The 72,089-nt window shown below is 42.0% G+C and overlaps 2 pseudogenes; both read left to right on the top strand.

The window, feature by feature from the left end:
• The first annotated feature begins 2,846 nt into the window (after window positions 1-2,846).
• Window positions 2,847-5,030, top strand: LOC133066662 (solute carrier family 25 member 3-like; annotated as a pseudogene).
• Window positions 5,031-15,362: 10,332 nt separating this feature from the next.
• On the top strand, window positions 15,363-59,014 carry LOC133066602 (fatty acid desaturase 2-like protein FADS2B; annotated as a pseudogene).
• Window positions 59,015-72,089: the final 13,075 nt, after the last annotated feature.

Here is a 72,089-nt window from a genome sequence, read left to right as displayed (position 1 = left end):
AGCCTCTTGATGAAAGTGAAAGAAAGGAGTGAAAAAGCTGGCTTAAAACTCCACACTCAAAAAATAAAGATCATGGCATACAGTTTCATCACGTCATGGTAAATAGAGGAGGAAAAAGTAGAAACAGTGACAGATTTTAATTTCTTGGGCTCCAAAATCACTGCAAATGATAATTGCAGCCACAAAATTAAAAGATACTTGTTCCTTGGAAGAATGCAATGACCAGTCTAAACAGCATATTAAAAAGCAGAGACATCACTTTGCCAACAAAGGTCCATATAGTCAAACGAAGGTTTTCCCAGTAGTCATGATTGGATGTAAGAGTTGGATCATAAAGAAGGCTGAGCACCAAAGAATTTATGTTTTTGAACTGTGGTGTTGGAGAAGACTCTTGAGAGTCCCTTGGACTGCAAGGAGATCCAACCAGTCCATCCTAAAGGAGATCAGTTCTGGGTGTTCATTGGAAGGACTGATTGAGGGTGAAACCCCAGTACTTTGGCCACCTCATGCAAAGAGTTTACTCATTGGAAAAGACCCTGATGTGGGGAGGGATTGGGGACAGGAGGAGAAGGGGATGGCAGAGGATGAGATGGTTAAATGGCATCGCTGACGCAATGGACATGAATTTGAGCAAACTCCAGGAGATGGCGAAGGACAGGAAGCCTGGGGTGCTGCAGTGAGTGGGGGTCACAAATAGTTGAACATGACCTTTGAGGCAAGCAGAAGTAACACAACTTAGATTAGGAGTAGGCCTTCCTACTATCAGGTAGCTTTCGCTTAACAATGACCACTGTTTGCCAGTTAGGACCAATTAGCTTTCACCGATGTTTGCCAATTAGGAAATTAGGAATGGGACGGAAACCCCCAGGAAAGTCCCACGCACGTGAAAGTATTGACCAATGAAATTGCTTGCAAACGTGTAACCAATCCGCTTCTCACCCTATAAATTTGTGTAACAGCGTGGGCTCGGGACTCTCTGACTCGCACTACTGTGTTGGTTGCGGGCGGAGAGTCCTGGCTCGAGTCAGTAATAAACTTCCCTTCCTGTGAGTTGCATTGTCTTGGAGGCCTTCTCTCTTCCTGCTCGGGGATTCGGACATTGGGCATAACACTTGGGGGCTCGTCTGGGATCCCTTTACCGGGAGAAGAGAACACTTCCAGGACAGAGGAGAAGGATAGATAATATTACTGGTGCTCAGGAAAACTCAGGGGGCCCGAAAACCCAGCGCTGTGTTGTCAGCTGTCTGTGTGTTTGTCTTTGGCTCTCCGTGTTTGTGTGTGTGCTGGCATTGTCTCAGGCAGGACAGGAAGTCCAGAGTAATTCCGGGGCTCTGCTGTAAAGCAGGGAGGTATCTGGCACAGGGAAAGTCCAGAGTAATTCCGGGGCCCTGCTGCAAAGCAGGAAGGTGTCTGGCACAGGAGAAAGCTTTCTCTAGCCGGCGTAAGGCCGAGGCCAGCGAGCGCGCTGGAAGGCAGCCGGCTCTGTGGGAAGGAGAGTTCCTCTCCTGATCCCGAGTCTGGTCTGGTCAGGGGGCCCGAAAACCCAGTGCTGTGTTGTTGGCCGACGTTTGTCTGTCTGTGTGTTTGTCTTCGGCTCTCCGTGTTTGTCCGTGTTTGTGTGTGTGCCGGCATTGTCTCTGGTTTTTAATTAGACTCTTCAGGCAGGAGTTTCAGTGAACAGGCGAATGGTTGTGGGGCAATTGATGAGTCCTGGCCAGGGATACACTCTGGCGGACTCTGAAGGCCCTACAATAAGTGAGCCTCAGTAACTAGAGCCCAACCAGGTGAAACTCTCCTTTCACTACAATTGTCAGCAGCTGTTGCAGGAGTGAATTCTGGCAGAAGCGCGGAAATGGGTCCCAGGGGCCGACGGGAGGCCAACCGCCCAGCCTCATCTCGTGGACAAGGGGTTTCCTCTGTTGCAGCCTAACTGGGATTTTGAGCGAGCGGAAGGTAGGGAGCGTCTCCGAGTGTACCGCCAGACTCTGATGGCTGGCCTGCAGGCCACAGCAAGAAAGCCGATTTAGTAAGGCAAGAGCCCACTGAGCGCCCGGCAGCCTTCCTAGAAAGGCTAATGGAAGCTTTCAGGCAATATATATCTATGGACCCCCAGGCTGAGGAGTCACGCACTGCAGTCCTGTTAACATTTGTAAATCAGGCAGCCCCAGATATTAGGAAGAAATTACAAAAGACAGAGGGGTTGGGAGAACAGACAATACAGGATTTATTGAAAGCAGCTGAAAAGGTATTTAATAATAGGGAGACCCCAGAAGAAAGGGAAGAACGAATTCGACGGGAGGAAAGGGAATTAGCTGAGAAGATCAGGAAGGATAGAACTAGGGAAAACCGGAAGAACCAGAGGGAGCTAGCCAAGATTCTTTTTGTGGGGATAAAAGCCGGAACAGAATTGAGGGAACCTCGAGACCCCTGGATGGGAGAAAAACAGAAACCAAAAAGGCAGGCCCTAAAGAAAGATCAGTGTGCCTACTGCAGAGAACAGGGGCACTGGAAAAACGAGTGCCCTAAGAGGGACCTGAGGAGAGGTACGACCCAGAGACAGAGAATCTTCCCTGGAACTCGAGTTCTATATGCGGGGGAAGACAGTGACTAGGGGAGTCAAGACTCGGCACCCCTCCCCAAATCCTGGGTAACCATACATGTGGAAGGGAAACCCGTTGGCTTCATGGTAGACCAGCTTGGTGCAAGGAGCCACGGGGACAAAAAGATATTAACGAAAAGTAGATCTGGGGACCCACCAGGAGTCCCATTCGTTTTTGGTGATACCAGAATGCCCAGCCCCTCTACTTGGAAGAGACTTGTTGTGGCTGATGGCATTCCCTGTGGATATGTTGGATAATTGCAGTCATGAGGAACTGGAAAATTCTGCTGAAGATTACATGTTAGATCTGAGGTATGGGGACCCTGAAAATCTGGAATGTTTTCGTATTAGCCTGTCAAATGTAGGCTTTGTACCTCTCTATGGTGGAGATCAGACCCAGAAAGTTCTTGCTCTCTTTGCACCTGAGGACTCACTCACAGCTGTGGCACTTTACCTTGCTGATCAGTGGTGGGCTATTGATGATACTGTGAAAACATCTGTCCCTTCTAGAGAGGGGCTTAAGCAGGTGAGAACTCTTGGGGAGAGAGTGGTTAAAGCAGGAAATGGAGAAAAATGAGATCCCATTCCTGTGTCATAACAGTATTCTGTGGAAGAAAGGAGAGGCCATTGGGTTTTCCTACAGAGCTGGGAGAATGATCCCTAGCCTTAAGAGATGAATAAATACCTGTTGGCCTGGGCTGAAACGGCAGGGATGGGACTGGCCAAACAGACATCCAGTCGTCATCGAGCTAAAGGCCTAGGCAACTCCTGTGAGGGTGAGACAGTACCCCATGAGCCAGGAAGCTCGGCAGGGGATCACTCCCCACATTCGACGTCTCATGGATGCCGGAATTCTCAAGCGGTGTCAATCCCCTTGGAACACCCCCTTACTGCCGGTGAAGAAGCCAGGGGGGACAGATTACCTGCGAGAAGTCAACAAACGGGTGAGTGACATACACCCCACTGTCTCTAACCCGTATACCCTCCTGAGCAGTTTGCTGCCTGAGTACACTTGGTACACTGTGTTGGACTTGAAAGATGCCTTTTTTAGCCTACCCCTGGTGGCCCAGAGCCAGGAGATATTTGCCTTTGAGTGGACCGAGGGGGAAGGCCAACCGGTAATCCCACAGAGGTTCAAGAGGCTCTGAGTGAGGACCTGCCACCCAGAGGTCCTTCTGCTACACAATTAATAGCCCAGCAAGAGGTCACCTGTTTGGGGTATAAGATCAGGCAGGGGCAAAGGTGGCTAACCCAGGCCATGAAGGCCCAAGACCCCCCGCCAGGTGAGAGAGTTTCTGGGGACTGTTGGATATTGCAGACTGTGGATCATGGGGTTTGCTGAGAAGGCCTGGCCCTTGTATGAGGGAAGTAAAGAGACCCCAAACTGGACTTGGACTGAGCCAATGAGACAGGCTTTCCAGACACTCAGACGGGCCCTACTAGAAGCCCCAGCCCTTGCCCTGCCTAACCCAAATAAGCCATTCCAGCTGCTTGTAGCTCCATGATTGCAGCGAGATACTGGCTGAGGCCCTGGAGGCACGAAAAGACTTAACTGATGTACCCCTAGACAACAGTGAGCTAGTATGGTTCACTGACGGGAGCAGCTATGTAAGAGATGGGCAAAGGAAAGCTGGAGCAGCCGAATATGGCTCCGTGAAGTTTTATGCACTGTGTGGCTTTGGTGGGGTCTTAAGTTGTGGTCTGACACACACTGCTGTTGTTCCTCTGGATTTGGTGAAATGCCGTATGCAGGTGGACCCACAGAAGTACAAGGGCATTCTTAATGGATTTTCAGTTACACTCAAAGAGGATGGTTTCCATGGTTTGGCCAAAGGATTGGCCCCAAACCTCATTGGCTACTCCCTGCAGGGGCTTTGCAAGTTTGGCTTTTACATGCTTGGAGAGAATGCCTATCTGTGGCGCACATCACTGTATTTGGCTGCCTCTGCCAGTGCTGAATTCTTTGCTGACAATTAACTTGGACCCGCCTCCCACAGGGGTTCAAGAACTCCCTAATGAGGCTCTGAGTGAGGCTATGGAAACTGCTAAAGTTCGAATTCAAACCCAACCAGGTTATGGTAACACTCTGAGGGATGCAGCTCCCAAAATGTACAAGGAAGAAGGCTTAAAGGCGTTCTACAAGGGGGTTGCTCCTCTTTGAATGAGACAGATACCATGAAGTTTGCCTGCTTTGAACATACTGTTGCTGATTCCGTGGTGTCTGTGTTGAATAAGGAGAAGGGTAGCAGTGCCTCTCAGATCCTCAAGAGACTTGGATTTAGAGGTGTATGGAAGGGTATCATCATGATCGGCACTCTGACTGCACTACAGTGGTTTATCTATGATTCTGTGAAGGTCTACTTCAGGCTCCCTCGCCCTCCTCCCCCTGAGATGCCAGAGTCTGAAGAAGAAGCTTGGGTACACTCAGTAGATAAATGAAAGCAAATATGGACTGAATCTGCGTGTTGATCAGTGTTTGAGGAAAATACAACTGGACGAGAGATAATCCAGGCTTGCGAAGTGTGAACGAGGTACCGAGGGGAAGAGCCAGGGCAACACTGGGAGATAGATTTCACTGAGGTAAGTCCAGGCAAGTACAGATATCACTATATGTTGGTTCTGGTAGATACCTTCTCGGGGTGAGTGGAAGGGAGAGCTTAGAGGAGATAGTGCCTAGGTACGGGCCGCCGGTGACTATGGGCTCTGATAACGGACCTGCCTTTGTGAGCCAGATTGTACCAGGGCTGGCCCACGCTCTGAGGACGAAATGGAAGTTATATTGTGAATATAATCCCCAGAGCTCAGGACAGGTTGATAGAATGAATCAGAACAAAGTTGGCAATAGAGACTGGCGGGGGCTGGGTGACCCTCCTTCCCTTCGCACTCTTTCAGGCACGTAACACCCCTTATAAGCTGCCCTTTTGAGATTCTGTATGGAAGGCCCCTCCTGTGTGTATTAGAACCTAGATGGAAAGGCCCTTATGTTGTTTTCCTTACCACTCCTACTGCTGTAAAGGTTGACGGGATTGGACCCTGGGTTCACTGCAATCACGTGCGGCAAGCCACACCGGAAGAACAGGAGCAGAATGGAAGGCGAGTCCTCACCCGTCAAATCCTTTGACTCATCTGCCGGAAGGTTTCCTAATTCTCCTGCTGATTATTGCAGGAGCTGAAGCTGTGTAACCTCTTGTGATGGGCCCTGGGAATGGGATGTAGGAAACAGAGATTTGGTAGACCCGAGTGTGGCGCAACCCGCAGGGCCAAGTACCTCAGATATGGGTGAACCAAGCTTTACTATCCCTGCAAGGCCAAGGGCTTTCCTCCCTACGAGCTGCTGTAGATGACTTGATTTTTTCTCCAACAGAGTAGGGTCTGCGAGGTTTCTATGCAGACCATACAAGAGTGGTAAGAGAATCAATCATTTAGAGAAGTCTTTGACTTCCTTGTCTGAGGTGGTTTTGATTAGAAAGAGAGAACGGGAAGCCCAGCAGAGATGGTTTGAGTCTTGTTTTCAACTACCTTAATTTCCACCCTCCTGGGTCCACTTAGTGTCAGCGGCCCAAGATGGAGAAGAGGAAGATTCCTCTACTTGAACGACAGACAGGGGGGAATGTGAGGCGAGCAGAAGTAACACAACTTAGATTAGGAGTAGGCCTTCCTACTATCAGGTAGCTTTCACTTAACAATGATCACTGTTTGCCAGTTAGGACCAATTAGCTTTCACCGATGTTTGCCAATTAGGAAATTAGGAACGGGGCGGAAACCCCCAGGAAAGTCCCGCGCGCGTGAAAGTATTGACCAATGAAATTGCTTTGCAAACCTGTAACCAATCTGCTTCTCACCCTATAAATTTGTGTAACAGCTCGGGCTCAGGGCTCTCTGATCCGCACCACTGCGTTGGTTGCGGGCGGAGAGTCCTGGCTGGAGTCAGTAATAAACTTCCCTTCCTGCGAGTTGCATTGTCTTGGAAGCCTTCTCTTTTCCCGCTTGGGGATTCGGACATCGGGCATAACAGACCAAGTGAACAACAACAACAATCAATAATGAGGGTTAGAACCCTGATGCCTTAAGTAATAGTTGCTTTATCACAGTTTAGGCAACACCTGTTTGAATAGGCAGTCACCAGCACCATGACTCTCAGGATTTCTAAGTACAGACCCATTCACAGTTCATAATAGTGCAATTTAAGTTTATGGTCAGAGTTTCAGCTTCCAGTTTATCTTGAACTAAAACTAAGTCTGTGGATAGCAAATAGAAAGGGTCAGTATTAAGGAGGCCAGCTTACAATGATAAACAGAGGGTTTTAAAAAATCTCACATTCTCTGGCCTTGTCATATTAGTGATTCATGCCTTCACACATAAAAGAGGGGTTTGTCTTACATTCTGATTACATGGTACTTTGAAACTTCTGAACCAAAAGTAAGAATTGGTGTTTTCTTCATTGAAGGATGGTGGTAACTGATTTTTTAAATCAGAAAGAAATTTTAAAAGCAGAGCAATCAGTTTGTGCTATTCTTTACATACATTTGATCATTTCATCAGTAATCCCTGAATGAATGACAAATTGATGTTATCTAAAACAAACTTAATGGAATAAGAAGTCTAGTACTAGAACTGGGAGATGAATGAACCATAGGGTGTGGGAATTCAAGAAAATCTAAAAACCTCTTTGCTCAGTAAAATCATCTGGTGAACTTTCAGAAAATGCAGAATCTGGAAACCCCAATTGAACTAACTGAATCAGAATTTCCATAGGCTGATACCCAGAATTCAACATTTACAAAAGTTTTCCAAGTGCTCATGACCATCTAATCCACCCAAGTAAATTTTGCAACATTTTTCAGAACAGAAGATCCTAAGTCCAAATGATGACATCAAACAATTATAATCCTACGTGAGATATAAGAACAAGACTTGCTGTCCCTTTCCTTCTTCCAGGTATTTCATCTTTTTAGGACCCTGCCTATTTATTCACTAAATAAATAATTATTAAGTTCCTATTCTGCTAGACTTGAGAGTATGATAGTGGACAAAATAAAAATGATTATTTTCTCTGGAGCCTATTGCTCTCAGTCACTGGAATACTAAAGAGATCCATCCAGGAACTTTTCCTGAATTTATAATCATAACTTTTTTTTACTGGTATTTCCTCATTTTTTGCACTTGCTACAGACAAGCCTTTGGGCTTCCTGGCCAAAGTGGTGGAGAGCAGCTGTGGTCAATAGCACTTAAATTTACATATCCTCCATTCAAGATAATCAGTTCAGTCGCTTAGTCGTGTCTGACTCTTTGCAACCCCATGAATTGCAGCACTCCAGGCCTCCCTGCCCATCACCAACTCCCAGAGTCCACTCAAACCCATGGCCATCGATTTGGTGATGCTATCCCACCATCTCATCCTCTGTCATCCCCTTCTCCTCCTGCCTTCAATCTTTCCCACCATCAGAGTCTTTTCCAGTGAGTCGACTCTTCGCATGAGGTGGCCAAAGTATTGGAGTTTCAGCTTCAGCAACAATGCTTCCAATGAACACCCAGCACTGATCTCCTTTAGGATGGACTGGTTGGATCTCCTTGCAGTCCAAGGGACTCTCAAGAGTCTTCTCCAACACCACAGTTCAAAAGCATCAATTTTTCGGTGCTCAGTTTTCTTCACAGTACAACTCTCACATCCATACATGACCACTGGAAAAACCATAGCCTTGACCAGATGGACCTTTGTTGGCAAAGTAATGTCTCTGCTTTTTAATATGCTATCTAGGTTGGTCATAACTTTCCTTCCAAGGAGTAAGTGTCTTGTAATTTCATGGCTGCAATCACCATCTGCAGTGATTTTGGAGAACAAAAAATAAAGTCAGACACTGTTTCCACAGTCTCCCAATCTATTTCCCATGAAGTGATGGGACCAGATGCCATGGAGTTAGTTTTCTGAATGTTCAGCTTTAAGCCAACTTTTTCACTCTCCTCTTTCACTTTCATCAACAGGCTCTAGAGTTCTTCTTCACTCTGCCATAAGGATGGTGTCATCTGCATATCTGAGGTTATTGATATTTCTCCCAGCAATCTTGATTCCAGCTTGTGCTTCTTCCAGCCCAGCGTTTCTCATGATGTACTCTGCATAATTTAAAAAAGCAGGGTGTCAATATACAGCCTTGACGTACTCCTTTTCCTATTTGGAACCAGTCTGTTGTTCCATGTCCAGTTCGAACTGTTGCTTCCTAACCTGCATACAGGTTTCTCAAGAGGCAGGTCAGGTGGTCTGGTATTCCCATCTCTTTCAAAATTTTCCACAGTTTATTGTGATCCACACAGTCGAAGGCTTTGGCTTAGTCAATAAAGCAGAAATAGATGTTTTTCCGGAACTCTCTTGCTTTTTCGATGATCCAGCGGATGTTGGCAATTTGATCTCTGGTTCCTCTGCCTTTTCTAAAATCAGCTTGAACATCTAGAAGTTCATGGTTCACATATTGCTGAAGCCTGGCTTGAAGAATTTTGAGCATTACTTTTCTAGCATGTGAGATGAGTGCAATTGTGCGATAGTTGGAGCATTCTTAGGGATTGTGTTTCTTAGGGATTGGAATGAAATCTGACCTTTTCCAGTCCTGTGGCCACTGCTGAGTTTTCCAAATTTTCTGGCATATTGAGTGCAGTACTTTCACAGCATCATCTTTCAGGTTTTGAAATAGCTCAACTGGAATTCCATCACCTCCACTAGCTTTGTTCATAGTGATGCTTTCTTAGGCACACTTAACTTCACATTCCAGGATGTCTGGCTCTAGGTGAGTGACACACCATCGTGATTATCTGGGTCATGAAGATTTTTTTTGGTACAGTTCTTCTGTGTATTCTTGCTGCCTCTTAATATCTTCTGCTTCTGTTAGGTCCATACCATTTCTGTCCTTTATTGAACCCATCTTTGCATGAAATGTTCCCTTGATATCTCTAATTTTCTTGAAGAGATCTCTAGTCTTTCCCATTCTGTTGTTTCCCTCCTTCTCTTTGCACTGATCACTGAGGAAGGCTTTCTTATCTCTCCTGGCTATTCTTTCGAACTCTGCATTCAAATGGGAATATCTTTCCTTTTCTCCTTTGCTTTTCACTTCTCTTCTTTTCACCTCTATTTATAAGGCCTCCTCTGACAACCATTTTGCCTTTTTGCATTTCTTTTCCATGGGGATGGTCTTGATCCCTGTCTCCTGTACAATGTCATGAACCTCCGTCCATAGTTCATCAGGCACTCTGTCTGTCAGATCTAGTTCCTTAAATGTATTTCTCACTTCCACTGTATAGTCATAAGGGATTTGATTTAGGTCATACCTGAATGGTCTAGTGGTTTTCTCCACTTTCTTTAGTTTAAGTCTGAATTTGGCAATAAGGAGTTCATGATCTGAGACACAGTCAGCTCCAGGTCTTGTTTTTGCTGACTGTATAGAGCTTCTCCATCTTTGGCTGCAAAGAATATAATCAATCTGATTTTGGTGTTGACCATCTGGTGATGTCCATGTGTAGAGTCTTCTCTTGTGTTGTTGGAAGAGGGTGTTTGCTATGTCCAGTGAATTCTCTTGGCCAAACTCTATTAGCCTTTGCCTTGCTTCATTCTGTACTCCAAGGCCAAATTTGCCTGTTACTCCCAGTGTTTCTTGACTTCCTACTTTTGCATTCCAGTCCTTCATAATGAAAAGGACATCTTTTTTGGGTGTTAGTTCTAAAAGGTCTTGTAGGTCTTCATAGAACCATTCAACTTCAGCTTCTTCAGCATTACTGGTTGTGGCATAGGCTTGGATTAATCAAGCCATTATGGTATCATAATTAATCATGGTATCATTAATACCATGATATTGAATGGTTTGCCTTGAAAACGAACAGAGATCTTTCTGTCATTTTTGAGATTGCATCCAAGTACTGCATTTTGGACTCTTTTGTTGACCATGATGGCTACTCCATTTCTCCTAAGGGATCCCTGCCCACAGTAGTAGATATAAGGGTCATCTGAGTTAAAGTCACCCATTCCAGTCCATTTTAGTTCACTATTTCCTAGAATGTCAACATTCACTCTTGCCATCTCCTGTTTGACCACTTCCAATTTGCCTTGATTCATGGACCTAACATTTCAGGTTCCTATTCAATACTGCTCTTTATAGCATTGGACCTTGCTTCTATCACCAGTCACATCCACAACTGGGTACTGCTTTTGCTTTGGCTCCATCTCTTCATTCTTTCTGGAGTTATTTCTCCAGTGATCTCCAGTAGCATATTGGGCACCTACCAACCTGGGGAGTTCCTCTCTCAGTATCCTATCATTTTGCCTTTTCATACGGTTCATGGGGTTCTCAAGGCAAGAATACTGAAGTGGTTTGCCATTCCCTTCTCCAGTGGACCACATTCTGTCAGACCTCTCCACCATGACCCGACCGTCTTGGGTGGCCCCTCACGGCATGGCTTAGTTTCATTGAGTTAGACAAGGCTGTGGTCCTGTGATCAGATTGGCTAGTTTTCTGTGATTATGGATTTAGTGTCTGCCCTCTGATGCCCTCTTGCGACACCTACCGTCTTACTTGGGTTTCTCTTGCCTTGGACGTGGGTTACCCGTTAACGGCTGCTCCAGCAAAACGCAGCCGCTGTTCCTTACCTAGGACGAAGGGTATCTTCTCACAGCCGCCCCTTCTGACTTTGAACATGGCGAAGCTCCTCTCTGCCCTCCTGCAACCGCGCAGCCGCTGCTTCTTGGAGATGGGGTTGCTCCTCTTGGCAGCCACCTCTGACCTCGGATGTGGGGTAGGTCGTCTCGGCCGCCGCCGGTGACCTCAGAGTGGGGAAGCTCCTCTGCGCCACTCTTGCGCTGTCGCAGCCTGGCACTCTCGGGGTAATAGCTAATTCCAAAAGAAGTTCCCTGGCTCAGCTGGAGCTGAGTAGCTCTCCTGAATCAGCCTCTGTGGGTTAGAGGAGAAGGGTCACATTACAGAGACATAGTTGTTCCAATTGAACTACATCATCAGAGGCTGGGCAATTCTTCAGTGGCACTTCTCTAAGGACAGTTCATTTGGGCTGCTTACTGTTTGAAAATGGCTCTGCTCAAATAATTAAGCTCTTATAGTAATTCTTTCATTATTCACTCATAAAGCATTTATTATGCATTGACCTGGTCCCAAGGATAAAAAGAAGCAAGAATTGTCTAGAGATTAGCAGTGAAGGCAAACAGGCCCATATGAACATTAGTCGGTAGTGAAATATTCTAAGTACCAAGAAAACACAAGAGACTTAAAGAAATATTCAGGTTTCCTTAAATGAGTCTTAATGGATATATAGATGTTTTCCTGGCCAGGTAAAGTAAGAAGGTTCCCAAACAAAGCATAATGCAGAAACAAAGTTTTTGTGCAGCAGAAGGAAGTTTCACGGTTAAGTGTAACTGTGGCTAGCAGATTAGTCATTGTGTAAGTGATTTGCCAGTCCTGCCACTGTGAGTTGTGTAAATAACAGCAAGTTACTCAAGTTTTAGTGTGTCTCATAGGATTGTTGTGAGAATTCACCTCTCTAATGCAAGTGAATGGTTTAGAATGCTGCTGATACCTCTTTGGTGCTTAATAAATGTTTTATTATTGTTCAGTTAAGTCACTCAGTCGTGTCCAACTTTTTGTGACCCAATGAGCTGCAGCAGGTCAGGCCTCCCTGTGCATCACCAACTCCTGGAGTTCACCCAAATTCATGTCCATTGAGTCGGTGATGCCATCCAACCATCTCATCCTCTGTCGTCCCCTTTTCCTCCTGCCATCAATCTTTCCCATCATCAGGGTCTTTTCAAATGAGTCTGCTCTTTGCATCAGGTGGCCAAGGTATTGGAGTTTCAGCTTCAGCATCAGTCCTTTCAATGAACATCCAGGACTGATCTCCTTTAGGATGGACTGGTTGTTACCATTGTCAAATCATGATCACCTTCATTTCAAACAAATGTTCTGTTCCTGGGCATGTTTCTTTTACTTGTGAGAGGAGAGCCCATTTTGTTTATCATCATACCACAAATATTGTGATTTGGATGTGGCCCAGGTGCAAAGGAGTAAGTTCAAAGATCACAAACATTAGGTTACTGACAAGGTCATGGTAGATGCCATAGACTTAGCAGAGGAAATTCATTCTTCAAAAAACCACATGCTGTTTTTACATAATCATATACTCCCACCATGAATTACCAATTCTACTTGGTTTCATAAAAAATTTTTACTGGCAATACCTGTCATTCAGCCCAGTCCCCACCATGGAGTCTATAAACCAGAATCTAACTTCATTCTTTCAGAATAATGTTCCAAAGCATGAGCCAATCTCAAAAGCACAACACCACACCACAGAGACAGCTAAATTCCAACTTTAGAATTATTTCCTGTGTATTCTTAGGACAGCGGCTCAAGGGATGAGACCAACACTCCCTTAGGTTTAGTAGGAGTTAGAGAACTGTTTCTATCCCTGCCAATGCTTTATCTCTTCAGTCAATTACCAACCATGAGGACAATATCATTTTGAACCAGAAAAACCAATCCCCAAGCCATTATCTTTGTTGATTCTAAGCCACAACTGAACGACAAATACTGAGCCCACACTCTAGGGCCAACAAGACACCTGCTGAAGCCTGTGAGCCTAGAGTCCACACTGCCCAGCAAGGAAGCCACTTCAACAAAGAGTACCCCTTGCTCACTGCAACTCGAGAAAGCCCATGCTCAGCAATGAAGACCAAGCACAGCAAAAAATAAAATAAATAACTAACTAAAAATAAACAAATAGGACCTACTTAAAAGCTTTCCACAGCAAAAGAAACCACCAACAAAACAAAAAAGCAACTTACTGAATGGAAGAAAATATTTGCAAATGATAAGAGCAAAAAGAGATCCAAACGACTCAACATAAATGGCTCATGCAACTTAACATCCAAAAAACAAACAACCAAGTTAAAATATGGGCAGAAGAATTGAATAGACATTTTTCCAAAGAAGATATGCCAACAGAAATATGAAAAGATGCTCATTATTGCTGATCATCAGGGAAATGCAAATCAAAACCACAATGAGGATTAAAGAAAAGGAAAAAAGAAAGAAAAGACAAAACCCCAAATGGTAAATAGAAACAAGAACAAAATAACACACCCACATAAGAAATGAAAACAGAACCAAAAACAAAACAAAACAAAACAAAAAAAACAAAACACAAGGGAACAACTAAAGAAACCAAAAAGGAAATCAAACAACTTTTAAAAAGCTAAAAATAAATAAATAAATAAAACAAAACCAGAGTGTCAACTGAAGAATAAAGTGAAGAACACAAAACAGGTAAAAATGATTAGAAATCATTAAAAGATAACTAAAATGATTGAAAGGTGAAATCTTAACACTTTTGGAAATAGCGATGGCCCTTGAGAATTTGGACTTCCTTGGTGGCTCAAATGGCAAAGCATCTGCCCTCAATGTGGGGACACCCAGGTTCAACCCCTGGATTGGGAAGATTCCCTGGAGAAGGAAATGGCAACCCACTCCCGATTCTTGTCTGGAAAACCCCATGGACAGAGGACCCTGGTAGGCTACAGTCCACGGGGTTACAAAGACTTGGACGCAACTGAGCAACTTCATTTTCTTGAGAACATTACACTAAGTGAAATATCAAGTAGAGAAACACAGCTACCATATGATTTCACTCCTTTGCGGAACACAAAAATGAAAGAAGTTAAAAGCAAACATACAGAACAGTGCAGTGGCTACTCTAATGGAAGAGCTGGGAGGATGGTAAAATGGGTAAAGAAGGTCAACTGTATGGTGACGTATGGAAAATAAAACATTTGGTGGTGAGCATGCTGTAGTGTCTCAGAAGGTGAAATATAATTTTCCACACTGAAATTTATATAATGTTATAAACCAATGTAACCTCAATTGGGTGTTGCAAACATTTTAAAGTCACAATGCTTTCTTCAGAAATGTAAACCCTTGGGGAGAAAGCCCAGCGGTCAGAAGCGCACTCCGCTGTGTGACTCGGGCGCGCGCACCTGGTTCCATGGCAACCAGAAGGGGGAGTGGAGATGCGAGGGGTGTGGTCGTGCCCGCGGCTGATTCTTGCTGGTGTATGACAGAGAGCCAGAAGCTTCTCTAAAGCATTTATGCTTCAGTTCAAAAACAGATTTTTTTCTTTTTTTTAAAGTAATCTGAGAAAACCATAACAAAAGGAAAATTTCCAATCTTAACAACAACCAAGAAAGAACATTTCCCAATTCCAGGAGGCGTTCATATCCTCCTAAAGGTTTTAAAATCTTCTGCTCATGTGTTGAATTAATACAACTGTTCCTTTCAGAGACACAGGGGAGAGCTAATGCACCTGACCCAGCATGATGCCAGTGTAGGCAGTCAGCAGAGAGGGAGCCCAGCCTCTCCTTCCAGGGGTCAGGCCACACCATCCTCTGGGCTGTGATTGGCTCCAGCTTTTGACTAAGGGACGTTTAATGATGAATAAGAATGCTGCTAAAAGGTCAGTCAGCAGGGAGAGAAAAACTGAAGAGAGAAAGGTAGACTAATGTTCTAGGTGGGGGGGCAATGTAGTCTGGTCTTCATCAGGACAAAAAAGATTCAGGACAGAGAAGTGAGACCCTGGGAAGGGGCTCACTATCAGGTTTGCCAAGAGTCAAGTTGGCTAAAAAGTTTTCTGTGTAGGCTTCTTTCTTCATGGAATAAAAGGAGAAGGAAAAGGTCATTCTGTAGTTCAATCAGGTGAGAATTAAAATTCTAAAAGTACAAAGACAATGACGTTTGAAGAAAAGCCTGAGAGCCTTGTAGATGAGAAACAGATGTACCTAGGTGCGAGGCATCAGGCAAACGGGAAACCAGGAGCAAGTGGGAAAGCCAGGCTCTCTGCAAGGCAGGAGGCAAATGAGAAATGCAACTTGCCCAGAAAAAGTCTCAACAGGTACACCTGGCAGGAGATCCAGAGACACAGTCAGGAGACTGACCAGTGGCTGGTGATCAATCGCAAGGTCTACGATGTCACTGGCTGGGCGGACAGGCATCCTGGTGGTCGCAAGGTCCTCAGCCACTACGCTGGGGAAGACGCCACGGTAAGGAACTTGAAGTCTGCCCTCTTTCTCTGTTTCTGCGGCTGGGTGGTTGGGACCTTAGCCGTCTTTCCAAAAGCATTTCAAGTATGTATTCAAGCTCCATGATCACTCATCTCCTCCCAAACCAATTTTTCAGGATTCCTATCCAGCAAAACTTGAAAGCTAATTGAGCCTGAAGGTCTAGCTATTATTTACACTAGGTCTGGGGTGGGCTCAGATGCTGACAGTAGGTACTATGTGTATTTCAGGTTTTGGTTTTTGTTCTTGGCATTATGTTTTTTTTGTTTGTTTGTTTTGAAATGGAGTCATTGTCTTATAAGAAGAAAGCTACAAATAGGTGAGTAAAATCTGGAAAAAAAGGTTTTCACTCAAGTAGAAATTTCTCAGACTCCTACAACTAGAGTGCCTGAAACAGACAACATTTCATCTGGTGAGCATCAAAATGTTGAACGATGTTGAAGGCGTACAGTGACACAGGCTTTTAGACTTCGTAGAGTTCTTTTTTTGTCGTGTAGTTCATTAAGTGTGATACAGGTAATACAACCACTTTTATGGAAAAAGTAACTGAAATCAGAGTGGTTAAGTGACTGACCCAAGTTCACCCAGCCAGCAGATCTCAAATTCAAACCACTTATTTTTCTTAACTTTCAGTCTTAACCACTTTCCTTCACTGTTTTTCCTAATAACTCCCATCCAACAAAATAGCTGAAAAAATAGACTTTCAAGGAATACCTAAAATACCACGTGTCATGTGTGTTAAGTCGCTTCAGCTGCGTCCAACTCTTTGCGACCCTATGGACCACATCCGGCCAGGCACCTCTGTCCTCGGGATTCTCCAGGCATGAATACTGGAGTGGGTTGCCATGCTCTTTTCCAGGGGATATTCCTGACCCAGGGATTGAACCTGTATCTCTTACTTCTCCAGCACTGGCAGGAGTGTTCTTTACCATCAGCACCATTTGCAAAGCCTAAAGACACCATCAGTTCAGTTCAGTTCAGTTCAGTCACTCAGTCGTGTCCGACTCTTTGCGACCCCATGAATCGCAGCATGCCAGGCCTCCCTGTCCATCACCAACTCCCGGAGTTTACTCAAACTCTTGTCCATTGAGTCAGGGATGCCATCCAGCCATCTCATCTTCTGTCATCCCCTTATCCCCCACCCCCAATCCCTCCCAGAATCAGAGTATTTTCCAATGAGTCATCTCTTCGCATGAGGTGGCCAAAGTATTTGAGTTTCAGCTTCAGCATCAGTACTTCCAATGAACATCCAGGACTGATAGACATATTCAAATGCATGACCTCACTTAAACCTCATCATAAGGAACGTGAATGGTATTCCCATATTAAAGATGGGAAAACTGATACTAAAACATTAAAATAATGTATCCCAGAGCACACAAATAACAGTGACAAAGTTTTAAATCAGTTAGGTTTTTTACCATAAAGCCCTTTATAGCTGATCTTAAAAATAAAATTTCCATTTAATATTGAAGAGGGAGGTTTCTCAAATCTTAAATGCATTTGGGAATCCATTCTAAAATATTCTATAAGAAAGTTGATTTTAGCCCAATTAGAAACTTCTTCTCCACATTATACACATGAGGAAATGGAGAGTAAAAGGTGTTAAATAAACTAATTCAAGATCAGAAAATTAGCATATTATAGAGTAGAAACTTAAACAGATTTTCTTTTTTATGTTTTCCTTGTTGTTTTCACGTTAGTATATAATTTTTCCAACTGGTTTCAAAGCATAGGATTAAAAATATTGATTCATGAAACTCTGCTCTGTGAGTGTTACCTGACTGATAAAAACAGAATACACAAGCATATGGCAAGTTTGCAAAAAAAAAAATATTTTGTTTTTTTGACAATAGCAACATCTTCTTTCCACAATCCTCATTTCCTTCCAATTTCTCAACTTCTCTGTCTAATCAGGGTTTTCTACCATCTTCTCATCTTGACTCTCCAGTCAGAGGAATGCGTTTCTTGAGCAGACCCTTCGATATTCCACTACTCTGGTCTGATCTGATATTTTTTAAACAAAACTCCACCTTTTCCTGGGAAAGGAAAAGCTTGTGAGCTTGTGGCCCATGATGGGAATCTCACATGTGTCAGGAAGACCCTAGGAAGCCAGAGAGCTGAGGATAGAAGAAGCCAAGTGACAGGCATTTGTGCAAGAATCAGGGGAAAGATGAACAAAAATAAAGGGAAAAAATACTTGTTGATGTATGACAGAAAACCACAAAATTCTGTAAAGCAATTATACTTCACTTAAAAAAATGTGAGAAAAAAAAGGAAAAAAAATACCACAGATCTCATCTCCACAACACAAAGAAAATATGGATGATGCCTTTCTAACACAAGTCACAGAATCAGCTCAGAGGATGTGTTAGAAAATACGTGTCTTCAACCACCTTGGATATAACTGATAGACATAGCTTGCAGGAAGCAGCTCAGCTGATGAATTTGTCATTTGCTGGTGAGTTTTTATCTCCCAGAAGTTAGAGAAAGACCATGATTCTGCATTCAATTCTAGTCAACAAGGAAGAATTGAATAATAAAATAGAAATGATCAGAACTTTATAGGAAAATACCCACGACACTTTAGGATTTGTGTCTTGAGTATGAACACCCTGAGCATGCTCAGTCATGTACCCTAGATTTTAGAAGGCAGATCCAGAATGTTAAAAGTTTCCAGAGGATGATGTCTAGAGAAGAATGGAAGGGTGCCAGGAGAACTCTGACAACCACGGTATTCCATGGCCACTCAGAAAACATGGAGCCTGAGGTGCGGTGTACTGGTTATATAACCCTGGGAAAGTCACTGAAATGCTCTGGAACTCAGCTTCATCATCTACATAATGGGAACGACCTTACCCATCTAACTGGTAAATGAGACTAAAGCTTGTATAGTGTTTAGCATAATATCAGATGCACATTTCATTAAACACTAACTATTGTTATTCATATCACAGCATCCATAGCCTCAGAGATGTGATTCACATTTTCTGTTTACCACCTGCTTAGAAGTCCTGATTGTTTGTTGCCAACTGGGAACAGAGGAATACTTGGTGGAGAAACGGCATGTTCTCTAGGGAAGGAGAGAAGGACATTAAGTCAGAGAACCTGAGGTCAAATGCTCTCTCTCTACAGCCTAAAAAGTGTTTGCAGGCTGTGCCCTGATAGGCAAATGTGCACCACATGTGATGTCTGTGCACAAGCCCTGGACCATAGCTGCACCTGCCCAGAGGGCGCATCTTTCCTTATTTACATAGAAACTCTTCTTCAAGCCTCCATCCTTCTCATGAAAAGTACATAATGATACCAAGGTAATTTGTTCCATAGGGTCACTCATTCATTCATTCATTCATGTGGTGAATCATTCTAAAACTTTTTGTGGTGTCCACTCTAATGATTAAGAGTACAAATTTGGGGATGAAAGAGGTGTGGTTTGTATCTGGGCTGCACCACTTACCAGGAATGTCCTGAGAAGCTTGCTGAAGCACTTGGAACCTCAGCTCCTTTTATCTAGAAAGTGGGATAATGATATTTCTATCTTAGTATGGTGTCAAAGTCAGAAGAGATAAAATAAATGTTTTCTTCTTATACCTGGCACAGATTAAGCACTCAAATATGACATTTATTATTAGTTAATTTTTCTGAGATAAGTTGTCATTTTTTCCAAGGAATTTTACTAGAGTTAGTTAATTCAGTCACTCAGTTGTGTCCAACTCTTTGTGACCCCATGGACTGCAGCACAACAGGCCTGCCTGTCCATCACCACTCCCAGAGTTCACTTAAACTCATGTCCATTGAATCAGTGATGCCATCCAACCACCTCACCCTCTGTCATCCTCTTCCTCTCCTGCCTACAATCTTTCCTAGCATCACGGTCTTATCAAATGAGTCAACTCTTTGCATCAGGTGGCAAAACCACTGAAGTTTCAGCTTCAATATCAGTCCTTCCAATGAACATCCAGGACTGATCTCCTTTAGGATGGACTGGTTGGATCTCCTTGCAGTCCAAGGGACTCTCAAGAGTCTTCTCCAACACCACTGTTCAAAAGCATCAATACCTCAGCGCTCAGCTTTCTTTATAGTCCAACTCTCACATCCATACATGACTCCTGGGAAAAAAAACATAACCTTGAGTAGATGGACCTTGTTGGCAAAGTAACATCTCTGCTTTTTAACATGCTCTCTAGGTTGGTGATAACTTTTCTCCCAAGGAGTAAGTGTCTTTTAATTTCATGGCTGCAGTCACCACCTGCAGTGATTTTGGAGCCCCCCAAAATAAAGTCTGCCACTGTTTCCAATGTTTCCCCATCTATTTGCCATGAAGTGATGGGACCAGATGCCATGATCTTAGTTTTCTGAATGTTGAACTTTAAGCCAACTTTTTCACTCTCCTGTTTCACTTTCATCAAGAGGCTCTTTAGTTCTTCTTCACTTTCTGCCATAAAGGTGGTGTCATCTTCATATCTGAGGTTATTGATATTTCTCCCAGCAATCTTGATTCCAGCTTCTGCTTCATCCAGCCCAGAGTTTTTCATGATGTATTCTGCATTTAAGTTAAACAAGCAGGGTGACAATATACAGCCATGACGAACTCCTTTTCCTATTTGGAACCAGTCTGTTGTTCCTTGTCCAGTTCTAACTGTTGCTTCCTGACCTTCATAAAGGTTTCTCAAAAGCCAAGTCTGGTGATCTGGTATTTCCAACTCTTTCAGAATTTTCCACAGTTTATTGTGATCCACACAGTCAAAGGCTTTGGCATTGTCAATAAAGCAGAAATAGATGTTTTTCTGGAACTCCCTTACTTTTTCAATAATCCAGCAGATGTTTGCCTCCGGTCCCTATACCTTTTATGAATCCAGCTTGAACATCTGGAATTTCACAGTTCATGCAATATTGAAGCCTGACTTGGAGAATGTTGAGCATAACTTTACTAGCATGTGAGACGAGTGCATTGTGCAATAGTTTGAGCATTCTTTGACATTGTCTTTCTTTGGGATAGGAATGAAAACTCACCTTTTCCAGTCCTGTGGTCACTGCTGTGTTTTCTAAATTTGCTGGCAAATGAGTGCAACACTTTCATAGCATCATCTTTTAGGATTTGAAGTAGCTCAACTGGAATTCCATCACCTCCACTAGCTTTGTTCGTAGTGATGCTTCCTAAGGCCCACATGACTTCACATTCCAGGATGTCTGGCTCTAAGTGAGTGGCAACACCACCGTGATTATCTGGGTTGTGAAGATCTTTTTTGTACAGTATGTCTATGTATCCCTGCCATGTTTTCTTCATATTTTTTGCTTCTGTTAGGTTCATATGATTTCTGACCTTTATTGAGCACATCATTGCATGAAATATTCCCTTGGTATCTCTAACTTTCTCAAAGAGATCTCTAGTCTTTCCCAATCTATTGTGTTCCTCTATTTCTTTGCACTGATCACCAAGGAAGCCTTTCTTATCTCTCCTTACTATTCCTTGGAACTCTGCATTCAAATTGGTATATCTCTCCTTTTCTCCTTTGCTTTTTACTTCCCTTCTTTTCACAGCTATTTCTAAGGCCTCTTCAGAGAGCCATTTTGCTTTTTTGCATTTCTTTTTCTTGCGGATGGTCTTGAATCCTGTCTCATGTACAATGTCACGAACCTCCATCCATAGTTCATCAGGCACTCTGTCTGTCAAATCTAGTCCCTTAAATCTATTTCTCACTTCCACTGTATAATTGTAAGGGATTATATTTAGGTCATGCCAGAAAGATCTAGTGGTTTTCCCCACTTTCCTCAATTTAAGTCTGAATTTGGCAATAAGGAGTTCATGATCTGAGCCACAGGCAGATCCCGGTCTTGCTTTTGCTGACTCTATAGAGCTTCTCAAACTTTGGCTGCAAAGAATATAATATATCTGATTTTGATGTTGATGATCTGGTGATGTCCATCTGTAGAGTCCTCTCTTGTGTTGTTGGAAGAGGGTAAGTCTATTATACAACGCACAGGCACATGAATTCCTGTTATTGCATGTATGTTTACCTGATATTTTTCAAATTGTATGATTTGAAATTAATGCACAGTGCTAATATATAAAATCAAGGCTTAGATCTTCTCACCTGGAAAAGCTTACCTAGGAAAAGCCAGAAACAACCTATAAGTCCAACAAGAGGAATTGATTATATGGATTACAATACATCCATATGAAGCATGCTGCATGCTAAGTTGTGCTGAGTTGCTTCAGTCCTGTCTGACTCTGGGCAACCCTATGGACTATAGCCCAAGGCTCCTCTGTCCTTGGCGATTCTCCAGGCAACAATACTGGAGTCGATTGTCCTGCCCTCCTACTGGGGAATCTTCCCTACCCAGGGACTGAACCTGCATCTCTTATGTCTCCTGCGTTGGCAGGAGGGTTCTTTTCTGCTAGTGCCACCTGGAAAGTCCCAAGTTTTATATAAGTAAGTTGACAATATCTCTGGGCTCCACAAAAGATGTAAACACAATCTTGTGAGGTGTGCACAACAGTAGAATGTTCAGAACAAAGAAGTCAGGGTTATCACCCAATGTGCATGGTCAGCCACCTCCTTGTGTCAAAACATCACACTCTGAGAGGGACACTGAGAAACTCAAACTCTTCATCAGAGTAAAAATCCAATATGACAGGAAAAATATGACAAAAGCCAAGAGGAAATATAGCAAAATGTGTTTCAACTGCCTGGAAGAATGCAAAGGCGAAGAGAATAGAGCTGTGTGAAAGTCCAAAAGAGTCAGCCATGTGGAATCAACAGAGGCAAGGCCAGGGCCAGGGAAGAGAGGATGTGTACAGAGGTGGAATACTTATCAGGTTCACATCGTGAGTAAGCACCAGCAGAACAGGTGTCCCGGCTTGGCCACATTCTTTGCTTAGCACAATCCTGGTCAATATGATGGCTTGAGGATGAGAAGAGGAGGAGAAAGAGAGGATGAAGGGTGTGGGAAGTAAAGAATGAGATAAGAGAAGGAGGAGGGGGAGAAAGTGTCTTGAGTTCTGAGTGAAGGACTCTGGATTTTACCATCACTGTAGGTCTTCTTCTCCTCCCACTGCAGGTAATGACACATCTCTAGCCCAGCATCCCTCCCTACACCCAGTCCTACAAGGAAACCAACCAGGATTCTGAGCTGCTTGTAAAAGGAAAGCTCTCATCAGTAATAACTGCATCTTTTGTGGGCTGTGAACATTTTTCTTTAAATTAAACTTTAATTTGATTCTCATTTGAATGATGGTTCAAGTTGAAAAACAGGTACAAGAGTAAAGAGACAAGGGCAGTTAAAGTGCTAATGGGTGACAATGGCCATGAAGAGGGACTCTTTTTCAAACGCCAGTATGGTGGTTAAGTAAAGGTTGAAGATCAAGAAGAGTAAGTCAAGGCAGAATGGATACAGGTATCTGAATGGCTGAATCCCTTTGCTGTCCACCTGAAATGATCACAACATTGTTAATAGGCTATGGTCCTATGTTAAAAAAAAAAAAAAAAAAAAAAAAAAATTAAAGAGTCAAAATGAAGGAAGGAGTCCAGGGAACAGGCTGAAGTCCTGAATAAGGCACTGACAACAGAAATGAGGATGAGGGGATGGATAACCAGGAGACATAACTTAAAACAGGGGATAAGTGGCTGGGTAAGTAAGCAGGAGTAAGGAGTCTAAACTGCCTGATAGATGACTCATGTAGGTAGGTGGGTGGTAGTTGCCATTATGAGGTAATGAAGCCAGGAAGATGAACATGTTCGGTGGGGACAGTGGAGATAGAGAGTCTGGACTGGAGTTCAGGTAAGTATATCACAGGAAAAAATCTCAAATAATGAAAGTTCTCAAATAATAGAGTGAGTTATGGCAAAAAAAGAATAACCCTCTGTTTATCCCTGAGGGTGGAGGGGAATCTTGGTGACTTCATGTAAACATTCTCCACTCCAAAGTGGATCTTTTCCAGAACGAAGGCACAGACTGTATTCTCCCCATAAATCAGCCTACTCAAAAATTGTGATCTTCCAGAAATACGAGGGACCTTGATTTAGCATTTGCCTTGAAACAGGTCAGATCTGAGAAGGAACCAGAAGAGAAATTACCCAAAGATGTAGGAATGGATGTCCTCCATTGGGTATTGAATATTCTGGTGAGTTTCTGTTTCTTTGGCTGTGCTGCAAGGCGTGGGGGACCTTAGTTGCCCAACAGGGATGGACCCCACACCCCTCCATTGGAAGCATGGAGCCTTAATCACCAGACTGACAGGGAAGTCCCCTGGTGAACTTTTTGAGATAAGTAAATCAAAATCTATGTTCTAGTTATATTGATTTTGTGACTATATACATATATTCACTATGGGTGCTTTTCTTTTTTCTGAATTTGTGGAAATTTCAACCTACTTCAGATGAACCAAATAATAATTATACAAAAATATCATCATTTAATGGCATCTGATTCCAAAGCTTAAGCTCTTTGATGTTAAGCTAAGTCTTCAGCAAGGTTTTGTAATGACTGAATAAATGAATGAAGGAATGAATGAGCCCATGTGGGAGAATAAGTAGTATCCACAGTTAGAAAACAAAACGAGTCTTGAGAGATTAAGCATTTTCCAAATATAAACAACATCCTGCACTGCTCCCTATGCTGTATTTTGGTGTAAATTTTTTTTTTTTTTTGAGTTTTTTTTTTTTTTTTGAGTTTTTTTTTATTATTATTATTATTATTAATTTTTTCCAGTGGGTTTTGTCATACATTGATATGAATCAGCCATGGATTTACATGTATTCCCAATCCCGATCCCCCCTCCCACCTCCCTCTCCACCCGATTCCTCTGGGTCTTCCCAGTGCACCAGGCCGGAGCACTTGTCTCGTGCATCCCACCTGGGCTGGTGATCTGTTTCACCATAGATAGCATACATGCTGTTCTTTTGAAATATCCCACCCTCACATTCTCCCACAAAGTTCAAAAGTCTGTTCTGTATTTCTGTGTCTCTTTTTCTGTTCTGCATATAGGGTTATCGTTATCACCTTTCTAAATTCCATATACATGTGTCAGTATGCTGTAATGTTCTTTATCTTTCTGGCTTACTTCACTCTGTATAAGGGGCTCCAGCTTCATCCATCTCATTAGGACTGGTTCAAATGAATTCTTTTTAATGGCTGAGTAATATTCCATGGTGTATATGTACCACAGCTTCCTTATCCATTCATCTGCTGATGGGCATCTAGGTTGCTTCCATGTCCTGGCTATTATAAACAGTGCTGCGATGAACATTGGGGTGCACGTGTCTCTGGTATAAATTTTATAGGCACACACTTTGATTGATTGCAGAACAAGATTTGGCAAATAGAGTGTCTCCTGGATTTCAACCCACACGTGCCCTCTAGGCAAAGTGCCTTGATACAGGGCACAGCTTGTATACAGTAGTTAAATTTTAAGGACATGATTCTTCTCAGGCCTTCTCACTTTACATACTTGTCTCTCCCAATTTTGAACCAGTCCATTGTTCCAAGTCTGGTTTGAACTGTTGCTTCTTGGCCTGCATACAGGTTTCTCAGGAGGCAGGTAAGATGGTCTAGTACTCCCATCTCGTTAAGAATTTTCCACGGCTTGTTGTGATCCACAAAGGATCAGAAGAAACAGTAAACCTAGAGGAATATTAGTGTAGTCAGTGAAGCAGATTTTTTTTTATTTTTATTTTTTGGAATTCTCTTGCTTCTTCTATGATCCAACAGATATTGGTAATTTGATTTTTGGTTCCTCTGCCTTTTCTAAATCCAACTTGTATATCTGGAAGTTCTCATTTCATGTACTGTTGAAGCCTAGTTTGAAGGATTTTGAGCATTACCTTGCTAGCATGTGAAATAAGAGCAATTATGTGGTACTTTGAATGTTCTTTGGCATTGCCTTTCTTTGGGATTGGAATGAAAATTGACTTTTTAAGTCCTGTGACCACTGCTGAGTTTTCCAAATTTGCTGGCATATCGAGTGTAGCACTATAGTAGCATTATCTTTTGGGATTTGAAGTAGTTCTACTGGAATTCCACCACCTCCATTAGCATTAAAACACCTCCATTAGCATTGTTCATCCCAATGCTTTCTAAGGACCTCTTGACTTCACATTGCAAAATGTCTGGCTCTAGATGAATGACCATACCATCGTGGGTTATCTGGATCTCTAGAGTTTTTTTGTATAATTCTGTTTATTCTTGCCACATCTCCTTAATATCTTCTTTTCTGTTAGGTCTTTACCATTTCTGTCCTTTTTTTTTTTTTTTTTTCATTTCTATCCTTTTTATGCCCATCTTTGCATGAAATGGCCCCTTGACATTTCCAATATTGTTGAAGAGATCTCTAGTTTTTTCCCATTCTATCATTTTCCTCTACTTTTTGCTTGCATAACAATGCTTTCTTATCTCTACTTGCTATTCTCTGGAAATCTGCACTCTGATGGGTATCTCTTTCCTTTTCTCCTTTGCCTTTCACTTCTCTTCTTTTCTCAGCTATTTAAGGCCTCCTCAGACACCATTTTACCTTTTTGCATTTCTTTTCCTTGGGGATGATTTTGATCATCATCTGCAGGACAATGTTACAAAGCTCTGTCCACAGTTCTTCAAGCACTCTGTCTGTCAGATCTTATGCCTTGAATTTATTTGTCACTTCCACTGCATAACTGCAAGTTCATACCTGAATGGCCTAGTGGTTTTCCCTACTTTTTTCAATTTAAGTCTGAATTTGGCTATAAGGAGTTCATGATCTGAGCCATAATCAGCTCCTGGTCTTGTTTTTGCTGATGTATATAGCTTCTCCATCTTTGGCTGCAAAGTATATAATCAATCTGATTTCAGTATTGACGATCTGGTGATGTCCATGTATAGAGTCATTTCTTGTGTTGTTGGAAGAGAGTGTTTGCTATGACCAGTGCATTCTCTTGGCAAAAATTTGTTAGCATTTGCCTGGCTTCATTTTGTACTCCAAGGCCAAGCTTGCTTATTACTTCAGGTATCTCTTGACTTCCTACATTTGCATTCCAATTCCCTATGATGAAAAGGACACCTTTTTTTTTTTTTTTTTTTTTTTTTTTTGGTGTTAGTGTTAGAAGGTCTGGTAGGTCTTCAGAGAACCATTCAACTTCAGCTTCTTCAGCATTAGTGGTCAGGGCATAGATTTGGATTATTGTGATACTGAATGGTTTGCTTTGGAATCAAACAGAGATCATACTCTCATTTTTGAGACTGCACCCAAGTACTGTATTTTAGACTCTTTTGTTGACTATGATGGCTACTCCATTTCTTATAAGGGATTCTTGCCCACAGTGGTAGATACATTGTTCATATGAATTAAATTCACCCATTCCCATACATTGTAGTTCACTGATTCCTAAAATGTTGATGCTAACCCTTGCCATCTCTTGCTTGACCCCATCCAGTTTACTTTGGTTCATGGCCCTAACTTTCAAGATCCCTATGCAATATTGTTGTTTACATAATTGGACTTTACTTTTGTAATTAAACACATATATAACTGGGTGTAATGTCTGCCTTGGCCTAGTCTCGTATTCTTTCTAGAGCTATTTCTTCATTCTTCCCCAGTAGCATACTGGATATCTACTTACCTGGGGAGCTCATCTTTCAGCGTCATAGCTTTAGCCTTTTCATACTTTTCATGGGATTCTTGAGGCAAGAATACTGAAGTTGTTTGCCATTCCCTTCTGACCACATTTGATCACAACTTTCCACCATGGCCCATCCGTCTTGGGACCCTAACTTTGAAAGGCTTGAGACTGTGGGATATGAGTCTAGGCCAGTTACCAAACCTGTCTGTGGTTCAGTTTCTCTCTCTGTAAAATAGCAACAATAGAACCAACCACATAATTGTTATTGGGAGATTACTGAGAGTTAAAGGCATTTAAAGTGCTTAGAACAGTGTCTGGAATGTAGCAAATATTCAGTAAACTTTAGATATTGTAATTATCATAAGCTCAACAGTCACACAAGTAATTTACTAGCCTCTAAATTTACAGAATTATTTAGGGCAGGATGCCCTAGGCTAAAAAGAGGAAATGGTGCAGAGTTTAGTTGTTTTACCTAAATATTTTTTCTAAAGAAAAGAAATCCCATTCATGGCTGAGAGCTATAATTATTCACTATCTAAAACAGTGCTGATCACTGAAGGTAAAGATCTGATATGAATTTTCTTTGTGCATCTGTGATTACCCAGAGATATGTATGTAGACAATTGATGTTTGAGCACAGAACTGAATGTCAGGAAATACAGGTTAAAGTCCAGCTTCCATCACTTGCGGAGGACTTCACATTAACCACCCTCTGGGGTTCAGTGACCCCAACAGTACAGTGAACATGATGGTAAAATCAGGGAAGCGCCCTGTTGCTGTTGTTCAGTCGCTAGGTTGTGTCTGACTCATTGTGACCTCATGGACTGCAGCACAGCAGGCTTCCCTGTCCTTCACCATTTCCCGGAGCTTGTTCAAACTCATATCCATTGAGTCAGCAATGCCCATCCAGCCATCTCATTCTCTGTCATCCCCTTCTCCTTGTACCTTCAATCTTTCCCAGCATCAGGGTCTTTTCCAATGAGTCAGCTCTTCCTATTAGGTGGCCAAAGGATTGGAACTTCAGCTTCAACATCAGTCCTTCCAAGGAATACTCAGGACTGATTTCCTTTAGGATGGACTGGTTGGATCTCCTTGCAGTCCAAGGGACTCTCAAGAGTCTTCTCCAACACCATGGTTCAAAAGCATCAATTCTTCAGTGCTCAGACTTCTTTATAGTCCAGTTTTCACATCTATACATGACTACAGGAAAGACCATAACTTTGACTAGACAGACATTGTTAGCAAAGTAATGTCTCTGCTTTTAAATACGTTGTCTGGGTTTGTCACTGCTTTTCTTCCAAGCATCAAGCAAAGTTTAATTTCATGGCTGCAGTCACAATCTGCAGTGATTTTGGAGCCCAAGAAAATAGAGTCTGTCACTGTTTTAATTGTTTACCCCATCTGTTTGTCATGAAATCATGGGACCTGTTGCGATTATCTTCATTTTTGAATGTTGCATTTTAAACCAGCTTTTTCACTCTCCTTTTCACCTTCATCAAGAGGCTCTTTAGGTCTTCTTTGCTTTCTGCCCTAAGGGTGTCATCTGCGTATGAGAGGGTATTGATATTTCTCCCAGCAATCTTGATTCCAGCTTCTGCGTCATCCAGCCCAACATTTCTCATTATATACTCTGCATAGAAATTAAATAAGCAGGGTGACAACATACAGCCTTGATGTACTCCTTTCCCAATTTGGAACTGTCAAGCGATTGTATGCTCCTCGGTTCTTTGTCTTGTCACAACAAATATTTGAAGTGACGGACATTAAAGCCCCTTGGTGGGTCACAGCTCTCGAAGGACAGACCGTGTTATAACTCTCAGGTCTCAAACAGACCGTGTTATAGCTCTTAAATAAATCAGTGTTACAGCTCTATTTATTTAGATAATAGCAGGAAAATCCATCTTTGAGGCATGAGGGCACTTCGATCCAAAGACGAGAAGAGAAGATCGCCCCATCGTGCGGGAGAGGGAGGGAGCAAAAAGGAGAGAAGAGGGCTTTGGCTCCTCTTTTTATATGTTTCTCTGTCCCTGGGCCTGTCATATGTAAATTGGACTTAGGCAGGAGCGTTGTTTGTTTTACCTGAGGTTCTCACTCCGGTCCTCGAACCTTCCTTTGTTCTATTTTTGCGGGCTTTCCCTTCCAGGTCTTTTAGCCACTGCCATTTTGGACTCTTTTTCCCTATTCTAACTACCTAACATTCTCCCCTGAAAAGATGGGAGGCCCAATTCTTTGGGAATAGGGGCGTCGAGGTCTCTCTGGCTACTTCCTGCTGAACTGGGATGGTGAGGGGCATTGGGCCTCCCCCTCTTGCTAGTTTCAGGCCTCAGAGTCCTTATAGCGGTGTCCATCTAAGGGTGACTGATGTTTTCTGTGGTTGGCTGTAGTTTTATTTTTGTTGAACTGGCGCTGCATGTCGTAGCTTGACCTGGGCAGAGACAAGATAGGTCAGGCAATTGACAGTACATGGAACAGTCATTAGCAGCGTCAGTATGGCATAACAAGGACTAGCAGGGGCATTAGCCAATTTTAAATTCACATCGCCAGGATGGCTCAAGTCCCTCCTTGTTCAGGGATCAGAAGATCTATCTCCTGTCTGTTTTGGAGTATTATTTTTACCAAGCTGTGTTGGTTCTTTAGAGCTGTCTTGAGAAGTCTTATCCCCAGAGACCAGATTGTGGGGTTGTTTATTAGAAGGGCACTCATTTGTAGTTCTGAATAGGTATCTGAGATCTCCCAGGGGCTCACAGGTGTATTGAGTGTCCTCTTCTGTTTTCTTCCATGGCTTGACTCATGAGTAGTGAATCCAGGAGTCATGTTCTGGCACCTTGACTGCTGTGGGAGTAGAAAGTATTACAGGGTAGGGGCCCTTCCATGTGGGCTGGAATTGAGCCTTTGGGGACTTATCTTTCCAGACTTTAATTAGGACTTGAGTCCCTGGAGCATATAGTGGCAAGTCTTTAGAGTCTTTTGGGTCCTGGTTCATACCCTACAAGCGTATATCCTGTTGGAATTGCCCAACGGCCATGGTATAAGACTGGAGGGTCTGAACCTCTGGATCCAGAAAGAGGTCATTGACATAAACAAAAGGTCTCCCATATAGCATCTCATAAGGACTAAAACAAACCTGTTCCTTAGGGGCAATACAGGTATTGCTATTGGTAAAGCCTCCTCCCATCCCAGGGAAGTCTCTTGGGTTATCTTTTTTATTGCTGATTTTAAGAATTGGTTGGCTCTTTCTACTTTTCCTGAAGACTGAGGCCTCCAGGCACAATGGAGATAATAAGTAATGCCCAATGCTTTAGAGATTCCTTGGGTGATCTTAGAAGTAAATGATGTCCCATTGTCACTTTGTAATGACCTGGGCAGACCAAACCTTGGAATGATTTCATGGAGTAGTTTTTTTACTACCTCCTCAGCCTTCTCAGTCCGGGTGGGAAAGCCTTCAATCCATCCTGTGAATATATCTATCATGACTAATAGATATTTATACCCTTGAGAAACTGGATCTGGGTGAAGTTCATCTGCCAGTCTTCTCCTGGATAAGCCCCACGTTGCTGGACAGGCTGGGCCAGCTGGGGTCTTCAAGCTCTTGGGGGTTGTTTAATTGGCAAGTGGGACAAGAGGAAACCACTTGTCTTATAGTTGTTTGGAAGCCTGATCCTCTGAAAGACCTTTTTAATAATCTTTGGAGGGCCTTTTCTCCTAAATGAGTGGTGGCATGTAAGGAGTTAACCAACTTCCATTGGAGGTTCCCAGGCAGAAAAAGGAGCCTCTCCTTTTGGAACCACCCCATATGATCTTCTTGAAAGCCCTCACTCTTAGCTCTAAGAGTCTCACCTTCAGTATATGAAGGAGTTTCTGGCAAGTTAGTCTGTGGAACTAAGGTGGCAATCCCTATTAGGTCATGGTTCTGTAACGCTGCTCTCTTAGCTGCCTGGTCAGCTGCTTGGTTCCCTCGTGCCACTTCAGTGCTCCCTTTTTGGTGTCCTTTACAGTGGGAGACTGAAACCTCAGTGGGCAAATGGACTGCCTCTAAGAGTCGAAGGATTTGATCATATTTTATTGGGGACACTCGGGTGGTCAAATGTCCCCTTTCTTTCCAAATAGCTGCATGTGCATGTAGCACCAGAAAGGCATACTTGGAGTCAGTATAAATGGCTATCCTTTTTCTTTTTCCCAGCTCTAAAGCTCGAGTCAGGTCTATGAGCTCAGCTAATTGGGCTGAAGTACCTGGCGGCAGAGGCTTAGCCTCTATGATCTCAAAATTGGAGACTACTGCATATCCAGCCCTTCTTTTTCCATCCAAGACAAAGCTGCTTCCGTCAGTGTACCAGATTTCTTCAGGATTGATCAGAGGATCTTCTGACAATCCCTCTCGGGGTTTTGTCCAGTGGTCCAAGCTTTCTAGACAGGAGTAAAAGGGGACAGAGCCCTTGGGGGTAGGCAAGAGGGTGGCTGGGTTAAGAACCTCACAAGGGGATATAGTGAGGCCTGGATTTTCCATCAATATTACTTGAAATCTGAGGATTCTTTAATCAGACATCCATAAATGGCCTCTCCCATTTAGGAGTTGTTTTACTTGGTGGCTGGTAAAAATAGTTACTTTGCCCCCAAAGGAGAGTTTTAAAGCATCTTCTATCATGATTGCAATAGCTGCAAGATTTCGAAGGCAGTGGGGCCAGCCTTGGGTGGTTGGATCAAGTCTCTTGGATAAGTAAGCTACAGGCTGTGGCTCAGATCCCAACCTTTGAGTTAACACTCCCAAGGCTATTCCCTCTTTTTCATGGACATAAAGTTGGAATGCTTTTTTTGGATCTGGCAACCTCAAGGCTGGTGACTGAGTTAAGGCCTGTTTTAGTGTAGCCTCTGCCTTCTTTTGAGGAGTTCCCCACATTAGTGGGATTGAATCATCTCGTCCCTTTAAGCTTTTATATAAGGGCTGGACAATTAGACCATAGTTGGGTTTCCAGATTCTACAGTACCCAGTTAGCCCCAGGAAACCTCGCAAGTGTTTTCGAGTCATGGGGGAAGGCAACTGGAGGATTCCTTGTACCCGATCAGAGGACAGCCTCCTGGACCCGTGTGTAACCTGAACTCCTAGGTAAGTGACCTTTGTCTTGACCATCTGTGCCTTAGCACGGGAGACTTTATATCTCCTTTCTGCCAAAAAGTTTAGAACCTGAATTGCATGTTGTTGGGCACTTTTCTCATCCGGAGAGCAGATTAGTAGGTCATCTACATATTGTAATATTTTCCCATTAGGTCCCAGGTCTAGATCTAGGAGATCTCGGCTAAGGGCCTGTCCAAACAAGTGGGGGCTATCTCTGAACCCCTGAGGTAATACTGTCCAAGTCATCTGTTGGTGTTTTTCTCCTGGGGCCTCCTACTCAAAGGCAAAAAGATATTGGGATTCTTTAGCCAGTGGTATGCAAAAAAAATGCATCTTTGAGATCCAAGACTGTAAACCACTTGGCACTGGGTGGGATTTCTCCCAAGATTACATAGGGATTGGGTACTGTGGGATGGAGGGGGACTACAGCTTCATTTATGATCCGGAGATCTTGAGCCATTCGCCAGGTTCCATCCTTTTTCTTTACTGAAAGGATTGGGGTGTTACATGGCGAACTGGTGGGACCAATAGCCCACAAGCAAGGAATTTATTTATTAAAGGCTGTAGTCCCTCCCGAGCCTCTCTTTTGAGAGGATATTGTTTCTGGTTAGGAAACCGAGTGGGGTCTCGAAGGACAATGATGACCAGTTCGGCTTGGTGGGCTCATCCAGGAATCCCCTGATCCCACACCTGGGGGTTAATTTTGTCCTCCCATAGTCTTTGTTCTCTCTCTATTGGAGAAGGTGTAATGGATTCTTCAGTAGTAACCAGAAGCTGTAGGGCCCTAGGGGCTGAAACGCTTCCCATCACAAGGGTGGTCCCAGTTTAGTGAGTTTGTCTCTTCCCATTAAGGGAGTAGGACACTCAGGGACCACCAGGAACTGGTGGGAAAATATCTGTGCATCCCAGCAACAAAGAAATGCTTGGGTGAATCTTCTAGTAGTTGCTTTTCCTGTAGCACTCAAAATGGTACAGGTTTGGGAGGAGAAGGCTCCGGAGTAGGAGATCAAGACAGAGTAGGTAGCCCCTGTGTCAACCAAGAAATTATCAGACCTACATGCCACATCCAGTTGCACCCTTGGCTCCAGCCCCATGATGGTTATCTGTGACAGGCGGGCTGGCTGGAGCGGGCCGCTTCAGTCCTCTTGAACCATCGTGAGGGAAGGCTTTGCGCTTGACCTTGAGGCTCTTGGGTCCTGAGGGCAGAGTGCCGCCCAAAGTCCCAGTTGATGGCATTTGTGCCAAGCTGTTCTAGGAGACTTGTCATGGTTAGGACACTCCTTGGCCCAATGCCCCACCTGTCTACAGATTAGGCATTTGCCTCATGCCTTGTCATTCAAGGGCTTGGGGTGTGCCATAGGGCTTCCCTGGAGGGCGGCCAGCATCTGGGCAGGCCTTGTCTCTTTCCTTCTCTCCCTTTCCTGGCCTTGGCCTCCTTCTCCTGTTCTCTGTTATAAAAGGTATTGGTGGCTGTCTGGATCATCTCATCTAGAGAGGCAGCAGAGTCCTGCTGCTGTAACTGTTGTAACTTAATTCTGATATCTGATGCACACTGGGACAGGAATCTGTCCTTTAAAATCACCTGTCCTTCGTAAGAGTCTAAGTCCAGATGGTAAACTTTTGGAGGGCCTCTTTTAGCCTTTCTAGAAAGGCAGTGGGGTTCTCATTGGACTCCTGAGTTATTGCTGAGACCCGGGCATAGCTGATTACTTTTTGCTGGGCTGATTTCAGTCCTGCCTTTATACAGATTAGAAAATGATCTCTTTCCCAGATGTGCTCAGGGTCATTATAATTCCAGTTAGGATCGGAGAAGGGGACGGCAGTTTCCCCTACTGGGTATCTATCACTTGACATGTGAAGCCCTGTTGCATACCTCTGGGCTTCCTTTAAGACCCTAGTATGTTCAGGGTCAGATAAAGTTTGACTAAATATGACCATGATGTCCTTCCATGTCAAGTCAAAGGCCAAGGTAATATGTTGGAACATATCTATGTATTTGCCTGGGTCATCTATATAGCTTCCCAGGTCTTGTTTGATCTGTCTTAGTTCTAAGAGAGAGAAGGGTTTATGGACTCGGGTTGGTCCAAATTCTCCTCCAGTTTCAACTAAGGGGCATGCTCAAGCTGGCTTTTGTAGAGGGGGTGCTCCCGGATATGGGGGCACTCTTGGATACAAGAAAGAAGCACCAGGCAACTCGGGAGCTGTGGGAGGTGAGCCTTCACGGGGGGGTTCTTTCTCTTGGTTGCCTGTGCCTAACACCATTTGCCTAGTGGGCTCCCTTTTAGGGCATACAACAGTCCCATACTTAAGACAGAGTTCCTTCATATCTCTCAGTCTGAAGAAAATTTGAACATAGGGGATCTCTGCCCATTTCCCTTGTCTTTTGCAGAATAATTCTAATTGCAGGATGGTATTGTAATTTAAAGTCCCATCCTCGGGCCAGTGTTCCTCGTCCCCCAGTGGATACCGTGGCCACGCAGTGGCACAAAAGAATTTTAAATGACTCTTCCTCAGAGCTAGAGGATCGAACAGCTTCCAGTTGTCAAGGATGCATCTCAAGGGCATCTGCCGGGAAGTGGACTGGTTATTTCCCATCTGAAAAACAGTCATGTTAGGGAGGAAAAGGAAAAGAAAAAACTCACAGACTTTTTGAAGCTTATCTTATCCAGTACTGTGGCAACCTGAGAGCCAGGTGTCCCCGGGTCAGGATGCAGATCTCCAGGCAGGCTGAGGCATGACAGCCTCCTAGAGATGGAATCCCCGGGCAGGTCAAGGCGTGACGGCCTCCCGAGAATTGAGCCCCTGGGCAGGTCGAGGCGTGACGACCTCCTGGAACCCTTGGAACTAGCGGATCCCCAAAAGGCTGAGGCGTGACAACTTTTCGAGGACCAGATCCCTAGGCAGGTCAAGGCGTGCTGACCTCCTGGGACCCCTGGACTGGAGTTTGGGTGTCCCCAAGATCTCCAGTGTGACCAGTGTTAGGTAAGACTAAGGGGTTGGATAGTATACAGTTCTTCCCTCCCAAGGCCAGCTATTTTCTGGTTATCCCTCTAGGAGATTGTAGAGGCAACATTGTGGGCCAGGATGGGGCTGAGGAAAGGAGCATGAAACAGGAAGGAAGGGGGACAGAGCACAACCTTTGGAAGAATGACATAGCACCAGAGCATAACATAAACCGATTAAAGTCAATTGGGTCCAATTGAGCAAATTTTAATCCCCAATCTGTAAGCCAATGTCTGGGATGATCCTCCCACTCATTAGCATATGAATTCGCCCCACTCGAAAAACTTAGTTAGGCCACATTCCATAACCGGTACCCTGTAGAATGGGCGCTTCTCTCTGAATCCTAGCAAATCCACCTCCCACTTATCGCTGTGTCTCTCACTGAATGTTTGCAATAAGACCTCAGAGCCTGAGCCAGGCATCCTGGGTTTTGGTTGGGCTCACGTCCTGGGAGAAAGAGCTGAAGGAAAAGAGGAAAAAGCAGTGGGAAAAACGTGCCAAGGAATCCCCTTCATAGGCTACTGGAAAATTTGCTAGATATCTGACTGGTGCTCACAGTTTTCAATGGCCTGATTCTTGGCACAGAGTAAGGACAGAAGAAACCCCACCGGCTTGGGTAACTGCTACTGGGGCTCAGCAGAGAGTGCCTTTAGGACATACTGAAGAATAGCCTCTCCAGAGTCCCTCTGGCACCCAGGGCCGCCCGCCTGTTCGTGGGGGGGGGGGGGGGGGGGGGTTCAAGGAAACGAGAAACGAGAGATTGTAATTGTTAGGCATGTCCTTCCAGCCATAGGAGCGAGGACCTCCTACCTTAACCAGAGGTCTTCTGGAATCTGAGGCTGATCTGCATGGGCTTTCTGCGGAGTTAGGTTTTCGCTGCCCCGGTTTCCAGCATGACAGGCCTTCCCCTGCGCTGGGTTTTCTTCGCGTTCCTCTCCTACCGCAGGAGCTTCGCTGAGTTGGGCTCCTGCTGCGCTAGGCCTCTTCCGCTTGGAGGTTGTTTCAGCCAGGTTTTATCTGAGTCACGGCACCATAGATGTCACGCGAGTGTATGCTCCTCGGTTCTTTGGCTCGTCACAACAAAAATTTGGAGTGACGGACATTAAACCCCCTTGGTGGGTCACAGCTCTCGGAGGACAGGCCATGTTATAGCTCTCAGGTCTCAAACGGACCGTGTTATAGCTCTTAAATAAATCAGTGTTACAGCTCAGTGTTACAGCTCTATTTATTTGGATAATAGCAGGAAAATCCATCTTTGAGGCGTGAGGGCACGTCGATCCAAAGACGCGAAGAGAAGATCACCCCATCGTGCGGGAGAGGGAGGGAGCAAAAAGGAGAGAAGAGGGCTTTGGCTCCTCTTTTTATATGTTTCTCTGTCCCTGGGCCTGTCTTATGTAAATTGGACTTAGGCAGGAGCGTTGTTTGTTTTACCTGAGGTTCTCACTCTGGTCCTCGACCTTCCTTTGTTCTATTTTCGTGGGCTTTCCCTTCCAGGTCTTTTAGCCACAGCCATTTTGGACTCTTTTTCCCTATTCTAACTACCTAACAGAACCACTCCATTGTTCCATGTCCAGTTCTAACTGTTGCTTCTTGTCCTGCATACAGGTTGCTCAGGAGGCAGGTAAGGCAGCCTGGTATTTCCAGCTATTGAAGAATTTTCCTCAGTTTGTTGTGATCCACATGGTCAAAGACATTTGCATAGTCAGTGAAGCAGAAGTAGATGTCTTTTGGAATTCCTTTGCTTTCTCTATGATCCAACAGATGTTAGCAATTTGATTTCTGGTTCCTCTGCCTCTTCTAAACCCAACTAGAAATCTGAATGTTCTCAGTTCACATACTGTTGAAGCCTAGCTTGGAGAATTTTAAACATCACTTTGTTAGCGTGTGGAATGATTGCAATTGTGCAGAAGTCTGAACATCCTTTCGTATTGCCTTTCTTTGGGATTGGAATGAAAATTGATTTTTCAAGTCCTGTGACCACTGCTGTGCTTCCCAAGTTTGCTGGCATAGTGAGTGCAGCATTTTCACAGCATCATCTTTTAGGGTTTGAATTAACTCACCTGGAATTATATCACCTCTGCTACCTTTGTTGGTAGTGATGCTTCCTAAGGCCCACTTGACTTCACACTCCAGCATGTCTGGCTCTAGGTAAGTGATCACAACACCATCATGGTTATCTGGGTCATTAAGATCTTTTTTGTGTAGTTCTTCTGTGTATTCTTACCACTTCTTCTTGATAACTTCTGCTTTTGTTAGGTCCATATGGTTTCTGTCCTTTATTATGCCCATCTTTGTATGAAATTTTCCCTTGATATCTCTAATTTTCTCAAAGAGGTCTCCAGTCTTTCCCATTCTATTGTTTTCCTCTATTTCTTTGCATTGATCACTGAGGAAGGCTTTCTTATCTCTCCTTGCTATTCTTTGGAACTCTGCATTCAGATGTGTATATCTTTCTTTTTCTCCTTTGCCTTTCACTTCTCTTCTTTTCTCAGCTATCTATAAGGCCTCCTCAAGTATCAGTTTGCCATTTTGCATTTCTTTTCCATGGGGATGATTTTGATCACCACCTCCAGTACAATGTTATGAACCACTGTCCATAGTTCTTCAGGCACTGTCTATCAGATCTTACACCTTGAATCTATTTCTCACTTCCACTGTATAACTGCAAGGGATTTACTTTAGGTCATACCTGAATGGCCTAGTGGTTTCCCCTACTTTCTTCAATTTAAGTCTGAATTTTGCAATAAGGAGTTCACGATCTGAGCCATAATCAGCTCCCTGTCTTGTTTTTGCTAATGTATAGAGCTTCTCTATCTTTGGCTGCAAAGAATATAATCAATCTGATTTCGGTATTGACGATCTGGTGATGTCCATGTGTAGAGTCATCTATTATGTTGTTGGAAGAGGGTGTTTGTCATGACCAGTATGTTCTCTTCGCAAAACTCTGTTAGCATCTGCCCAGCTTCATTTTGTACTCCAAGGCCATGCTTGCCTGTTATTCCAGGTACCTTTTAACTTCCTACTTTTGCATTCTAATCCCCTATGATGAAAGAAATCTAAGCGCTGAAGAATTGATGCTTTTGAACTGTGGTGTTGGAAAAGACTCTTGAGAGTCCCTTGGACTGCAAGGAGATTTCTACCAGTCTATTGTAAAGGAGATCAGTCCTGGGTGTTCATTGGAAGGACTGATGCTGAAGCTGAAACTCCAATACTTTGGCCACCTCATGTGAAGAGTTGACTCACTGGAAAAGACCCTGATGCTGGGGTAGATTGAACGTGGGAGGAGAAGGGGATGACAGAGGATGAGATGGTTGGATGGCATCACCATCTAAAGGGACATGAGTTTGAGTAAGCTCCAGGAGTTGGTGATGGACAGGGAAACCTAGCATGCAGCAGTCCATTTGGTTACAAAGTGTCGGACACAAATGAAAGACTGAACTGAACTGATGATGAAAAGGACATCTTTTTTGGTGTTAGTTCTAGAAGGTCTTGTAAGTCTTCAGAGAACCATCCAACTTCAGCTTCTTCAGCATTAGTGAGCAGAGCACAGGCTTGGATTACTCTGATATTGAATGGTTTCCCTTGGAAATGAACAGAATCATCTTTCATTTTTGTTTTTTTGTACCCAAGTACTCTATTTCAGACTCTTTTGTGGACTAGTACACTGTGTGATCTATTAAAGTTATCTATGGCCACCAGAATTCTGATGTTCATGGGGCCTCTAGAGATGAGCCCATCCAAACCTTTCTCCAGGCACTGGATCATTTAAAAGTTGTATCAGTGAGTTTGAAATGAATTTTCTTGCTTCTAGGATTATGTTCATAGCACTTTTTTATTATTATTTCAAATTTCTCTTCTCTTTTATATTTGAACAAACAAGTTTCCTTCTTATACCCTGGTTACTTCCTCAATAGTCTGAGTTTCAAACACATTATAGTTATTAAGCTAAGGAGATATTTCTTCCCAGGCCTTTCACTGGCTCTCGAGTATGTGCAAGTTTGTAAATCAGTGCTAGTACTTGACATACATACATAAGCACAGTACTTGTACACAGAATCAGGACTCCTCCAACCAATGGACACACACGCTAATACCACAGGAGACCCTGTATCATTCCTGTAGAGCTTCTGAGCATCTCACAGGTAATTCATTCTTTGAGCTAATCTAAGTGAACTCTTTCTTTCATAAAGGAATCTTTTGCACACGCTAAATAGCTGATAACATAGAAAGGAACAGAGGTCTGTATAGATAGCAAAGTCCCCCAAAGTATAATCAGAGACCAAACAGCACATTGATCTAAAAAGGCGACTGTTATGAATAGATACTCACGTCTACACATAAAGCGGACAACCAGCAAGGCCCTGCTGTTCGGCAGGGACCTACACTCGGTACCTCACAATGGCCGCCCGGGGACTGGGCTCTGAGGGAACAGTGCGTGTGGGTCACGTGCTGTGCACCTGACGGCAGTGCGACGCTGCTCGTCGCCCACACGTCAACGCGGCCTTTGTCTGAAAGGAGGAGACTTCTTATGGGGGCTTCCCCGGCAGCCCGGCCGTTAAGACTTCTCCTTTCAGTGCAGGGGCGCAGGTTTGATCCCTCGTCAGGGAACCAAGATCTCACATGCCTCACAGCAATAAATAAATAAAACATAAAATAAAAGCAATATTGCCACAAATTCAATACAGACTTCAAAAGAAATGATCTGCATCAAAGAAAAAATTTAATCAATCAGTTTAAAAAAGAGAATTTTTAGACTTGTGTATCTGTTCACTGAACCTCCCCCATCCCCCAAAAAAGAAGTAGATGATAAGCCCCACAGCAATTTGAGGAGAGTTTACAAATCACTACTCATCTGTCTCTTCTCCAGGAAAAAAATTTATCATAACTTGTTTTAAGCATTTTGATTTTAGTTAATTTTTTAAGGTTTCATTTTTTGTTTGAATTATGCCTAATTATATTTATTAAATAAATAAATGTCTATTCATCAAATTAAGGTATCATACATTGATAAAATAGATTAATAATTATGTTCGTCTGTGCTGCCACTCCACTGAAGGAACTAATTCCTTTCTTGCACGTTTATCTCACAGTCCCAGTTGGTGGAAGATTTCCAAGAACTGCGGAGGACATTAGAGACCATGAATTTGTTCAATGCCAACCTGGGGTTCTTCGTCCTTCACCTCGCCCAGGTCTTGATTTTGGAAGCCCTGGCTTGGGTAATAGTGTGGCATTTTGGCAGTGGCTGGCTTGTCACAATATTCATTTCTTGTCTTCTCACGGTTGCTCAGGTAAGTAGCTGTCCTAAGCCCAGGCAGCGGCTCTATGGGAAGCCTCAGAATTTTTTCTTCCCTCTTTACACTGGTGTCAGTGGCTGCCCGGCACTTCCTGGCAAGTTACTCATCAGTGTCTGACACCAGCAAGTTATCAAAACCCACTGGGCCCCAGTTCTCTCATCTGTAACACGGGGTAATGATTTTTTATGGAAATATTCTAAAAAAACTAAACAAGTTACTCTGTAGAGTGCCTAGCACAGAGACTGGCATGTGGTAAATATCCTTGACAGTTGCTACCCTTTGCCCAATAGTATCCACACAATGTCAGTAACTGAAGTTCCGTTCTGGGCCATGTAACCTTCACCTATATCTTTCATTCTTTAACCAACCAACATTTTTAATGGTTGTTCAATGATTTTACTAAGACTAGGGCACATATGTGAACTTACTTTGTTTACTTTTTAATCGCTCAGTTGTTTCCAATTATTTTAGACCCCGTGGACTCTAACTCACCAGGCTCCTCTCTCCATGGATTTCTTCAGGCAACAATACTGGAGTAGGTTGCCATTCCCTTTACCAGGGAATCTTCCTGACCCAGGGATCAAATCCGAGTCTCCCACATTATAGGCAGATTCTTTACCGTCTTAGCCACCATGAAGAAAGAAAGCCCCACATTAATTTATACCTATATATATATATATATCTCACTATTTATACACGCTATTTCATAATAAAAAATTCTACTAAAAAGAAGTTATATATCTGTACTTTTAAAAAAATTCCCTGAGACCCTTGCAAAAGCCTCATTTCACCAATATTTATCAATACACCAGTCTATGAAGAGAGTCTATTTATTATCCCATGATAATAGGATCATGGATTCTGCAGAAATGGCAATCAGCAACTGGCGTGTTGCAGGGCAATTGATAAATGCTTTGAATGAAGCACAGACTTCTGAAAATGGCATTCTATGCCCACAACTCTGTATTGGGGACACAAAGGGAAACACACCTGACCGTGCACTTGGGCAGCAGTCATCCAGTGGAGGAGATGGTCATTTAAATATCTAGACACGATACAAGGCAGAAGGGAAAGAAACAAGCATGTGCTGTTGGAGCAGAAAGAGGCATCTAATTCTAATTGAGGCAACTGGGGATGATTTCATGGAGAATTAACATCAATGTTAATTACCAAATTTTATATGCTAATTTTTTTCTTGAAAAGTCAGCTTGCTTTATTCTTTGAAAAGCAACTTTTGGAATCAAGAAAGGAAAAAAATATTTGACTGCTTAGCATTATCAGGAATTTTACATGTATTTTGCCTGCAAGACAGCTGAATGAGCAAGGTATAATGTTATAATCCCTGCTTCTCAGACAAAGAACTGAGTTCAGAGCTGCCGACTAGCTTGCCAAGAGTTGTATAACTTGTAAAGTGGTGAAGGACAGTTCAGAGCCCTAGTCAGCCTGACTCCAAATGCATCCTCCTTCCATTCCACACTGGACAATTCTGACAGTAGAGAGAACATTCTAGGCTTAGAGAGCCACCTGCGCAAAGGTGCAGGGACGGGAAAGCACTCAGCAAGTGTGACAGATACAGAGATCTCCACTGTTCTCATGGGGTCCCGAACCCACCAGCGGGCCCACTTATTGCTTTCTTCTTTCCTTGTCAGCTTCTCTGACTGCAACCCTGTCTCTTCCAGGCTCAGAGTGCATTTCTGCAACATGACATGGGACACCTATCCATATTTAAGAAGTCCAAGTGGAATCACCTGTTGCAAAAATTTGTGATGGGTCATCTCAAGGTACAGAATGTTCCAGGAGTATGATGGGATTCTGAAAGTCATCTCACCAAGTAGTGGTTTCTACATACACTTATCAGCAAAAAATGTTACTACACACTCCACAAGTAACTGTAAATATACTGACAATGCAGTGACTATATATAACACATTATAACATATATGCTAAAATTAGAATTTTAACTGTTTAGGAGGAAAGGTTTATTTTTATTAAGAAGTTCTGTTTTTTTCTTAGCCAATAAACTATTTGGCCCAATCCCTGGTACACCACTAAAGAAACACCTCTCAGGAGATATATCCTATAAAGTCATGAGTAGGGATATACTTAGAAGGGATCTGGACGTGTACCTCTGGGGGACTAGGGGAATCCAGCCAACCATTTTATCCCTGGGAGGACTATGTATAAATAAAAGAAAAGATGCAGAATAGAGAAAAGTTTAACAAAAGAGAGAAACCACAGAAAGTTAGATGGCTCTGTTTAAGAGTTCAGGGTTGCAAAACCCAGACTGCTGGAAAAAGCAGGAGCAGTTGGCCTTATCCCCCTCACATATGCTCCAGAAGGACAGGCACACTGTCCTATGCACCCCTGAAATGCAGTGCCTAGCAGAGTGCCTAACACGCAGTAGGCCTTCCATAAGCATGTGTGGAATGCATGAAGGAATGGATGGAGGAATGGAATGATGGGTGGAAACCTGATAACAGTACAAGGATTGATGACAGTCAGTTTCAGCCCTGGCTCTGATAATGCTCACTGTGCAACCCCGAACAAGTCAGATTCCATCTCTGGCTCTCAGAGTTCTCATCCCTAAAATTAGGACTTCAGCTGGATCTCAGCTTTTCTATGATGTTCTAGGATTCGGTGAGAAACCAAATGACAGAATGATCTCTGTTCATTTCCAAGGCAAACCATTCAGTATCACAGTAATCCAAGTCTAGCTAACTCTGCTAGCCTTTGCCCTGCTTCGTTGTGTACTCCAGTATTCTTGCCTTGATAACCCCATGAACAGTATGAAATGGCAAAACGATATGACAGTGAAAGATGAACTCCCAGGTCGGTAGGTACCTGCTACTGGAGAAGAGTGGAGAAATAACTCCAGCAAGAATGAAGAGATGGAGCCAAAGTGAAAACAATGCTGAGCTATGGATGTGACTGGTGCTGGAAGTAAACTCTGATACCATAGAGAGTGATATTGCATAGGAAGCTGAAATGTTAGGTCCATGAATCAAGGCAAATTGGAAGTGGTCAAACAGAAGATGGCAAGGGTGAACATTGACATTGTAGGAATCAGTGAACTAAAATGGACCAGAATGGGCGAATTTAATTCAGGTGACCATTATATCTATGACTGTGGGCAAAAACCCCTCGAAGAAATGGAGTAGCCCTCATAATCAACAAAAGAGTCCAAAATGCAGTACTTGGATACAATCTCAAAAATGAAAGAATGATCTCTCTTCATTTCCAAGGCAAACCCTTCAATATCACAGTAATCGAAGGCTATGCCACAAACATCAATGCTGAAGAAGCTGAAGTTGAATGGTTCTTTGAAGATCTACAAGACCTTCTAGAACTAACACCAAAAAAGATGTCTTTTTCATCATAGGGGACTGGTTGCAAAAGTAGGAAACCAAGAGACACCTGGAGTAACAGGCAAGTTTGACCTTGGAGTGAATGAAGCAGGGCAAAGGCCAACAGAATTTTGCCGAGAGAACACACTGCTCACAGCAAACACCCTCTTCCAACTTTATCACTCCTGTATATATTCCAAATATTTTCACTTTAACATGAAAGAAATATACAAATTATTAATATATTTTACATTTCTTTTTTCATTCTGAGCCTTTGAATCTAGTATGTATTATATACTTATACAGCCTGCCTCAATTCGAGTGGTCACATATTAAGTGCTCAGTGGCCACACGTAGATAATGGCTACTCTATTGAGCACCGCAGATCTAAAATATACATTTGAGGTTTTTGAGAAATGTCAGGTATGCAATAAAAACTATGACTATTGCTTATTCTTCTATAAATGATTAATGAAATATGGAAAGGGAAGAGAAATTGAATATCTCAATATGCCAGTATTCTACATACAGAATCTCATGTCTCCTTAAACAACCCATGCAGGTAAATGTCATTACACTATACTATATTTACTGAAGATGAAATTGAACATCAAAGGGTAGATAATTTTCCCAAACCACACAGAAGCATTTATAAAATCCAGTGGATTCAACTAAGCTGATGTGCTTCCAAAACCTTTTCTCTGTTAAAACCTTCAGATTTTCACTGAAAGAGAAAAAAAATCCCAAACGACCTAATCAGAAATGATATGAGCTCAGCATCAACTAAAATAGTTTTATTCTCATTTATATTTAATGAGATCATTGAAATTTGAAAATGTGATGATCAGAGGCAAACTCTCATAGGAGATGACTTCAGATCCATGACTCTTTTTTTTTATTATTTTTTTTTATTTTTTTATTATTATTTTTTTTTCCAGTGGGTTTTGTCATACATTGATATGAATCAGCCATTTAAAATATTTATTAAAGTAGGAACCCGGGGGCCATTTTCCCCCCAGAACTAATTAGTTTTAGAGCTGGTTTCTTTACTGATAAAATAAGAAGTGTACTCTCTGCTCTACCTATTTCATATCTCTTTTTAAAAGCAGGACAAAAAAAAAAAAGATGGAAAAACATTTCATTTAATCGGTTTTATTCTTCTTCATTATCAAGAGTTGTTTTAGCCTGGAATTTGTGTTCCTGGATAAGATAATTATTTGCTGGTAGGCCTTTAGAGCCTCTAGCCAATAAATCATTCTGTGACCCAGGAATGGGGGACGGCATGTTATAGGAATCCATATCCTAATTAAACTTTGGAGATGTAGGCAGAAAACGCTGATTGTTACTATTCAGGCACTAGTCATGTCCGGCTCACTGAGACCCCATGAACACAGCACACCAGGCTTCCCTGTCCTTCAACAATTCATAAAGTTTGCTCAGACTCATGTCCATTGAGTTGGTGATGCCATCCTACCATCTCATCCTCTGTCATCCTCTTTTCCTCCTGCCCTCAATCTTTCCCAGGGTCAGGGTCTTTTCCAGTGAGATGGCTCTTCACATCAGGTGGTCAGTATTGAAGCTTCAGCTTCAGCAACAGTCCTTCCAATGAATATTCAAGGTTGATATTCTTTAGTTTTGGAAAACTCTGATAATGAAAGATATTTCAGGAGAGAAATCTTGCAGCTAATGAATGTTCTCTTCTCCTCAGGGCCTATCTGTAAAATGGTGGAATAACCAGCACTTCCAACACTATGTCAAAACAAACATCTACCTCAAAGACCCAGATATTAATCTAGGCCCATTTCTTGTTATTGGAGATTTACAACCTGTCAAGGTATGTTTAGAAATACTAGGCACTTAGAGAAAGTTTCAGGAAGTTGTTCTTGGAAAGGTCTACACCTTTGTCTTGAGATCAGGCTGGAAATTCTGGATTCAAGTATGTTGTCAGAGCATCTCTTCTTCTTTTAAGTCCAGGATATAGATTTTAAATAAGTGAATCTGGTGTTGTAAGAAAAGAAGAAAATGTGGAATGAATGACTCTATGATCTTAAAAGTCATTCAGTTTAAATCACTCATAGAAGGCATGGCAGTACATTCAAGGAGTGCTAAATCAGGAAACACCTATGTATCTATTTATGTCAACTAATTCTAGCTGTTGGAAGAAACTAAGCTGTTATTTTTAGTTTAGGTTATTTTGGTTCATTTATACATGAAACTCACCTCAAATGCCTCATAATACACTTAGGACCTCACCCCTAATTCAGAATTCGTTTTTGTTTTTTTTTTTTTTTCCCCCATTTATTTCTATTAGTTGGAGGCTAATTACTTTACAATATTGTAGTGGTTTTTGCCATACATTGACATGAATCAGACATGGATTTACATGTTTTCCCCATCCTGATCCCCGCTCCTGCCTCCCTCTCCATCCCATCCTTCTGGGTCTTCCCAGTGCACCAGCCCTGAGCACCCGTCTCATGCATCCAACCTGGGCTGGTGATCTCTTTCACCCTTGATAGTATACTTGTTTCAATGTTGTTCTCTCTGAGCATCCCACCCTCGCCTTCTCCCACAGTCTAAGGTCTGTTCTGTACATCTGTGTCTCTTTTTCTATTTTTCATGTAGGATTATCGTTACCGTCTTTTTAATTTCCATATATATGCATTAGTATACTGTATTGGTCTTTATCTTTCTGGCTTACTTCACTCTGCATAATGGGCTCCAGTTTCATCCATCTCATTAGAACTGATTCAAATGAATTCTTTTTAATGGCTGAGTAATATTCCATAGTGTATATGTAGCACAGCTTTCTTATCCATTCATTTGCTGATGGACATCTAGGTTGCTTCCATGTCCTGGCTATTATAAACAGTGCTGCGATGAACACTGGGGTGCACGTGTCTCTTTCAGCTCTGGTTTCCTCAGTGTGTATGCCTAGGAGTGGGATTGCTGGGTCATATGGCAGTTCTATTTCCAGTTTTTTAAGGAGTCTCCACACTGTTCTCCACAGTGGCTGTACTAGTTTGCATTCCCCCCAACAGTGTAAGAGGGTTCCCTTTTCTCCACACCCTCTCCAGCATTTATTGCTTGTAGACTTTTGGATAGCAGCCATCCTGACTGACATGTAATGGTACCTCATTGTGGTTTTGATTTGCATTTCTCTGATAATGAGTGATGTTGAGCATCTTTTCATGTGTTTGTTAGCCATCTGTAAGTCTTCTTTGGAGAAATATCTGTTTAGATCTTTGGCCCAATTTTTGATCGGGTCCTTTATTTTTCTGGAATTGAGCTGCTGGAGTTGCTTGTATATTTTTGAGATTAATCCTTTGTCTGTTTCTTCATTTGCTATTATTTTCTCCCATTCTGAAGGCTGTTTTTTCACCTTACTTATAGTTTCCTTTCTTGTGCAAAAGCTTTTAAGTTTCATTAGGTCCCATTTGTTTATTTTTGCTTTTATTTCCAATTTCTGGGAGGTGGGTCATAGAGGATCTTGCTGTGATTTATGTCAGAGAGTGTTTTGCCTATGTTCTCCTCTAGGAGTTTTAAAGTTTCTGGTCTTACATTTAGATCTTTAATCTATTTTGGGTTTATTTTTGTGTATGGTGTTAGAAAGTGTTCTAGTTTCATTCTTTTACAAGTGGTTGACCAGTTTTCCCAGCACCACTTGTTAAAGAGGTTGTCTTTTTTCCATTGTATATTCTTGCCTCCTTTGTTGAAGATAAGGTGTCCGTAGGTATATGGATTTATCTCTGGGCTTTCTATTTTGTTCCATTGATTAATTCAGACTTCTTAAGCAACAGAAAAAGGACGGCAAGCTCCAGGATGTCTCAGCTGTTGACTTTCTTAAACCTCAGCTTAAAAACAAGCATGTAACGATTATTACCAAGATTTTCAGAGTCTGATTTCAACATAGAAGGTATAAGGATAAGCACAGAAAGGTATCTTTCCTTGAGAAGAAATAATGGATCCTGAGAATTAAGTGCTTAGGAAGAGGCTCTATCTGCTTCTGGAAGAATTTAGGAGCTTTCTAACAACAAAGGAGTGTAGCTTGGTCAGTTGCTCCATGGACTTTGTGGTGACCAGAATTGTGCAACTTTCTGAAAATAGGTTTTCCAAGTTTTGGAAGACAACCTTCTTCCAATTAGCAAAAAAAGTCTCCTGCTGAGATATAAAGGAAAAAAGAAAGATACCTTAACTGTAGTCTTCAGTCAGTTGTTCTTCACAATGACTCCGCAAAGAAGTCAAAGCTCTCTAAAGTCTGCAAACTCCTGAAGTGAAGTCGATCAGTCATGTCTGACTCTTTGTGACCTTTTGGACTACAGCCCACCAGGCTCCTCTATCCATGGGCTTTTCCAGGCAAGAATAGTGGAGTGGGTTGTCATTTCCTTCTCCAGGTATCCAACCTGGACCTCCCACATTACAGGCAGACTCTTTACAGTCTGAGCCACCAAGGAATCCCTGTGAACTCCTCGGCTGACCACTAAACTTACGACATTTTGACTTCTCTCCTCATTCCCTCACAGCAATGGAGATTTGCCTCACTGGAGTTCATGAGGCAGCCTGACCCCCTCCAGAAGTGCCTTCTGTAGAACTGTATCCAGTTCTCATGCTGCCTCTTCACAGAAGATGGAGACATCATCACTTCTCCACCATTCTAGAGACACATCCCTCGAGCCTTAGGTTCTGTATACTTTAATTTCAAAGCAACTCACAACACCTTACTTAAAATCTTTTAATCTCTAAAATTCAGTTGTTTCACAACAAAACTAATTCTGGTAAGCCTTAAGTGTTTCTGTTCTTCCCATTTTACTGTCAGTATTTCTACCACTTTCTTCAAACATTCATTCTTTTAATAAGTATTAATTAAATCCTCTAGGGCCAGGTCCTGTTCTCATACTCTGGAAAACTTAGACTTCTCCTTTGGAGCAATACTCAAAAATCAATCCTTGACCTACATTTGCCAGCTCTCCAAAATTTCCCACTGACTCCCTCTTTCAAGTTTCCTACCCCTTAAATATCCAGAACCTGGGAGTAACTGCAAATAACTATCATTACTTTATCACCATGACATTTATTTTTATTTACAATAGTAAGAGAAAGAAGGGTCAAGTCTAATATCGAAATAACAGAAGAAATATGTAGAAGGGAAGGTATCAAAAGAATGGGAAAAGCAAAAAATTAAACACGGCTCACAGTGTTTTAAGTGACTGACATATGGTAAAATTATAGAGGAGATTTGAATTATCATTCATTCATTAATTCCTTCAACTAAACATTTATTAAGTGTCTCTTAGGTAATAGAGATAAACCATTACTTCTATGCTTCCTCTTAAGATACTTGCTGCCTTTGTACATTTGGACACAGACTAAATTAACTAAGAAGACCCCTAGGAAATGACTCAAATTCCCAGTGTTAAGATTATACATTATCAAGCCTTAAAATGAGTAAATCACAGCATGAGATCCACGATGGAGTTAAAGGAGGAAAGATGAAGTAGATACTAGAGGTTATGACTATGTGTCTTATAACACAACCATTCAACAAATACCTGTTAAATGGATTAATAGATAAAAGCAGACTGTGCTTCAAGCAAAATTCTAAGCACATAGTTTGAAGAAGACCTTAAAAATTTATCAGAAATATTTCTCCTGAATCACCATTCCATTCCACACCAGGACAAATATTTTAAAATGGCTCCCATGGGAATAATAATAAACAATCACAATCCCTGAATTCAAATGGGATAAGCCACCCCTGCAAGAATTGCCCACATTTAAATAAAGAAAAAGGAACCACAGTATTTCCTCCCCCTTCAGTTCTGGTTCTTCAGTGGCTTTAGTTTGACAGTAAATGAACTCTGACCAGATGGCTCTTTCTATAGAGATTCTACACACACACACACACACACACACACACAACCTTGAGTATAATAACAGAAGTCTATATTGTTCTTGCTTTAGTTTTATTCTCTCTTCATTCAGTATGGGAAGAACAAAATCAAATTCATCAACTACGAGAAGCAGCACCTGTACTTCTGCATGGGTGAGTCACACAGGGAGCCACAATCCTTATTTTCCCATTTCCTTGAAGCAAACTGTTGTCAAAACAGAAGGCATGACTGAAATCCTCCCACAGAGAGACGACCCCATGTCTTGTTGTGCCTCAAAAAAGCAGCATGCTTTACTTCAGACTTACCTGGGTGAAATCTGAAAAGGAAAACAGAAGAGCAGTTAGGCATTCTTAATGGGCATCTCATCACTCTGGCTACTGTACAGGGAAGGAGATGTTCCAAGAAGGATGGGAGGCAGGATGCCAATCAAGGGGTCTGGAATATATGACTCTTGTGCTGGATAAACTAAATACAATACTTATGAAGAAGAAAAGGATAGTGAATATGCATAGGGAGGAAAACTAGGAAAAGAATGCTTAAGTACTGACAGTAGGTGCCAGAAAAAGCAGAGTCTCATGAATAAAAGTCACCTGCAGAGCTTCTGTGTGGAAGAAAGTTGACTGTTCCCAAAGCTTACATACAGCTGGAGAACATATTTTAGTGGACAGATACACACGCACACACACATATAAGATAGATCTGGACATGTTCTAGGCTTGAGAGAAAATAGGGTAGCTGAATAATGCTAATACCAATGAAAATATTAGAAGCAAAAATGTTCTGCTCTTAACCAAGTCAAACTGATGATAGCTCACAAAGGAAAGTTTAGGGCCCCAAAATATGCTCGTCTAAAACATGCTTACTCATTTGGAAAAGAAACCCAAATTAGGAAAGATTCCAAACATTTCCTGTAGATCAGTGGTTCTCACCTAAGAGCATAGTTGCCCCCAACATTTGACACCGTATAGATACTTTTTTGATTATCAAAACAAAGCAGGAGAATGGTACTGACATCCACGGGGCAGAAGCCAGGGATGTCATGAAATGCCTTACAGGACACAGAACAGCCCTGAACAGTAAAGAATTATCTGACCCTAAGATGCCAACAGTGTTAAGATTGAGAAGCGGTTGCAGATGATCTGGCTTGCCCAAACATTGGCCACCAGTGGTCATCTGTCTCCTGCCTGACCAGGATGGCCTGTGAGTCCATTTCTTAAGACACGAGGCTCAACCACCACTGCAGCCTCTTCCAGTGCTAGAATTCTGAGGACTTCTCCTAATGCGGTTATTCTCTTTCAGGACCAAAAAGGGTGTGGAGGACACTGGTTCTCCAGTTTGAAAGGTAGCTATTCCAGCCCAGACAGATGTGTATTCACATAAGAAAAAACTGTTGAGGTCTCTTGTCTGAACTCTCCTCCTGTGTGTAGTAAAACAATACGGCCTTAGCTTATGAGGAATGGGTGAATATTGTAGCTTCACTGCAGAATGCCCAGCTTACAAACCACATCGTCCTCAGGAACTGTTTCATTTTGTCATTTTCTTTCAAATGTCTTCAACTTAGTATGACAGGTACAAATGAGTCATACTTAACCTGTCAAAGGGAGATGAAGCTTGACATTTCATAAAGGTGGCGAGACAGCTTTCATGCAGATTCCTGTAGTAAGGAAAGGTACTTCAGTATAAGCTGAGCTCAACTCTCAGAAAAGAAAGTTGGGAGACTTTTAAAACACTGCGACATGCTAAAGGAAATTAGGGAAAGAGGATAAAGGGAGGGGAAGCTGGTCGTGTGGTTAAGCCATGTGTGTCTTCTCACTGGTGTTTATCAAAGTCAAACTCCTTAGCCTTCCAAAGACTGCAGGACAGAGCCTGATCCTCTAAGACTGTACTTCAAAGGGATGACTCCCAAGTCCTTGAGAAAGACATTTCTGGGTCAGGGAAGATCCATCTCAGAGGGACAGAGTAAGAGTTTTATAATTGTAAGTTTTCTAACAAATGATCGAAGAAAAAAGAGGTCAGAAGCCTACTGAACATGCATTAAGTTCTTTGGACAGTCTTGAACTTTCTCATGCAAGAATTTTAAGGGGGCTGGAGTCATCCAAAGAGCATGGCCTTGAACTGTTCTTAGAAATGATTTCTAGCATTTCTGTGAGTCTCTTTGTGTGTAGGGTGAACAAAATCATCTGTGCTGACAGTTCACAGATTTTGAAAGTTTGCAGGTCAAGTTTGGAGCCTAGTCAGGAAGGGGACTCCAGAGCTTCTGGCTCAAGTTTGATCAAGGAGAGAGTTGTCAAATTCTGAAGGTTGTCAGTATGACTCCTATGTGCTCCAGGCAACTTCAGTGGTCCTGGGGGATGAGCGGGTAAATAACTATCAGACCAGACTCAGTATGCCTGCTCTATATCTGCCACCTCGACATATTGTGACAGGGCTCAACACGAAGGATCGTGAAGGATTGAAGGATTCCAGGGACCTTGAGAAAACTTGAAAGCTCAGAGCAGAAGCATTCCAGGATGCCTTCATCAGGAATGACTCAGATCTTCAAAGCTTCCCTAGTCTCCCTAAGGGTGCTTGAACCAAAGTCCTGGTTCAGCCTCAGAGACTCTAAAAGCCCAGCAGCATCCAGGATGTGGCTGTGGATCTCCATCTTGCATCCCTTCTCAGGGGAAATATTCCAGGCGTAGCATGCTAAGATCAACTCCCACTCGCTTCCATAGGAATCATATCTGCTTATTTTTTCACTATCCTCTTTTTTTTTTTTTTTTTTCTCAGTTGGGGTCCACCTTTTCATGCCGGTAGCTTTGAACCTGAAATCCATGAAAGAGATGTACCAGAGAAGGTACTGGGAGGTGAGCAACTCGATTCCTTCTCTAGAGCTCGATCAGGCTAGTAGAAAAGGGGAACTGTACATGCTTGGTCCTTTCCAGATGCAGCTTCCTTGAGTACCAGGATATAAGATTTAGCCAGTTTTATTTCCACTAGCTTAACTTTCAAGCACTTCTTTCTACAGGACATCGCCTGGGTCAGCAGCTCTTACATTCGCTATTTCATCACATTTGTTCCTTTCTATGGACTCTTTGGAACCTTGGGGCTCATGTGCTTAGTCAAGTAAGTAAAGAATAATATTCTCCCACTCTTACTCTGGATGGTCTTCTTACCTTTCTTATCTGAGCTATTTATGATTAGCAGATTATGACACCAGACCAGATTCTCGTAGCTGAGATATTTCCAAGAAAATGTGGGATAAAACAGCTGAAATAGTTGAATGAGTTTCTTGGAAACTGAATTTGCCCAATCTTGCCTTTTTTCCCACGTGATTAATTCCCAATTGCAGCATAGTAATCCCTCAGCATCTGAGGAGAATTAGTCCCTGGACCCACCTCAGTTACCAAAATCCAAAGATATTCAAGCTTCATAGTCATCTATCCATATATGTGGTTCCACAACTGAGAATTCAGGCAACCACTAATCTTGTAGTAGAGTATGTGTTTACTTAAAAATATCCACATTTAAGTGGACCTGCGTGTTTCTCAAAGGACAATTGCATTCTTCCTGATCACCAAGTCCTTCAAACTGTAATCCAGCTGGACATCATAATTCTTACCAAAGATAGTGGGAGCCCAGGTTTAAAAAAGTTATTTTATGACTAGAGATTTTCCCCACATCAAAAGCACTTTAACCTGAATCACCCCGTTCACCTTGTGATGCATCCCTTCCTCATGACTCGCATCCCTGCTCATAGCTGCGGCGGCTCCTCCGCGTCAGGCGGTTTGCTGTGGTCACAGTGGGCCTCCCTGCTGGCTCAGACAGCAAGGCGCCCGCCTGCATTGTGGGAGACCCGGGTTCCATCCCTGGGTCGGGAGGATCCCCGGAGAAGGAAACGGCAACCCGCTCCAGTATTCTTGCCTGGAAAATTCCATGGATGCAGGAGCTGGTGGGCTACAGTCCACGGGGTCGCAAAGAGTCGTACATGACTGAGCGACTTCACTCACTCTACATGCATTATCTTATTTGATGTAATAAAACAATGCACAACCAGGCAATGTAGATAGTATCAATTTCGTTTTTCTGGTGAGAGAACTAAAGTTCAGAGGAATGAAATCACTTGCTCAAGAGCAAATAAGGGTCAGTAGCAGTGCCAAATCACAACTCGTCCCCAGTTCTATCTGATGACAACAGCCAAGCTCTTAATCACATTGCATATATGCTTAAGTTGTTGTCACTATAGTCGCTAAGTCATGTCTGACTCTTTTGTGACCCCATGGACTGTAGCCTGCCAGGCTCCTCTGCTCTGGAGATTTCACAGGCAAGAATACTGGAGTGGGTTGCCATTTCTTTGTCCAGGGGATCTTCCTGACCCAGGAATCAAACCCAGATCTCCTGCACTGTCAGATGGAATCTTGACCACTGAGCCACCAGGGAAGCCTGACCTTCAGTTATCTAGGATCTTCTGAGCCTTGCACCAATGCCTTCAGAAAATACTGGGGACGCTGCTCTGGTACAGTAGGCTGCAAGACAGGGACTGTGACTGATACCTACTGTGTAATCTTCAGATATAAAAGGTCTGCAAAGATGAAAATCAAATAACCACCACTTTATTGGAACCTTTGAGTCACTGCCATTTCCTCTAACGCTCAGCCAGATCTGCCAGTGGGTATGCAAGCCCAGTGACTGGAACTGAAAACACCCCAAGAAGTGATATTTTCCTTCTATTCTCTTAAAGGTTTCTTGAAAGTCCCTGGATTACATATGTTACCCAGATGAGCCACATACCAATGAAAATGAGCAAAGAGGAGAACCAGGACTGGTTCAGCACTCAGGTAATAATGCTGTTCTTGGGAAAGCATCCACCAAAGCATCCTGATTACCATCTGCCTACCTCAAATAATATTTATTGGAGGCTTACAGGGGCCAGGCTTTGTCAACTGTTTTGCATGTAGCTACATGATCAGAGTACTCCTACTTCACAAATGATAAAATTGAGGTGTGAAGAAGTTCTATAACTTGTGTAAGATCACACAGCTAATAAGTGGTAGAAGCAAGTTTTATTTCTTTATTTAAATGGCCACACTGTGTGGCATGCAGGGTCTTAGTTCTCCTACCAGGGATCAAACCTGTGTTAAGCACATAGTCTTAACCAGCAGACCAGTGGGAAATCCCTAGAAGCAGGTTTTAAACCTCAGCAGTTTGATTTCAGAAACTTTGCTCTTAACCAAGGCTTAATAAACTATAGTCCAAGAGCCAATCTAGTCCAATCTGTGTTTTTTTAGTTCTATTGGAACACAGCCACACTTATACATTACATATTCTCTGATAACTTTCATTCTAAAACAGCAGAACTGTGTAGCTGTGATGCAGAATTAAAACATTTACTGTGCGGCACTTTACAAGCAAGGTTTACTAAACCTGCCTCAACATGAAACAGTCTTTCAACGAATCTCACACTCCTAGAATAACAGAATGGAGAACCCTGCAATCCCCCTCATTTCATTGTATAGATAGTGGGGCCCAGAGAGGAGACTCAGCATTCTTGGCAAGAATGCTGCTAACAATTAAAAGACTTGTGACCCATGCAGAATGCCATTGCCCCCTAAGCCTGACACTGGCTGTGTTGTGTAAACTGGAGAATCCAGGCATCATACTGCTTCCTTCTCCATGCTCATTTCCAAGTTCAGTAGACACTCCACACAGCAGTGGTTCTCAGTCTTTTTGATCAAGAAACCACTCTTAAAACTTATTGAGAATGTGAAAGAGCTTTCTTTTGTGGAGGTTATATTCACTGATACTTACTGTATTTGAAATTGAAACTGAGAGTTTAAAAATATATATTAATTGATTAAAAAAAAAACAAGATAAAGCCAGTAAAAGTTAACATCAGAGTGATGACATCATCCCATGTTTAGTAGCCTCTGGAAAAACCCATGGTATAAGCATGCACGAACGAGAATGAAAAAGGCAAATACTGTCTCAGAAGTATTATGGGGATCATTTTGACCTTGAAGATCCCCTGAAAGTGTCCTAGGGAACCCCAAGGTGCTCTAAAGTACACTTCGAGGAACCCTGACATAGAACAACTGCAAAAATAACGTTAAAAATGGCAACAACCCTAACAAGAATTAAATCTTAGAAAGGCACTGAATAAAAGTTACATTCATAAGCATTCCACATAGTCTGGAGAATCCTATAAACTTCTTGTCAGTCTGTCTTTGTGTAAAATAAAATACATTAGATTAAAAAGGAAGCTACTTGTATATATTAATATATTAATAAATGTATTTCTAGGCACAAAGCCCTTGATTAAAGCCCTTGCATGCTTTATTCCCCATTTAGAAGTCCTTTAAGTCTATTCTGTGGTAATAACATTCAAACTCCTATAATTTCTACAAGAGTCCTACAATCCCACTTCCATCTGCCAAAGTCCTTACTCACAATACCTTAGTCTTCTGATTTTGAGCGCTGATAGTGACTTAGTCCTCTCAGATCCTATTCACTTCTTCATATCTATTGCCTTATCTATACTTCTTAGCAAAATGCCTTATGTCCTTTATTGTTGCAAGGTCCCTGAGCCCTGGGACTTATTTTTATCCCTCATGGTTTGTGAAACAAAATGCATACTCAATCAGCACTTGTTGAATGATGGATAAATAAAAGAGCAACTAAATCTCTTGTTTGTCACGGGCTCATTTATATTTACATCTAATGTAAGCTTTTTCTTTGCAGGTCTTGGCCACCTGTAATGTTGAACAGTCCTTTTTCAATGACTGGTTCACTGGGCACTTGAACTTCCAAATTGAGCACCAGTGAGTAAGAGAAACAGTTCATGATAAAGGGCAAGGGCTATCTCTAATAACTGCCCTCCATATAGTCCAGAGCGGAGCAGAAGACTCACCATCTTAAGGGAAAAAAATGAACCAGGGCTCTCTAAAGGATGCTATTTTTCAATTAACAACAATTATAGATAAGGGAAGAAAGAAATGAAGGAAGTGTCACAATTGTGAGTAAATGGAGTGAAATCTTGGAAAAGTATCAGTGACTCAGTTTCCAGATTCCTATGGGCTTAGGAATTGGTGATTTCTTTGCATTTGCTTTGTTGGCAAAACCTAAGAAATATCAGGACACTTGGGTAACCAACTTGTGTTCAAACTTAACTATGTTATAATTCAAATATTTTCTTATCTGTGTCTTTGGAGTCAAGTTTACAAAATAACTAAGGAAGTAGAGTCCCTGCTGCAATTTCTAAACGGTATTTGGAAATACTTTACCAAAGGATCAGTTACAGAGAGGAAACGGGTAGTTCACTGTAGTTCATGGGGTCGGAAAGATTCAGACATGACTGAGTGACTGAACTAAACTGAACTGAAGGGATAAGATGAGTCTGCCAGCAAGTTTTTTAACTTTCCAGAACTAAAGTATTGTGCAAGGTCAAGGTTGGGTCTCTGTGGCTGATACCATTTTATTTTCTAAAAGAAGAAAGGGAACTTTGGGTTTCTCCTTAGGTCTGAAAAGTTGTATATCTCCTCTGTTTCCCTAGTCTGTTTCCCACAATGCCACGCCATAATTATCACAGTCTTCACCTCTGGTGAAGTCACTGTGTGCCAAGCATGGACTGCCGTATGTGAACAAGCCCATGTTGAAGGCATTTGGAGATATTGCCAGGTAATAACAGTCCCCCAACCCACAGCTCTCATTTCCCTTCACTGCTGGTCCCCAGACTCTTCACTGCTTTATCAATCATCATTCAGTCAATAGCTATTTATTAAGGAACATTCATGTGCCCAGCATGGACAGGAGGCTCTATAAGGAACAACATTAACAGAGAAATGATAACAGTCATTCCTACCATTTACCTGCTGCCTTCTAGCTACTTCTTAGTGAAAATATCTTGGTGCCCTACTAAATTACAATCTTCTTATAAACCAGGGTTCTGTATTATTTGTCTTTGTATCACCCACAAAGACTTGACATGCTTTAGAACTTAACCAGTAGAAGGGACTCTCCGTTCATCTGGATCAGGGTTGAAAACTAAGATGCTTGCAGGGTCTGGTGGGACAGGCAGGGGTGACTCTTCCTATAGGAACTGAGAATCCATACTCATCCTAAAGCATGCACAGTTACCTAGAAAATCCTATGCTCATCAAATTAACAGCCAAAACCTTGGTTGAATATTTTTTTATCTTCAGATTAGGAAAAAATATTTATTAATATAAAAAATAAGCCATCAAGGCTAGACCTGGTCAGATCTGATCCCTGAGCAGTAATCCATCTTCACTTTCTACCACTGCCCTCTTCCTTTCCTGCCCTCCAGATATCTGACCCCGCTTCAGTTGCTACAGAACTCCCTGCCCCTTGCCCATGGCACATCCTTGCTCACCTTTTCTTCTACCTAGAATAATCTTCCAACCTGCCTCTCCCCACCCCGTCACCTTCTCAAGTTCCATTCACTCTCCAAAGTTCACCTGAAAGGTTTTTTCTTCATCTCAGTCCTCCCTTGCCCCCAAGACTAAACCTGTCACATGCTTGCTTCTCTTTATGTCTAACTTTTATCACAATCATGATTAAATAGCATATTGGGTAATATGTGTCTCCCAGTGCAGACCAGGAACTCCAGGTGGACAAGACTCTCATCACTCTTATTCACTGCTGTATCACCAGAGCCTAGAAAAATATTTCACTTTATAAAGTAGGAGAGGTATGTGGATACAGGACGAGTTGGTTTATAGTTATATGGTTTATCTTATAGAGATTCAGCAGAGCTTTTTCTTTTAATACTGGAGAAAAGGAAAGTGATGCTTTGGAGTACAGAAAAGCATAAAGCAAAATATCAGTCTCCTCCATATAGAAAATGGGGACTCACCTTCTAAACCATAAGTCAGTGTATTTGACTCCCTCCACCAGACAAGATAGAAAGAGGTCTTTCAGATATAGTTGAAAACGACAATGTTGTAAAGTATTAAGTAAAAGAGCAAATGCTCCTTGAAGTAGTTCCTTTGACCTGAGTCTCACCCGCTCATGATTTTGTCTGCTCCTCTTGCAGGGCCCTGAAGAAGTCCGGAGCCCTCTGGAAGAAGGCTTGCTGCACACATCCAAAAACATAATGCAGATGTGCAGGTGCTAAAGAGAAAACCACAGGCCCCAAAAGTGTTACTTGTGCTAAAGCCCATGATACCAAACCTCTACAATACCTGACACAATTGCAGTTACAGCCTTCCCCAGAAATGTAATCTTAATCAACTAGTCTGGAGTTTTTGGGTAGGCATTGTTGTGTTTTACTCCTTCTCCATTCCTGCCCTTGGCCCAGAGAAAGTATATATATATATATATATGATAAAACCCTTGTAATCCCTCCCCCCGTGGGGGAAAAAAAAAGTGTCTGCCCTAAATATACTTTGCTGATGGCTTCCTTGCCCCTCCTTTCTTCCTATAAAAACCTTCCATTTGCACAACCCCTCAGAATTCCCTTCTGCTTACTAACTGGGATGTTGCTTGATTCAGAAGTCATTGAATAAAGCCAATGATGTCTTCAGATTTACTTAATTGAATTTTTAACAGCTTGTTCAGTAAGATTCCCAGAGGAGGACACTCAAGGTCTATTACTTTCACATCTTCCCAGATCACTGAGCATGGCGTTAGAATTCAAATGATCAATCCTGTGTCGGCCCTCTGCTCACTGGCCACATGAATAAAGATGGCTTAATTGGGTAGACTTCCATTTAAACTAAATGACTCATGAGAGTTATGTTACAGTCCTATCTGAAATTCTTCAGTGGATTCCCATTGCCCTTGGAATAAAGTTGCAATTTGCAACCTGGTGATTGCCAGCAGACGACCAGCACCGGCCTTCCTCCAGGAACCCTCTCCCACCTTGTGCCACTCCCCCCCTCAGCTTCAGTTCCAGGCAGCCAAAGCAGGCACAAGGGAAGAATGTCTGACCTCCAATAACACCCAAAAACTAAGTCTCCATACCACCCTCAGGGAACCAAAGGATCAGGACATGACTAGAACTTGAATGCCAGAATCTTTTTAGAAGTGAAGGGTTATCCATCCTAGAAGATCCCATGTTGAAGCTTCAAACATATCTTATCATAAATGGACACGTTCCAAAATCCACTAGTTGAAACCTGCTCCACCATATCTGCCAACTAATACATCATCCACAACTCATAATGTTTGACCAAACCCCAGATCAAAGACACAGATTTGAGCCCTTCCCATGTCTCCTTGCCAGTTGGCCTCAAAATAACAGTCTTCTCAAAAGCTGGTGCCATGGTATTGCTTTCTACGTGCTTCAAGCAGTGAGCCCTTTGCTTGGTAAAGATTTTAGGGAAGCCTCCCCATTAATTCAAGGTCTCCTTGTGATATACTCTGTAGTAATTACTAGAGGTATAATTTTACATCCATTTGTGTGATTCCTAGTCTTCCACTGTAACCTGCAATATCTATAAGAGTAGAGACTGCCTGACATGATAGAGACACTCAATGAAGACATGCAGAAGGAAGGAAGGCAGGGAGGGAGCTGGAGGGGAGAAAGGAAAGAGGGAAACAAGGAAGTGTCAACTATAAATTGGCACTTGACAGCTACCTCTACAAGGAATAAAGCAAGTGCTGCTGCAGCTGCTGACATTCAATACCCTCTGAAAGAAATTTAGAGTGGAGAACAGGAATGAGGCACTCTGTGCTCTTGGAAAAACTGGCAGGACAAGTCTTCAGATAGTTAGATATTTTCAGGAAAGATTTTATGAGCCCAGTTATTACATCTATTCATATCCAGAAAAAGCACTAAATTCATTAATGGCAAATTAGCTCCTCATGACTAGCAGCAAACATCTGCCAAAATGTGTGCATGGCTGCAGGTTCCCCCTTCACTAAAATCATATATGACACTTACCTTATCCCCTAACAAGACGTTGAATTTTTTTCAGAGATAAAAGAACAAAACTGTAAGTCAGGCAGCAGTTCCTCTTTGGAGCAGTTTCTCAGAGCTATCAGAAATGCTGTCTCCCAGGCTGCAGTCCTCATTTTGCCCCAACAAAACTTAATTCACAGCTTTCATGTTGTGTCTTTCTTTCAGTCTACAGGAGGAAGGAAGGAAGGGAGGGAGGGAGGAGGCAGGAAGAAAAAGCTGTGTGTAAATGTTGCTGTTGTTCAGTAGCTAAGTTGTGACCCAGTGAACTGCAGCATGTCAGGCTTCCCTGTCCTTTGCTGTCTCCTGGGGTTTGCTCAAACTAATGTCCATTGAGTCAGAGATGCCATCTAACAAACTCATACTCTGTCCCCAGATTCTCCTCCTGCCCTCAGTCTTTCATAGCATTGGCGTCTTTTCCAATGAGTCAGCTCTTCAAAATAGGTGGCCAAATCCTGAATTTCAGCTTCAGCATCAGTCCTTCCAATGTATACTCAGGGTTGATTTCTTTTAGGATTGACTGGTTTAATCTCCATGCTATCCAAGGGACTCTTGAGAGTCTTCTCCATTACAATGGAAAAGCATCAATTCTTTGGTGCTCAGTCTTCTTAATGGAATAAATCTCACATCTGTAAATAACTACTGGAAAACCAAAGCTTTGACTATACGGACCTTTGTTGGCAAAATGTTGTAGATGTAAATCCTTCTAATTGGAGAGCAAGATGAATTTTATCAAACTTATAAGGAGCATTTCTAAATTCTAACTGAATTATTAAAATACTTAGCAATGGTTATGAGCATCTACTAATCTGTAAGTACTGAGTTGTACCCTTCGTAATTATTATTCCATTTAGTCCTCATAACAGCTCCAAAGGGCAAGTTTTAGAATTCATCTCATTTTATAGATAAAAACATGAGACTTAAGGGAGGCCAAGCAACTTGCCTGATGGCACAGGTAAGTTGAGTATAGTCTCAGATGCAGGAATATCTGACTCTGTAGTCAACATTCATTAACATTCAAGAAACCAAAAGTAAAGGGGAATTAAGTTGCATTACAAGTCATGAGCAGTGGGCACATTTGAACTCTAATAGTTTCCCAGGAGCTGATGGAATATGCATTAAAGTAGTTATCATTCCACCTCACTAAGAACAGCCACCTGGGGAGGGGAAGATACAAGAAACATATGACAGGCACAGCAGCAGCATCGTAAGAATGCCTGTTAGCTAGTCTCTACTCCCCAATCCTTAAAGAGTATTATCCAACTCAGAAGAATTCACTGGGAGAGATTCAAGCAGAGATTTAACCTTTCAGAAGGGATGGACACTGCAAAAAGCGTGGAAGAACAGAACAGAGAATTGGATTCAAGATTTTGGGATAACGTAGCATGAATTCGACCTGGGAAAAGTTCACTTTCCCTGTGGCTTTCCTCTGACACTCTATTTCCTTGAAAGTTTCCCTCCTTTCAATAAAATCAGGTAGTAAAAAATTGCCTACATATTCAGTCGGGCACTAGATATGGGTGACTGATTGGATTACAAGTCAGGAACCTCAGTCCTAATTTCAGCTCCTCAGTACCCTGCCATGAAATTGGCCATGTCTCTCATACATTGCCTCGATCTGTAAAATAGGTGGGTGCATAATATTACCTGGCCTGTTTGCAACATAGCATTGTTGGGACAGCCAAATAAAGTAAGGCAAATAGAATACTTTCAGAAGCCAAGAACACTCATTCAGATGCTGGTTGTTATTACTGTAATGACGGTCCCTCCCATCCTGGACCATCAAAATCAAGAGCAGCCAGAAGGTCAAATAGATTCATAGGACAGAAAGACACTGAACCATCTTAAAGATGTCAAGGGCACACTTCCTTTGATGAGAGGATTATAAGTCACAAGTGAGACCATGATTTCTCCTATCACAACAGGTAACACCCGGGAGTCACCTTCCACTTCTGACTCTACTCAGTCCCCTGGAACCAGGAGCCAGATCCCAAGCCAAAGGAATAGTGAGCCATGGGCTCCAGTTTCCCAACTTCCAATTAATCATGTGAGTGCACAGCTCTCTAGTGGAAATCATACCAAATCTATCATTTGTTGCTTAAACAATATACTGTAAAGGACTTTCTTGACTATTTCCCTGCTAATCACCCACCTGAAGGACACAGAAAATATAAATTAAACAAAAATTCTACTCAGAGGAGGAATATACTCGGTACTTTTTCTTTCCCACATTTATTTATGAAAATTTGCATAAAGACTTCATGTTGAAAGAATTTACCAGTGAACATCTATTTGTTTAGCCATAATCAAAATTTTGAACTTACACTTTAGTAAATTTGTTTTATTTTATATATATCAATCTACCTGTCTATCTACCCATTAATCTATCTGTTTTATGTGCTTCAAAGTAAATTTCCAGGGGCTTATTTTTAAAACTAAACCTCAGATTATGCAAATAACAAAGTTCATTTCTCATCTTCAATAAAGAATTGTGTAGCAGCTTCATCTTTAAGGGAGTTTTATTGAAATTTTCTATGTGAAGGGAATATAACATGGTTACTACTGTGCAAAATAAATTAACTCAGTATAAACCTTCTTGTGCAAACATTTATCCTTCATTATTTATTGAGTACTTCAATATTTTTGAGTGCTTATCATGTGTCAGACTTGGACCAGTTGATGTGACCCAGATATCCAGGAGACCAGGTTCTTGAAGCTTACAATCTAGTAGAAAAATAAATAAATAAATAAATGGAAGAAAAACCAAGATCATCACATCTGAAGAAAACAAGAGGGTGTTTTTGACAGTGATAAACAGGGACTAATCAAAATAAGGAGGGTCATGGAAAAGTGACCATAAGAAGAATATGAAAGAGTCTGCAATCCAATTCAAAGGAGCAGCCAAGTGCAAAGGCCCTAAGGCAGGAATAAGCTTCTGTTCAAAGAACACCGCAGGAGGCCTGAATGACAGTGGAATAGTGTCCCAGTTTTTTCCTTAATATTACTTTAACTTCATTTCTTCAGTGTATTTTGCCTTGACTTTTCAGAGGCATCAAAAATAATTTTCCAGATAAGCAACAAGGATAAATTGTAGAGCACAGGGAATTATGCCATTATCTGGTAATAATTTTAGTGGGGTATAAACTGTAAAAATGCTGGAGCATCATGATGTACACCTGAAACGAAAAATAATATTGTGAATCAATGATACTTCAATAAAAAATAATAAAAGTATTTTCTATTATTTGTACAAGCACAGTTATCTCTGGGAAATCCTCCCAGATTTAACAGACTAGGTTACATCTCCCTTCGTGAGTTCTGTGTCCTGTGTGCCTCACTTAAACAATTTATTTCTGCCTGTGCAACCACTGAAAACTGAAAACTCCATGAGGGTAGTGACCACCCTGTATGTTGTTACCATTTTATCACCAGGCCCACTCCGATCTTTGGCATTTACCAGGTATTTAATAATGTTTTAAAGAATAACTAATCATTCTTCTCACAACAAGCATTCCAAAATTGCTTATAATTGCTGCCTAGAACCCAGCTGTAATCCTGATGCTCTCTGTTCCATATGGAGATTCAGTTCAGTTCAGTCACTCAGTCGTCTCCGACTCTTGTGACCCTATGAACCACAGCACACCAGGCCTCCCGGTCCATCACCAACTCCTGGAGTCTACCCAAACCCATGTCCATCGAGTTGGTGATGCCACCCAACCATCTCATCACTGTCATCCCCTTCTCCTCCTGCCCTCAAACTTTCCCAGCATCAGGGTCTTTTCAAATGAATCAGCTCTTCTCATCAGGTGGCCAAAGTATTGGAGTTTCAGCTTCAGCATCAGTCCCTCCAATGAAGACCCAGGACTGATCTCCCTTAAGATGGACTGGCTGGATTTCCTTGCAGTCCAAGGGACTCTCAAGAGTCTTCTCCAACACCACAGTTCAAAAGAATCAATTCTTCGGCACTCACCTTTCTTTATAGTCCAACTCTCTGATCCATACATGACCACTGGAAAAACCATAGCCTTGACTAGACGGACCTTTGTTGGCAAAGTAATGTCTCTGCTTTTTAATATACTGTCTAGGTTCATCATAACTTTCCTTCCAAGAAGTAAGCGTCTTTTAATTTCATGGCTGCAGTTTCCATCTGTTGTGATTTTGGAACCCAGATAAATAAAGCCATCCATTGTTTCCACTGTTTCCCCATCTATTTGCCATGAAGTGATGGGACCAGATGCCATAATCTTAGTTTTCTGAATGTTGAGCTTTAAGCCAACTTTTTCACTCACCTCTTTCACTTTCGTCAAGAGGCTCTTTAGTTCTTCTTTACTTTCTGCCATAAGGGTGGTGTCATCTGCATATCTGAGGTTATTGATATTTCCCCCGACAATCTTGATTCCAGCTAGTGCTTCATCCAGCCCAGCATTTCTCACGATGTACTCTGCATATAAGTTAAATAAACAGGGTGACAATATACAGCCTTGAGGTACTCCTTTTCCTATTTGGAACCAGTCTGTTGTTCCATGTCCAGTTCTAACTGTTGCTTCCTGACCTGCATACAGGTTTCTCTAGAGGCAGGTCAGGTGGTCTGGTATTCCCATCTCTTTCAGAGTTTTCCACAGTTTATTGTGATCCACACAGTCAAAGGCTTTGGGATAGTCAATAAAGCAGATGTTTTTCTGGAACTCTCTTTCTTTTTTGATGATCCAATGGGTGTTGGCAATTTGATCTCTGGTTCCTCTGCCTTTTCCAAAACCAGCTTGAACATATGGAAGTTCACGGCTCATGTACTGTGGAAGCCTGGCTTGGAGAATTTTATGCATTACTTTACTAGCATGTGAGATGAGCGCAATTGTGCAGTAGTTTGAGCATTTTTTGGCATTGCCTTTCTTTGGGATTGGAATGATAACTGACCTTTTCCAGTCCTGTCGCCACTCCTCAGTTTTCCAAATTTGCTGGCATATTGAGTGCAGCATTTTCACAGGGTCATCTTTCAGGATTTGAAATAGCTCAACTGGAATTCCATCACTTCCACTAGCATTGTTTGTAGTGATGTTTCTTAAAGCTCACTATACTTCACATTCCAGATTAAAAAATAATAACACTCCTCAGTGAAAGGAATTTTAAAGCCTGCAACTGGGAACTCTTTGCTCAGTCAATTAAAAAAGCCTGCACAAGAGTGACTCTGGTCTATGTCACAGTAGAGAAGACTCAAATGCTGCCTCGCACAAGCTGAATTTGTATTCTGACACATGTTTTTCTGGGGGAAGGAATAGGCAGAGATGAAGAGATGAGAGAGTAAGGCTGCCCCAAACCAGTTCCTCTTTAGAGGAACTAAAGAGCCTCTTGATGAAAGTGAGAGAGGAGAGTGAAAAAGTTGGCTTAAAGCTCAACATTCAGAAAACGAAGATTATGGCATCTGGCCCTATCAGTTCCTGGGAAATAGATGAGGAAACAGTGGAAACAGTATCAGACTTTATTTTTCTGGGCTCCAAAATCACTGCAGATGGTGCTTGCAGCCATGAAATTAAAAGACGCTGACATCTTGGAAGGAAAGTTATGACCAACCTAGATAGCATATTAAAAAACAGAGACATTACTTTGCCAACAAATGTCCATCTAGTCAAGGCTATGGTTTTTCCAGTAGTCATGTATGGATGTGAGAGTTGGGCTGTGAAGAAAGCGAAGTGCCAAGGAATTGAAGCTTTTGAACTGTGGTGTTGGAGAAGACTCTTGAGAGTCCCTTGGACTGCAAGGAGATGCAACCAGTTCATCATAAAGGAGATCAGTCCTGAGTGTTCATTGGTAGGACTGATATTGAAGCTGAAACTCTAGTACTTTGGCCACCTCATGCAAAGAGTTGACTCATTGGAAAAGACCCTGATTCGGGGAGGGATTGGAGGCAGGAGGAGAAGGGGATGACAGAGGATTTGATGGTTGGATGGCTTCACCAACTTGATGGACATGAGTATGGGTAAACTCTGGGAGTTGGTGATGGACAGGGAGGCCTGGCATGCTGCGATTCATGGGGTCACAAGAGTCGGACATGACTGAGGGACTGAACGGAACTGAACTGAACTGAACTGAAGAATATTTTTGAGTAGAACAGTGGTTGCCAGGGACCAGAGGGTGGAGGAAATGTTGGTCACAGGGCACAAACTTCCAGTTGTAAGAGGAATGACTGCTGAGGATCTAATGTACAGCATAGTGACTACAGTTACCACTTCTATGTCCTGTACTTGAAAGTTGCTGTAAAAGTTGATTTTGAACGTTCTCACCATAACAAAGATAACATGGCAGTTAGGTGAAGGATGTGTCAACTAATCTTACTATAAATAGTTGACAATGTATTTGGGTATCAAATCATCACATTATGTACCTTAGACTTACATGTTATATGTCAGTTATATATCAGTAAACCTGGGGCGGGGGTGGAAATGTCACTGAAAGAGATAGAAAAAAAATCTGTTGTATATTAATATAGAAATCGCTTCCAATTAGAGCAACAGTCCATAATTGTGTATGTGCATGCCTGTGCCTCTTGCCATTAGTTTGTGGGATAGCAGTCATGTGCGTCCTGTTTGGATTTACCATCACTGGTTCTTCACATCTCTAGTTTATATAATCCCAAATATGTTTTAGTACCAGTTTGTCTTTTAATCTTGAAAATGGTAATGCCTTCTAATGTCTAGCAAAAGAGATGTGGCTTTGATTTAGTAAAACTGGCAGTATTTTGACTTGCTGAGAGAGGTGGTATGTCTGTAACTTGTGCTTTAAAGGCAACTTGGGGGTGTAAATAACATTTTATATTACAAAAGGCATGGAGAATATACAACCAACACATATAACCACCAAATATAAAGTGTCACCAGTAACAGTAAAGCCTCAGTATTTTACTGTGTTTTAATTAATCTATAAGCTCTTTCCCTCAATATTATTATTTTTTTTAATTTGGGTTGAGAAGTGTAGCTCTTGTGAATTCATTTTCATTAATGCATGATATTCTTCTCTATGCCATTATTTATTTAATTATTACTTGTTTCATTTCTTTTTCACCTTTGTCTATTATATCAAATGGCTTGATTTATATTTATAAGATCCACATTCACAATCTTTGAAATTTAATGATGAGTTCAGTCCATTTTTATTTTCCTTACTAATTCATTTAGACTTATTTATGCCTTCTCAGGGGATTTCTATTTGTCTTGATTTTGCCTACAATTCTTTTTACCTTCTTTATTTTTATTTTGATTGACTGATTTTAAAAGTCCATTTATTCCCCTAAACTTTAAAAAAATTTCATTGTTATCTTTGTAATTTTTGAAAATACATACATCTAAGTAATAAACTATAAGAATTTTAGAGTACTGTAAATGTAGTGAATACTCAAATATAATGTGTTAGTGTTAGCTGATATTTTTAATTTCTCACTTCCCCATAGACATAGGGCTTCCCAGGTAGTTCCAGCAGTAAAGAACCTGCCTGCCATGCAGGAGACATAACAGACGTGGGTTCAATCCCTAGGTCGGGAAGATCCTCTGGAGGAGGACATGACAAGCCACTATAATATAGTCTTGCCTGGAGAATCCCACGGACAGAGGAGTTTGGTGGGCTACAGTTCATGGGGTCACAAAGAGTCAGACACCACTGAGCAACTAACACACACAACATAGCCAATATCATTATTTAAAACTGCCTCTGTTTATGCCAATATGTTATTTCCCACGTTTGCCAGTTTTTAAGCTCACTGTTTCTTCTTTCTTCTAAGATTTTGCTCAGAAATCATTTTCCTCTCTTCTGAACAATTCTTTAGAAGCATCTTTATTGTACAACTGTTGATGGTTAAACTCTCTGCATTTGTTCTTGCATGAAAGTGTTTTATTTTCTCCATTTTTATTAATTTCTTATTTTTAAAAATAAAACCTTCATAACAGTTAAAATGATAGTACAAGAGACACAGGTATGAACTTCACCTAGATTAACCCATTCTTTTTCTTTCCATTTAGCATTATCTGTACACTGACACTGGAGAAGGAAATAGCAGCCCACTCCAGTACTCTTGCCTGGAGAATCCCGGGGACAGAGGAGCCTGGTGGACTGCCATCTATGGGGTCACACAGAGTCAGACACGACTGAAGCGACTTTGCAGCAGCAGCAGCAGGGAGTCAAAGTGGAGAGGGAAATGGCAACCACTCCAGTGTTCTTGCCTGGGGAATTCCAGGGATGGGGGAGGGGGGCCTGGTGGGCTGACGTCTATGGGGTCACACAGAGTTGGACACGACTGAAGTGACTTAGCAGCAGCAGTACACTGACAAATAGATAAGGGCTATTCAGCGTTTATCTCCTACAAGGAAAATCTCTGTCATAACCAAGCTTTCTTGCCAAAGGAATTTAATGTTGCTTCCCAGGTGGCTCAGTGGTAAAGAATCTGCCTGCCAATACAAGAGACACAGAAAATGTGGGTTCAATTCCTGGGTCAGGAATATTGCCTAGAGAAGGAAATGGCAACCCACTCCAGTATTCTAGCCTGGAGAATCCCACGGACAGTGGGCTGCACTCCATGGGGTCACAAAGAGTGGACCTGGCTGAGAGACTGAGCACACAAAAGACATGATCTGCTGTGCACCCATTACTTACATGTATTTACATTTCCCTATTTGCCCCAAATGTCATTTGTAGATATTTTATTCTTAGAGTAAGGATCCAATCAAGGATTGCTTATGATAGTTATAATATCTTTCTAGTCTTTTAAAATCTGAAACAGCTCTTAGTTTTGTTTTTTGTCTGTATTTTATGAAATTGACAATTTTTAGGTTTCCAAAAAAAAAAAAAAAAAACAAAAAAACAAAAAAAAAGAAAAAAACTGTAGAATTCCCATTATCTGGATTTTTTTTTTTCAGGTTGCTTAATCATGATTCGATTCAGGATAAATATTTCTGGCATTTAAACAATGTAGGTGATGCTTTTGCCCCACTTTGTATAATTGATTCATGGATGTACGATTCTAGACTGTGATTATTTTCTCTCAACACTTTGAGGATTTTGTTCTTCTCACCTAGTGTTTTATTTTTACTGTCGGGAAGTCTACTTTTTCAGAATCTGTCATTCCCTTCTTTCTGACTGCTTTTAGGATCTTCTGTTTTCTTTTGTTCAGGTGTTTTCCACAATGGTATTTCTAACTGTGGGCAATTTTTATTTATTCTGCTTGAGAGTCTTCGTACTTTGCAAACATTTTTTTTATCTTTTGGCCGTTCTCAAAACTTCTCAGTCATCATTTCCTAAAACATTCTCTTTCTTTCTGACATGCTAATTTTATGCACTCTATTCCAACTTCCACATTTCTTAACTTCCTTATAGTTTCCATTTCCTTGTCACACTGCCCCATATTTAAGGAATTCTTCATACATGTCTTCCAGCTCACTAATTCTCTCTGCAAATATTTCTAATCTGTTGTTTAACTCACCTACTGAGACTGTCATTTCAATGATTATTTTTTGGTTTAAAAATTAAAATAAGACTATCTTACATCACCAAAAACACTTCATTTCAGTCCCTCAGTCATGTCCGACTCATTGAGACCCCATGGACCACAGCAAGCCAGGCTTCCCTGTCCATCACTGACCCCCGTAGACTGCCAGAGTCTACCCAAACCCATGTCCAATGAGTTGGTGATGCCATCCAACCATCTCATTTTCTATCGTCCCCTTCTTCTCCCACCTTCAATCTTTCCCAGCATCAGATTCTTTTCAAATGAGTCAGCTCTTTGCATCAGGTGGCCAAAGTACTGGAGTTTCAGCTTTAGTATCTGTCCTTCCAATGAATATTCAGGACTGATCTCTTTTAGTATGGACTGGTTGGATCTCCTTGCAGTCCAAGGGACTCTCAAGAGTCTTCTCCAACACCACAGTTCAATAGCATCAATTCTTCAGTGCTCAGCTTTCTTTATAGTCCAACTCTCACATCCATACATGAGAAATGCAAATCAAAGCTATAGTGAGGTGCCAATCTACACAAATCAGAATGGCCATCATCAAAACACCTACAAACAATAAATGCTGGCGAGGGTGTGGAGAGAAGGGAGTCCTCTTGCATTGTTGATGGGAATGTAAATTGATACAGCCACTTGGAGAACAGTATGGAGATTCCTTAAAAAAAAAAAAAAAAAAACTAAAAATAGAAACCACTACTGAGCACACAGCTGAGAAAACCACGATTCAAAAAGACACATGAGCAAAGCATTATTAGCACCAAGAACTCAGGATTCCCTCCGCATCTCCCTCCACTCTCAACACTTAATAAGAAGAATGGTCACTATGGCCAGTGCTTGCTGAACTCCAGGCACAGGGTGAGCGTTTTATGGATAGTATCTCATTCAAACCTCAGACATTTCAGAGATAAAAACCTGCCTAGAGCAGTGGGAAGCTTTCTTAAATCTCACATAACTAAAATAAAAAGTGTATAGGATAGACATTTCTCTAAGAAATAAAATTGTTTTAAAAACAAATACACAGCAACTCTGTTTAAGCATTCTATGAATAATTTGTAAAATAAGTTAATACACGTAAAGTGTTTAGAACCTTGTTTCAAATAGATAATATATAATTTTAGAATGAATATTAATATTCCTTGATTTCTTTATTTTGAACACTGAGGTACTTTTCGTTTCCTTTAGGGAAGATGGCATAGAATCTCAGAAATTTCAGCTTTTCTGATAATATGAAATTCCTAACTAATTCCATAAATTTTATGAACTAGTGCTCTGACAAGAATATTAGAGATGTAAGAATGGTGAGACAAATAGGCACTGCTGTTTTTAAAAATCAAAAGCAAACAAACATGTAGTCCCTGCCTTCAAGAAAGATAACTTAATCAATCATGGAAATGTAATTGAAAGCAAATAGTATAACACCAGGGTTCCCAAGTGTCTCAGTGGTAAAGATTCTGCCTGCCACAGCTTCTTTATCCATTCATCTGCTGATGGGCATCTAGGTTGCTTCCATGTCCTGGCTATTATAAACAGTGCTGTGATGAACATTGGGGTACATGTGTCTCTTTCAGATCTGGTTTAGAAGCTGTGGTACATATACACAATGGAATATTACTCAGCCATTAAAAAGAATACATTTGAATCAGTTCCAATGAGATGGATAAAACTGGAGCCCATTATACAGAGTGAAGTAAGCCAGAAAGATAAACACCAATACAGTATACTAATGCATATATATAGAATTTAGAAAGATGGTAATGATAACCCTATATGCAAGACAGAA

Source organism: Dama dama, chromosome 1 (genome assembly GCF_033118175.1).
Source record: "Dama dama isolate Ldn47 chromosome 1, ASM3311817v1, whole genome shotgun sequence".
Classification (NCBI taxonomy): domain Eukaryota; kingdom Metazoa; phylum Chordata; class Mammalia; order Artiodactyla; family Cervidae; genus Dama; species Dama dama.
The sequence above is the reverse complement of the archived record's forward strand: the minus strand, read 5'-3'. Positions and strand labels throughout refer to the sequence as shown.